General features: G+C 31.9%; 1 protein-coding gene across 2 annotated transcripts; it reads right to left on the minus strand.

The window, feature by feature from the left end:
- Positions 1–822: 822 nt before the first annotated feature.
- LOC143083669 (uncharacterized) lies at positions 823–43,977 on the minus strand. Of its 2 annotated transcripts, none has more exons than XM_076259951.1 (7): positions 43,839–43,977; positions 43,283–43,395; positions 42,394–42,534; positions 41,411–41,521; positions 38,718–38,901; positions 2,015–2,147; positions 823–1,172 (listed from the first exon to the last, which is right to left on the minus strand). In XM_076259951.1, the coding sequence occupies exons 2-7, from the start codon at positions 43,355–43,357 to the stop codon at positions 1,022–1,024; spliced, it is 795 nt and encodes a 264-aa protein (XP_076116066.1). In that variant the 5' UTR covers positions 43,358–43,395; positions 43,839–43,977; the 3' UTR covers positions 823–1,021. The 2 variants fall into 2 exon arrangements, with proteins under 2 accessions (XP_076116066.1, XP_076116065.1); XM_076259950.1 differs by lacking the exons at positions 823–1,172; positions 2,015–2,147 and adding exons at positions 34,706–35,056; positions 35,628–35,760 and having other exon boundaries at positions 43,839–43,972.
- Between the last annotated feature and the right edge of the window lie 28,112 nt (positions 43,978–72,089).

Consider the following 72,089-nt stretch of genomic DNA (forward strand, 5'->3'; position numbering starts at 1 on the left):
CAATACCTTTTGCATTTATTTGCTAAGTCACATGGAAGAAATAAGTTAAAAAGAAATACATGTAAGAAAGAAATCAACAATTGGAGTCATCGTGGTGTACTTATTTTAATTATCTATGATACTAGTTTTGAGATATCGGTTTCACATACTAGTATGACAGCAAATATTTTCCATATATAGTTACTACAATCCCGTCTCAAGTTCTTCGAATGAGACCTGCCGCATTAGAATTATCACCGGTTTTGTACTAACTTGAACAACACGACGGGTGCCAAATGTGAAGCACGATCTACTTTACTCTTCCTAGGCAACTCAGATCCGTCCAGGTTTTTGGTGAGATTTGTGTTACTTAGTCTTTTATCTTTCTACGCTGTATATTATGTACTGTTTGTATTTTTCCCTATTTCTTTTGTCATATAAATCAATCGTTTAACTATTAATTATATATAATAATATACCTTTATTTTGTTATATGCAGAAGACACCTCAAAATAGCACCTGATCGTTTGAAATTGCAGCTTATATGAAATCAGATTGTAATTGTTTACAGGAGAAAATGGAAAAAGTCTTCAAAACAGAATAACTCACGGACACAAAAAAACGAAAACGTGATTATTTTTGCATTGGTCTTGTAATTGGTTTGTTATTGGCCCTCTGCCAGCTGCAGTGGACTACGGTTTGGCATCAGAATAATTAAAACAACAAGCCTCGTATCAATAAAAAGATTGATACAGAAATAATCACGTAAAAACAGTATAATAAAAATGTTTTTCGATTCACATTTGAAAAAGGTAAAACAAATTTCAAGAAAAATAACAATCCTTTTAATGTTAGGATTTATTATTAATTAATTTTTATAAGATCAAGCATCATTGTAAAAAGAAATAATCTCATAAAATTTATACATTAATTATTGACAACATTATCACACATAGAATTAACAACAAACGCCAATTAAGGTTAAAATCGATTATGATTAATCACAACAATTAAATCTCTCTCATAACTAAGATAGTATGTCTCATCCATAATTCATCGCCTGGCAGTCACAGGCGCTTACTGTATTATCTCCAGGACAGCAAAGACAGGACATGTACACTCTGTCACGAACATGAGATTTTGGACAGTCCAGTTCTACACTATTTCCATGTCCATCATTGCTTAGAGTTGGTCTAAAATTCAATAGAAGGCATTGTTTAGAAAATGAATGAATAAACATTTAACACTGCCGTGCGTGGTATAAAAATGAGAATCAAAGAGGTGTTATACAACATATATCAGACAGCAGAATGAATACAGTTAAACCGTGACTTGTCCATATAATGAGCTACACAAAAAAGTTTTTCAAAGTCATTAACAAGTTCTTTTGTAACTATAATATTAACTTATTTATTGAAACATCAATGCATACACATTAAACTCAGTCTCAGGTGCACACTGCTTGCATTTATTAATAATCCATGAATGTATTAAAGACACATACTGTTTCATTCAGTGATTGTTGATCGCAAGCTAATTAACTCTTGGATCGCGACATAGACAAGCAGTCAGAATACGTAAAACATAAAGTGATTTTCTATAGCTATAACACGCATTTCTATTTCTTAATTGTTTTTATAAAATATTTTTAAGTAATGGTGCACTTAATCTAAACTATGAGAATCGGTCATTGTAATTAATCTAAACGGTTATGGTTCTTTTAAACTAAAGATTGTACGTTTGAGTTTGTATTAAAAACCATAGCAATTACTTGAATTTAAATAGCCTACTATCTCAACACTTATTTGCACTGATGAAACATTGAAATGCAATCAGATCGATTTCAACAAATGAAAATTGACAAAATCTCGTTTTTTTGAATGTGGATATAGTCGAATATATTGCAAAGTTTGAAATGAATGAAAATCACTAATCTATATATATTGCGAGGAATGTTCCCATAATTTTTTGCACTGCTTATTGAAATTTAATAAGTTTTACATTTGATGAATAATATCAGTTTACTAGTACTTACTCGCAAACATATAACCAATCGCAACCTTGGGTGTTAGTATATCCATATTTGATTGTAGGTTCAGCGCCATTTGGACAATCCATGGATATCAACTGACGTTTTTTCCTGTCTCCAGTGGTTGTATTGGTATTTTCTGAAAGAAGGAAATTCATAATGATATGACAAGATATCATTATTTCCGGCCGAATGCTTGGAAAACACAAAAGAAGTCCAAACTCCTTTACTCATTTTAACTTAATTTAGAAATAAACATTGATAGTGGGTTGAAAACATGTTTTTACGACGAAAGAAATTGGTTCAACTTCCCGCTTTGAAATGAATAATCTATGAAGCAATATTTCAGTACTTCCTGCATATGGAGTATATATTTTCAAGTTAATTAGATATTAGTGAAAAAGACCTCTTCGAATATTTTCGTTAACATATTTGTTTTATTGATGAGGACATATATTTGCAAATTGTCGTTATTGCAACCCCATCATATTTTACCAAAATGAGACATATCGATTCATACTAATCAACGGATATGTACTTTCGTTAATAACATGACGGGTACAAGATGTGGCGCATGATCAGCGTACCCCTTTGGAGCAGAGATATCACTCCCAATAATAAGATTCGTTAACCTCAATCTTAAGATTTCTAAATTGTGTTCTATTACTGCTTTAGTCATCTAGTTATTCAAACATTGAAAAGCCAATAAAAACAAAACTCGAATTGGGAAACAGACAAATCTATTAATCAAAAGACTACATCAAATTATGTTATTTTGTGACAAGGATTATTTTTTTAATCTCTAAAGTTTTCTTTTATGTAGCTTTTAACAGTAAATTCACATTTATCCCTGACTTCTTATTGACGATGAACTTTCTTGGCCAAAGATAGGATACTTACTTAAAAACTCTGCATTCTCTGGAATTTGTTGTTTTCAATTTTTATTCTTTATCTTTTAGTTTGTATATTTGCCATTGATAGAAAAAAAAACATTTAAAAAAATCCTATTCAATATATGCCATATTGCTAATTGATGATGAATCCTCAAGTAGTTTTTAAGACCTGAAATTCGTTCTTCTGTAACTTTTTTTTTACAATTGAGAAATAATATAATGCAGTTTAATCACTTTATTATCGATTGATTAATTCTATTCTTTATGCAATAATTTAAGTATTTTTTTAACATGAACTCATTGCTACCTTTAGGTTAAATGCAGGTAAAATAGTCATTTAAAAGTTAGAATTTTTATATTGAAAAGACGTAAAGTAAAACTGTTATCCAATATATGCAATGTTGCTAATCGTTGATATATCATCATGAAGTTTGGAAGTAAAACCCTTTTATCCCTCCTTTTGAACATATTTCTGCTGTGTCCTTATCTGTTTTGTAGGTAACAGTTCTTTTAGTTCAGTTAGTTTTGGAGATTCTATTTGTGTTAAACTATTGAAATCTTACAAACATCAACATTGTACAACTTTTCATGGAATTTTAATAAATCTAATTAATAGAAATTGTGGAAAAGCATTGCTATTGATGAACACGCACATACATGTGTTATACACGTACTGGTTTTACTGTCCGATAGTCAACTTGTTGTGAACTGTTGACACATGATGTTAATAGCTTGCAGAAAATTAAATTGAAATGTAAAAAAAACTTGATATTTTTTTCTCCGAAATTATCAAAAGGTATATATACCTTCAAAACAGAATTATTGTTTATTTGCTTAAATCAATATTAATCATTATAAATCAATTCTAGCAAGTGCGGTTTCCGATGCACGACTATTAATCATTCCTTTTTACATATATCATTTATTGACAATCATTACTCATGTGCCATAGGTTGATCACTGATACTAGCTCTAAGTTTGAAGACGCTTCACAACTTATACTTTATTAAAGTTTCTGATCATCCTCGTAAACATGTTATGTTTTAACACGTTTTACACTTCGTCCTGTTAAATGACCAATTGAGAATTCGTGTCATGAATACATGGTACACAGTAGATAACTGACATCAACTTTGTGTTATTATTCATTAGATTACTAATACAATATACGTTCGATGCTTATGTTATACTCCACAAATAAAGGTGTGCTATGTAACGGACAGCTCTATTGAGAAATAGTAATATTATCTACGATATAGAGTCTGAAAGTTGTATTACAAATTGAAATGTCAGTCATCATCTTTTCAATATTTTCTTAATCTATTATGACTTTTTTTCAGACAATGCTTTTTTATTTGTTAATTTTTCAGACCTTTATATCAAAGTGGAATAATACCATAGGAAAAGAATGAAAAAAACACATTTGACGTATAAACGTTTCAATTAGAAAATAGAGGAACAGTCAACTTACAGTCCATGTTTAATAAGATGGATCTACAATTCATTTTCAAAATCAGAACATATTTGAAGATTTATCAAGATTTCATAAGATTCACATTAATGAAAATATTTTAAAATGATAATTCAGACCCAAAGTTTCGCGATTTTGTAATAATAAATATTTGGCCGGTTTAAGTAAGACTATCGAATAATCATACGTACATATCCCTTTACTAAGCTCTCTGTTGTTTCTGTGGCATCTTTGTACACGGTTCGGTCTAGATAAGTCTTATAACATTCCAACTTTGACGGATAACAGGATACTTCAATATTCTGCATTTAAAAACATGTTACTCTAGAAACACCACCCAAATTACCTTTAAGTTATACAATATATACAAGATTTGAAACAAATGGATACTGAATTACATGTAGGATTTAGACAGAGCATAATTGGTCTAGATTGTTAAGTACTCTGTAAAACATAACTTAATGTATGCTTTGAAATAACAATGTCAATTACCAGCCCCAATATATGATTAGGCTTATCTCCGAACTCTGAAGTTTTCAAACCGAAACAGTTATTTTTATGAAAATGTTTTCAAATACTGAATATGTTACCAAATAAATTTTAGAGTTAAAGTGAATTTTTAGCTTTAACGACCGAAGACAATTCATTGATATTCATACACATAATCTGCAATAAATTAAGATTCTTTCAGTAGATTTTATTTCTCTCCACAAAACAGCAAAAACTGAATTGTCTACAAGACTCATAAACAGTTTTGAATTGAATACAGTCGAAATGTTCGAACAATGCAAATATCTTTATCTTTTGATAAACCTTAACACTAAATATGTATTAACACTTTTCGGCTGATTTAAGATCAAAATGTTCGTTTCAGATTAAAATGTAGTTATTGCAGTCTGGAAGTCTTTCCAAATCAGGTTTGATAAACCATTGCCCTTAAATTCATATCGAAGTCTTATAAAAAAATATATCCGGATGTTTTAAGAAGTTCAAAAGACATTTCCTTGGTTTAACTCTAATTTACCTGTAGCTAAATATGCTATATATGCAATTCTTATATTTGCTGAATATTTGGCTACCAAATTTAAATACTTTGCTTCTGTATATAAAAGGTTGAATGTAATACAATTCATTATAGTAGTCATAGCGTATATCTCGTTGACCCAATAAAGTTTCTTTTTTTAAATAACTTACATGCTTAAAATCTTGCATTTTGTACATTTCATCAAGGTCATTGTGTGCCGGAGTGTGGTAGTAAATAATGTCATTGATTATATCTGTAATTTACCAATGAGATTAGAAATTTATATCCTGTTACAAATTATTGTAAATCAAAATATGTTTTTTCCAAAAAATTCAAAGTACCACGACGTTGAATCATAAAAAGGAATTGTCATGAGTGGCACTTTTGATAAAATAAACCATGTAGTAAATATCAAATAACATGAAAGCACCATAAACTTTATTGATTTATGGGATACACTTTGGGAACAATGATATCAATTCTTGGAACAAAATCTTCAGGAATTGTGATGACAGTGCAATCACGTTTCTACAATATTTCATATTTTGTCTAAGAAGTCGTCCACTTACATGAATGTCATCGAGGACAATCTTATTAAAATTTTACAAATCTATACATGTATCGATTCACGGAATAATAAAATAAAGTTGATTAGATATTTACTAAGAACAGTAAAAAATACAAATTCCTTGATAACTTGAATTAGGGTCATTTGTTCAAACACAAATTCAATGGAAAGATTTTTTCACCACGAATGTGACCTACCGAATACGACTATTTACCGGGTTTATAATAACATGAGTAACTCGACAAATTCCACATGTGGAGCAGGATCTGCTTATCCTTCTGGAACACTGGAAATCAACCCCAGTTTTTGGTGGGGCTCGTGTTGCTTAGTCTTTAGTTTTATATATTGTGTCTTGTGTACTATTATTTGTCTGTTTGTTTTTTTTTTTTTTTGGCCTGGCATTGTCAGTTTATTTATGAGTTCGACTGTCCCTCTGGTATTTCTCGCCCCATTTCTTTAATATATATATATAAGTTTAAGGTAGCACAATACAAAGATTTTTTACTTCCAATCACTTACCTAAAATGCTGTAACTTTCTTATGAATGTATAAAAAAATAATAAAAGAGGTACATATAGATAGATAAAAGATTAATCTTTTAAATGAATGCAATATTTTTATTATGCAATTATAATGTAATCAATTATTATGTAGTTAGTGGCAAAATCTTGGTCAGTTCACATGAATGAATTGCTCAATCATCTCGTTAACTATACAGAAAATTTTAACGAAATCTTAATCAACACATCATGGGCTTCAAAAGTGTGTCTCAAATTGTCCCTATGGTATTCCATTCTCTCACAAATCTCTAATTAGTGTAAACATCCTAACCACATGAAAGAAGATAATGTTTAATTACTGATATGATCTACACAATAACGCCAAATCTTAGAATACTTTAATAGCAGTCACAGATTGCATGCAGGATTATACCCATTTAATCTTTAATAACCTAAACTGTAATTCAAATAAGAACAAAGTAAAATCACAAAAGTACTGAGCTTAGAGATAAATCAATTCGGAAAGTCCATAATCACATGGCAAAATCAAATAACAAAACACATCAAAAACGAATGGACAAGAACTGCCATAATCCAGACTTGGTACAGGCATTTTCACATGAAGAAAATGTTGAATTAAACCTGGTTTTATAGCGTTAACCCTCTCACTTTGATGACAGTCTCACCAAATTCAATTATATGTACAATGATGCGTTAACTAAACAGACACAATAAATAAAATAGTCAAAATATGGATACAGAAGTCATCATCGTGTAATAATTTTAAAAGGAACAATTCAACAGAACACAAAAACATTTATCTACAAACACATTCATTGATTTGCGTGTCTGACGTCAGAAAATGTAAAACGTCACATATATTTGTCGTTCAATGTACATACAAACAATTTAAAAATTTCACATAGGCCATGTTAGCATACAGTGTTAAAAAATCAAAAGTATGTAAGAATAAATTTCAGAAATAGAACGAGATTTAAAATAGTCCAAAAGTTATATAGAATTTATAAGAATTCACAAATAGTTAATTCCACTAAGCGATTGAATGATGTTGACGTTGTGTTTCCACGTATTTTGCAATTCATTATAGAAATATATCATAATGACATAAAATAGAACAATATCATACTGACGGGATCTTTTAAAGTACAAAGTCACGTTATAAGAACCAAGGAAATACAAAAAGTCGCATATACATAAAACATCACCAAAAAATGAAAGACAATACAAACACATTGACGGGATGTACCGAGCCACGTTAAACGGATATCACATAAAACAATCCAACAGTAAAAGTAATATTGATAATAGAACAAAGACAAATGAAAGAACATTAAAACACGTTGTTAAGATGATAAACAACATCAGTACGCAGAATCTATACATCAAAACCATAATGTATTATTTGTGAAGTTGATACGAAATATTTATCAACAAGGTCTTGGTACCTTCCGATGATTTTTTTTAGAAAAAGGACGAGACGTTCTTTGACATACACCTGGTTCATCAACTTTCTACTCAGACGCTGATGACGTTTTACAAAGTCTGAGTAGGAGCTGCAAGCTCTTGAATATCGAATAAGTTGAGAAAAATCTATCCCATACGCAGGTGAAGTTGGTATATTGCTACTAAGGTGGGGGACATTTATAATTTTAAACTTAAAATCGTCTCGTTTGTCATAGATTCTGGTAGTGAGATGACTGTGTAAGTCAAATTCGAGATATAATTCAAAATTAAGCCGTGTCTGTTGTTTCTTTAATTTCTAGTTCTGGGGGATATATGTATGGAACCCAATCAGAAAAGTTTATGGAAAGAACATTATCAATATATCTGAAAGTGAAATTAAATAATTTGGCTTCTTTGATCCTTTTGTTTTTGACAAGTGTCTGGAGGAACTCCGATTCATATGAAAATAAGAAGAGGTCGACAAGAAGAGGCGCACAGTTCGTTCCCATGGGAATGCCGACAATTCGTTGGAAAAGTCTACCTCCAAACTCAACAAATATGTTGTCGATAAGACATTCCAGCAAACTGACCACTTGATCTTCTGTGGAGCATGTTTTACCTTTTTGTTTGTCACTATTAACGAAATATGCCTTAAAAACCACCAGCCTAATTTCTGTTCAAAATAAATAGCAAAATATGATATACAGTTACAAACAATATTCACGGCATTACATAAATTTAACTTGAGACAGTATATACAAAATATTGCGGAGTTAAACATGTTTGCGGGCTCCCAAACCTCTTCTTCGCCTTAACCATGACAGACATGCAAGATTTACCAGATCGGTTTTAAACAATAAAATCAAGTTAATTTAGTGGAACCTAGTTAGATAGCTTCATTTTAAATTTCAGGATGGAATTCTGCTGCAAATATTGTGAACAGTGCAGTTTGGACATATTTTCAATTCTAGTAGTTGTCGAAGGTACCAGAATTATAATTTAGTACGCCAGACGCGCGTTTCGTATACATAAGACTCATCAGTGACGTTCATATCAAATTATTTATAAAGCCAAACAAGTATAAAGTTGAAGAGCATTGAGGATCAGGAATTCCCAAAAAGTTGTGCCAAATTCGGCTAAGGTAATGTATGCCTGGAATAAGATAATCCTTTGTTTTTCGAAAAAATTCAAAGTTTTGTAAACGAAATTTTATAAAAATGACCACATTATTGATATTCATGTCAACACCGAAGTGTTGACTACTGGGCTGGTGATACCCTCGGGAACGGAACGTCCACCAGCAGTGGCATCGACCCAGTGGTGTAAATAGTTATCAAAGGTACCAGGATTATAATTTAGTACGCCAGATGCGCGTTTCGTCTACATAAGACTCATCAGTGACGCTCATATCAAAATATTTATAAAGCCAAATAATTACAAAGTTGAAGAGCATTGAAGATCAAAAAATTCCAAAAAAGTTGTACCAAATACGGCTAGGATACACCATACTAAATCATTACATAAAAAGTAAAATATTTGAAAGAATTAAGTGATACTATACACGATGCATTTATACAATATTACTGCCATTGTATATAAAGTGCGAATCCAGTTTGTTCATTTTCACTGTTATATGCGAGTATGTCTATTGTAGAATAAAGGATGATGAGAAAAACTGCGTTTGTTTACTTTTTGAAAGTACGAAATAATTGATTTAAATGTATGTTTTAACACAATTCAATAAGAATATCACTTTCTAATGTATAATCACAATGTTAAAGTCCCAAAAAGTGTAACTAAAGCAGCTAAATCCATAAAATAGTTGACTGGATGCTATTTATTTAAACTATAATTGCGACGAATTATCACTGAAAGTGTAATCATTTCTGATGTGGAATTTTTGCAAGTGCGATGCATTTTTATTATTATTTCTATATGATAATTCGACATGCAACAACTGAAAATAGTCTTAAAATATGACTTTAATACTGATGATATTTTAAAAGCAAGCTGGTCGTAGATAATAACTTGAATAAACACGGGTATAACCAACTTATGGTTGATTTCGGACATTGTGTACTGTTCATCGATATTTTTTCTGTACTTAATTTTATGGGATTTTTTCGTTATAGTTCTGAACCGTTCGTAAGTAAAACATCGAGAACATAGTTATGGGGAATCTAAACATATATCAAGGTGACTCGAGATTTTCATAGATTTGCATCCATTAGAGCTATTTTCATAATGCTTGTAGTTAAACGGTTTGGATGGCTTGTTTGCTCTTTTAGTATAAATGTCTCAATTACAATGGCTAGGCAAACATGAATACAAACCAAGCAAGCAATTCTTAAGTATGTGCTGTATATTTGGACCGAAATCGTAAACTGCTTTTCATAGCAATCATTTGATTTTCGGGGGGGGGATTGAGTTACTTGAGATGGCACTTCAGTTTATATAACAACAGATTTCTATTTTGAAAAAGAACTATATTAATGTGTTATTGAGGAAAATGAGTAAAGTCTAATTTTTAAAATTTTATAAGGGGCAGGGGGGAGGACCCAAACCCGCCTAGCAGGTTCGGATCACTACCTGAAAAAAAAAGTTTTTTATTGGTCCTGGTAACATATTTCAAGTTCCTTTGCCTTGAAAAAATTACAGGTTATTTTGCATTGAAAAAAAATACAAATTACCTTGGCTCAATGTAATAAAAAAATCAACCCCCCCCCCCCCGTCAGAAAATCAAATGGTTGCTACTTTAGCTGTCCAATATGTATGTATATAATGATGGCGTGTCATAGGAAATGATATATTTAATCTTACATATAGATCCGGGTCTGAACAAATTATCACAGAATATAGAATTGACAATATAAAAAAAGAAGAAGTGGTATGATTGTCAATAAGACAACTCTCCACAAGAAACCAAAATGACACAGAAATTAACAACTATAGGTAACCGTACGGTCTTCAACAATGAGCAATAAATGCCAGTATGCATATATAATCAATCCTTCTGACTTCATAAATTATGTTAGAGTCGGCTTAATTACGACTTTATATGATGAAAATTAATTAAAATCCTTCTGTGAAAATGCATTGCATATACAACAGTAATGAATCGTTCTTCAGTGAAAACGAAATTTTGATATCATTATTCAACAGTAAACATGAATTGCATCACAAAAACAACAAAGTGGAACTTGATTCAATATCAACAAGCTGAACAACAAAACCCTGTTTTAAGTTATACTACATAATTAATCATGATAAAAGGTACATTTTTCTACAAATGAAACTTGACTGCTACTTTTAAAACTCTTGTACGCTCTGTTCGTTATCTATTCTTAATATTTATCTATCTGTGTATCAATTTTACACCTAGATGGCTGTAGGGTCCGCATCAAATACATTTATCATGAATTTATATAAACAGTACATCTTGTATATTATGTATTTCTTATTTTATTCAATTATCGTGAATTTGTCGTCTGTTTATTTATCATTCTACATAAGACATTCATCACGGATACAGTGAAAATGGCATTTCAGGATTCGTACATTACATACACTGACTTCAAAGATTTATTTGTAATAATAATTGATAAACTTGAACGTTATGTCGGCTTAAATTCAAATCGAAATTGTGATCTTTCATATTTTAAATTCGAACTTTGAAAGTGTGTGTTATTGTAATTTTACAAATAGTTTTAAAACAAATAAGTTTTAAAACTGTTGTCCATGTCACGCGTAACGATTCGGTTTCATATATGGTTGAAGACTTATGATGTCCTCTTAATATTTTTTGGTTAGTTTTGTAGCTGGGATACTGTATCGCGGACCTATAACCCCAAATCTCCTTTTATTCATCATAAACTGGGTGAAAATTTAAAAAAAAATAAAATTGTATAGTTTTCTAGGAAAAGAATTTCTTTTTGACTAGCTGCCACTTTTTTGTAACTTTTAAGTAGAAGTCTTTAGCTATTTGTCTGGTGATTTGAAAGATCTACTGCATAATCTTCGATCACAATCTTTTCAATTTTGCAGCAACATAAAGACTTCTGATTTGTCTACGCTTTACACTACTATTCCATATGTTAAGTTGAAAGATCGACTTCACAATCTCATTAAACAGAGCTCTTTCTATAAAAATGGGAATCGTAGATACAAATTTCTTGTTTTGGGTTACAATAGTTCATATTTTGTGATTAACCACACTGAATGTACCAGAAAATATACTACAGATGATATTATCAAAATGCTTGACTTTTTGATCGACAATATATTTGTTGAGTTTGGAGGATTTATATTTCAACAGGCAGTCGGTATTCCAATGGGTACTACCCCTACTGGCTGATTTGTTTTTGTACTTGTATATAATGAAGCAGAATTCATTCAGAACCTTCTAAAAGATAAAAAGAAAAAGCACCTTGCGAAATTCTTGAATTTTACTTTCCGATATATTGATAATGATCTATCATTGAATAACTCATATTTCAGCCAATACTAACATTTTATATATCCCAGTGAATTTGAAATAAAGGATACTACTGTAACTAGAAGAACTGCTTCATACATTGATCTTTTCCTCAATATTGACACAGATGGACGACTTCACACGAAAATCTATGATAAAGGGGACGATTTTAACTTCCCAATTATCAATTTCACATTTCTCAGCAGTAACATACCTTCTGCCCCTTCATATGGTGTCTACATATCTCAATTGATACGTTATGCTCGTGCATGTTCACACTATACGGACTTCATTTACAGGAATGTGCTCCTAACGTAGAAACTGCTGCAACAAAGTTATTCGGAGGACAGATTAAATATGACACTTCGTTATTTTTACGGACACCATCACAAATTGGTTGATCCATACGATGTGTCTTTGTCCAAACTAACTAAGGACATTTTAACAACGTGTTAGATTGTGGTCTGTCATAACGTCGTCTGATCTTTTAATTACCGAGCGTGACTTATTACCGATTGTGACTAGCTGTTTTGCTGAATGTGAATTCGCATTGCTATAAGACGTGTCACGGTACTTTTCTATCATATTCGAAATTCATGTATTTAGTTTTGATGTAATATTTGTTCCATGTCTTATCGTTGGTAGTTGTAAAACTTTCTTTTTTCTATTGTATTCGTGTGTTATGGTAAAGATAATTAACCATCCAGTTCATTTATTAGATTTTAGTTTGGTTCAACTAAATTTATACGTTACATTCAGTTGATATTAAGTAGTATTGTTATTTTATTGTTATTAATAAATTTCATATCAACATTACAAACCTTATCTTGAAGTCCATCCTATCTTCGGGAAATTTTTAGAAATTCGAATGTGACGTCACTTAAATGTGTGCGTTTATGAATTTGGCTAGCACGGCTGTGATTTTTTTTAAGCTGGTTATTTATCAATCCGTTTTTATTTTGTAGTTAGTTACCGGTTTTATCATATATATCTTTTTATAGTCATTTTATAAAAATTTACTGTTTGCAAAAGTATGAATTATTCTAAAAAATAAAGATGTTCTTATCCCAGGCATAAAACCCTAGCCGTATTGGCCACAATTTTTTGGAACTTTTGGTCCTCAATGCTCTTCAACTTTTTTTTTTTTACTATTTTTTTTGGATTTCGAAATTTTTTCATCAGAGCGTCTCTGGTTAATCTTGTGTGGACGGTGAGCGCGTCTGGCGTATTAAATTTTAAAACTGCCACCTTTTGTTAGCTATTATTCGTATGTTTCTCTTTCCAATATGTTCTCCCATTTATTTGTATTGTAGTCCTAACATGTAATGTTGTCAATTTAATGTTATATTTTATACTGCAATAAAAGCGGGAGGTTTGGTATGCTACCAAACCAGGTTCAATCTGCCATTTTTTTTTATTTAAATGTCCTGTACCAAGTCAGGAAAATGGCCGTTGTTATATTATAGTTCGTTTTGGTGTTTGCTACATTTTATTGTTGTGTTTCTGTTGTGTCGTAGTTCTCCACTTATATTTGATGTGTTTCCCTAAGTTTTAGTTTGTAACCCGGATTTTTTTTTCTCAATCGATTTATGAATTTCGAAAGCGGTATACTACTGTTGCCTTTATCTACCAAAGTACTTAAAAGACTGCTGAAAAAAGTCAAACAACAAAAATACCGAACATCGAACATAATTCAAAACGGAAATTCCTTTAGCAAATGACTTATTTTGAAATGTCAAATACATTAAACAAATGGATAACAGCTGCAAAATTCTTGATTTGGTACAGGCATTTTCTCATGTAGAAAATGGGTAATTAAACCTGTTTTTATAGCAAGCTAAACCTCTTACTTGTACGGCAATTGAAAAAAGTTTCATTAAAAAACAGTGATGATTAAGTCTGCTTAAATCCCTTAAAAATGAATGAAAGTGGCTTCAGCCTGTAATTTTGGCCACATTGAACATTTTTCCATGCACATTTTGTGTAAACAAAATACCTTTATTTATAAGTATACGTCAGTTACATCAGACGTCAAGATAGAAAAATGGAAAATAATGTTCCTTTAGACTTTGAGACATTAAGTTTTAGAAACGTTCCCTACGGTCATGTTATTACAGGAGACCTAAACATCGTCGAAGACCATGAGGTCAGAACTTTTTTATGAGTATCGTCCTCCATCAATAAAAGATAGATACAGTACTATTAGGTCATTAAAAAACGATCGGCCTCCCCACTGTAAAAACTTTTTTACGCATAAAAATCTGATAAAAAATCTTTAGAGAGTTATTTGAATAAAATCATGAATACTGTTGATATTCGTATATCTCATTTGAAAATAATTCTGGAAATTAATAATAGGATCCATGTTATACTCATTTCTAGAATAAATTATAAACTTCAAGTACTCACAAAGCGGTTTGTTTCGTACCGGTAGACTAGACAGCCAATAATGTAGTGGTGGTATGACGAAGATACGACACGGAATTTCTCCAAACAGTTATTCTACATTCAGGTCCTTTCTCTCCACTAAAAGTCAAATTGTAAACAAGTATATCACGGCCACTATCCATCTTAAAGCCTCCTTCGAAAATTTGGAAGTCCCGACTATGTACTTGTTACCAAAATTACACAAACAACCATTTAAATACCGTTTCTTCTCCATATCAAGTTTAGATAAGCGTTCTACTACTGATCTGCCGGTGCTTTTAACTACCTTATTACTATCAAAGAAATTCATAACAATTTTTATAAATACGCTTATGAAAATAATGATATAAAAGAGGGACGAAAGATACCAAAGGGACAGTCAAACTAAAAAATCGAAAATAAACTGACAACGGCATGGCTAAAAATTAAAAAGACAAACAGACAAACGATAGTACACATGATACAACATAGAAAACTAAAGATTAAGCAAACACATGTGGCACCCGTCGTGTGTTGCTTATGTGTTAAAAAATCCGGTAAATAGTCTAATTCGTCTATAACTTATTTTTGGAGTGTAATAAATTCTTTCATGGGTTTAGATGAAATACATGATTTTTTTTTGATTGAGTTAAGTCATCAATTGACATTTTATAGTGTGTCTTCCTGTGTTGTGATATTATACTACTTATTCAGAAATTGGAGAAGGTCTGGTACCATAAAACTGTTTAATCCCGCTGCAATTTTGTGCACCTGTCCTAAGTCAGGAATCTGATGTTCAGTGGTTGTCGTCTATTTATTATGTGGATCATAAGAGTTTCTCGTTTCTCGATTTTTTTATATAGCTTTGGCCGTTGGTTTTCTCGTTTGAATGGGATACAATAGTAATTTTTGGGACCCTTTACATCTTGCTGTTCGGTGTGAGCCTAGGCTCCGTGTTGAAGGCCGTACCTTGACCTATAATGGTTTACTTTTATACATTGTTACTTGAATGTAGAGTTGTCTCATTGGCACTCATATCACATCTATTTTGCTAATCTCTACAATACACTTCCACACAAAAACAAGTTGTCATTTTTTATTTATTGTTTTTTTTTAATTTATTGTTGTTTTTTTTTTAAATCTCATTTCTAATTTATTATCTGTAACTCGTTTAAATATTTAAACATATATTTGCCTTTTTATTTGTGAGCCATAGTGTGAACATTTTATTTTCGATCTATGAGTTGGACTGTCCCTTTGGTATCTTTCACTCCTCTTTTGAAGTATTAAATTAATAGAAGTCAATATCTTCTGCATTTATTGGCTAAGTCACATGGATGAAATACGTTAAAATTAATTAAAACCAACGGTTGTAGACAATAACAATCAAAACTTAGGAGTAAACAAAGACTCACAAAACCAAATGACATTTACATCAACTGTTATAAATAATAATTAAGAAACAACACGAACTAAAAACCGGGAGTGAAATCCGGTGCTCTTGAAGGGTAAGCATTTCCTGCACCGTATACGGCACCCGTCGTGTTATTTATTTGTTCAGTTCGTTAATGATGGAAGGTTATTATGACTGAGGAAGAATATCAGATATGATTTCTGGCACACTTTTGTCATAATGGCTAATCAGCTCATGATGGCGACCGTAAAATTTCTTGAGTGATGACCTTAGTTTGATTGATTCATAGCCCTGTCTTAGCAACTTTTGAGAAAGCAGTATTCCTCGTTCAACAAAATAAACGAGCTTTGAGCTAGCTCTAGAGTAACGTATCAATTGAGACACATATACTCCATATGCTGGTGCCGCTGGGATGTTGCTATAGTTGACTATAGGAAAATTAAAATCATCGCGGTTGTTATTAATTTTGGTATTCAACCTACCATCAGTAGTCGTTTCAAGAACAAGGTCTAAATATGAAGCAGATTTATCTGTGTCGGCAGTATCTTTAATTTCAAGTTCACTTGGATATATTAAATGTAAGTGATCACTGAATCTATTATTATTAAAAGACAGTACATCATCAATATACCGAAATTGATTTTTCACAAAGTAAGAGTCGAGTGCCCTTTTAGTTAAAGAAACATAAGCTGACGAGCTCTTCCAGTCGAGCTTTAAGTTTAGTATGTAGAATAGTGGTATAAAGAGTTGAATAATCAAAGGTTTTAATGTTAGTTCAATGTTTTAATGATTGCGATTGTAGTTATCGTAGCGTACTTATTTTAATCGTCTATGTTAGCAGATTTGAAACATCTGTTTAACATATTATGTCAACGGATATTTTCCATATGTCGTAATTACAATCCCGTATTAGAATGATTACCGGGTTTTTACTGACTTTAACAACACGACGGGTGCCCCATGGGAAGCATGATCTACTTAATCCTTCTAGAGCACCTGTAATATGTCCCGGTTTATAGTGAGACTTGTTTTGTTTAGTCTTTTATTTTTCTACGCTGTGTTTAATATAAAAAAAAAAGAAGATGTGAAATGTACTGTTAGTCTCTTTCACTGTTTCTTTTGTCATATGGATCAATCCTTTAACTATTATCTACATTTATAATTATATACATATATCTCGTTATATACAGAAGACACCTCAAAACAGTACTTGCTTGTTTTAAAATGCAGCTTATATGAAATCAGTCAGATTGGAATAGTTCTAGTTTACGGAAGAAAATGGAAAAGTCTTCAAAACAGAATAACTCACACACAAACAACGATAACGTGATTATTCATGTTATTTTTGCATTGGTCTTGTAATTGGTTTGTTATTGGTCCTCTGTCAGCTGAAGTGGAATACGGTATGGCCTCAGAATAAAACAACAAGACTTGTATCAATAACGAGATTGATACAGAAATAATCACGTTATACCGTCATAATAAATTTATTTTGCTTTTAACATTTGCAAAAGGCAAAACAATTTTCAAAAACGGATATAATGTAAGAAAAATAACACTCATTTTAATGTATTTGATTTATTATAATTAAATTTTATAAGCTCAAACATCATTGAAAAGAATTAATCTCATAAAATTTATACATTAATTATTGACTACAATATCACACATAGAATTAACAACAAACGTCAATTAAGGTTAAAATCGATTATGATTAATCACAACAATTAAATCTCTGTCATAACTAAGATAGTATGTCTCATCCATAATTCATCGTCTGGCAGTCACAGGCGCTTGCTGTATTATGTTCAGGACAGCAAAGACAGGACATGTACACTCTGTCACGAACATGAGATCTTGGACAGTCCAGTTCTACACTAATTTCATGTCCCTCATTGCTTAGAGTTGGTCTAAAATTCAATAGAAGGCATTGTTTAGAAAATGAATGAATACACATTAACACTGCCGTGCGTAATATAAAAATGAAAATCAAAGAGGTGTTATACAACATATATCAGACAGCAATTAAAATCTCGTTTTTTGCATGAATGTAGATATAGTCGAAAATATTGCAAAGTTTCAATCAACTGAACATCGTTATCTAAAAAAAACAAGTAAAATCACAAAAATACTGAACTTCGAGGAAATTCAGAACGGAAAGTCCATAATCAAATGTAACTTCCTTTGAAAAATGTAACGTATTCCTAATTCCTTGAAAAAAGGAAACACCACAGGGGTCAGTGCTTTTTACATTTTTTTCCTGATACTAAGAAAATTGGAAAATTTATGTTTTCCAACAGCAAAATTCCTAAGACTTCATGAAACATATTCACTTAATTTTCATTTAATTATGAACAACTGCCTAAATGAAAATGACTATTTATATTTATTGTGAGGAACGTTCTCTTTGTATTTTGTACTTCTAATAGAAATTTAATGGAACATAAGTTTAACATTTGATGAATAATATAAGTTACTAGTACTTACTCGCAAACATATAACCAATCGCAACCTTGGGTGTTAGTATATCCATATTTGATTGTAGGTTCAGCGCCATTTGCACAATCCATGGATACCAACTGACGTTTTCTCCTGTCTCCAGTGGTTGCATTGGTATTCTTTGAAAGGAGGAAATTCATTATGATATGACAAAATATTATTATTTCCCGAATGCTGGGAAAACACAAAAGAAGTCCAAACTCCGTTATTCATTTGATCAAGCAGAATAAAATCTAACACCACAAATACCAGACGTAGCAGGAAATTTAAACAACTTTAACAACTAGAAAGACATAAATTACAGATAGCAGAGTATACGTAGTTACTAACCGCCACTTCAAAGCCAAGTACAACTAATAAAAAAAAATGTATCTAAGACTATCTATTTATTTTTTGTAAGTTTTTAATGATTGATGTCTTATTTGTTTTGTGGTTGCTGACATATATATATATACGTTAAAGATAGTATATTCAATGGATAAAATTTTTAATTGTAATCCAGCACAAAAGAAGATAAACGATAAGAAGTTTTCGTACTATAGATTCAAATACTATGATTCACATTCGATTCATTTTAACTTAATCTAGACACTAACATTGAGGGTGGGTTGAGTGCGAATGTTAACGACTAAAGAGGTTGGTTTAACTTCATGTTTTGAACTTTTTACTCTATGAAGCAATATTCCAGGACTTTTTGCATATTGAGTATATATCTTTAAATTAATTAGATATTAGTGAAAAGGCCCTCTTAAAATATTTGTTTTATTTATGAAGACAGATATTTGCCAATTGTCGTAACTGCAACCCATCATGGTTTCCTACAATGAGACATACCGAATATGGGTCGTCGGAAGAGAACGATAAATGGCTGGCCCGTGTTAAACGAGAGTCATATATGTTGTACGAAATAGACACCCTTGCAGATTTCGAAAAAGAGCAGGTTAATTCTGCTACAGGGCAGCACTCGCACCTTTAAAGTGGAAAGGGATTGATATAAGTTTCAAAAACCTGTTTCCCAATCCACTATAATCAAATAAGTTTACATTAATTTAAACATGTGGCGCATGATCCACTTACCCCTTTGGAGCACAAGATATCACTTCCGGTAATAATATTTGTTAACCTCGATCTTAAGATTTCTATATTGTGTTCTATTACTGCTTTAGGCGTCTAGTCGTTTGTCTGTTGATTTTCGACTCATGAGTTTGTACATGGCTTTTCTATAGTTTACCTCTCTTACAATTCAAATATTTTCGGTTATCGAAATCACAATAAATATATTCATCGTTTAAGAATACAACTTAAACACGCTAATTAATACATTAAAAAGTTATATTAGATTTGAAATAGAAATACGCAATACTTCGCTAAACAAATTAGCTTCATCAGGCGTGTGCATATCTCAAGGTGAAATCGGATACATGACAAAAAATATTTTTGTAGCTTAATCTATAAAGAGTTGAGAAAAAGTGTAACATATTGATTGATGTTGCATAAAATATGTTTGTAGCTACAACTTCATGAAGTTGTAATAAGTTGGAAGTTATATATATATATATATATGTAACACTCAGAAACTTGCCCTTCCCCCAAATGTGTCCGATTCCCCAAAACGTGTCAACTTGACGTCACTGATCTAGAAAAAATGTCTAAATGTAAAAGGGCGCCAGAGCATGGGACTTGTATAAACGCCCAAACATGTCCAACCCCCCCAAACGTGTCCAAATCAACCTTTTTTCCTTCTTTTACTGGAACTTTCATTCGTGTCCGTTTTATAAATACGTTGTTTTTTTGGTACGTTGTGTTTACGTTTAAAAACTATAGAACAAAGGCTCAAATTAAGTACCTTCATGACACATGGTGTATCAACACTTGCATTTTATCATAAAACAAGTATCACTCATTTGTATATATTCTTTTTCTGACATCATATAAATAGCATGTACATTATATATCCGTGATGTCAACTATCTAATGTGAGTTTTCTGGACCATATCAGTATTTGGACCTCATGGGATAACTATTACTGAACAGCAAAATTTCGACTTGGATAACTTCCAAAAATGTCATCATGAATTCAAAAAAAATGGTTAAACTGTTTTACAAACTGACAAAATGTCAATACGATAAAGAGTCTAATAATTGATACTAGAGACGAGCAGAAAACAGACACACCCAACTTAGGACAATTAATTCAAAGATAATGGGTTTCAACTTGTAACTCGTGCTGTTTTGGGTTGCCTTTGAAATATGAAATTAATACATTTTCTTGTTACCGTCATATTTATATAAGTTTATTGTGTTATGGACTCGTTTCTAATGTATGCCTATATGGTTCAAATTAGGTGTCCCCTTTGGCACTTTTTTTTTTCGCCACATCTTTCGCCAAAACAATATGTTTTCGTCACTTTATTACTTTTTTGGCGTACTAAATTATAATCCTGGTACTTTTGATAACTATTTACACCACTGGGTCGATGCCACTGCTGGTGGACGTTTCGTCCCCGAGGGTATCACCAGCCCAGTAGTCAACACTTCGGTGTTGACATGAATATCAATAATGTGATCATTTTTATAAATTTCCTGTTCTTTACAAAACTTTGAATTTTTCGAAAAACTAAGGATTTTCTTATCCCAGGCATAGATTACCTTAGCCGTATTTGGCACAACTTTTTGAAATTTTGGATCCTCAATGCTCTTCAACTTTTTACTTGTTTGGCTTTATAAATATTTTGTTATGAGCGTCACTGATGAGTCTTATGTAGACGAAACGCGCGTCTGGCGTACTAAATTATAATCCTGGTACTTTTGATAACTATTTACACCACTGGGTCGATGCCACTGCTGGTGGACGTTTCGTCCCCGAGGGTATCACCAGCCCAGTAGTCAACACTTCGGTGTTGACATGAATATCAATAATGTGATCATTTTTATAAATTTCCTGTTCTTTACAAAACTTTGAATTTTTCGAAAAACTAAGGATTTTCTTATCCCAGGCATAGATTACCTTAGCCGTATTTGGCACAACTTTTTGAAATTTTGGATCCTCAATGCTCTTCAACTTTTTACTTGTTTGGCTTTATAAATATTTTGTTATGAGCGTCACTGATGAGTCTTATGTAGACGAAACGCGCGTCTGGCGTACTAAATTATAATCCTGGTACTTTTGATAACTATTTACACCACTGGGTCGATGCCACTGCTGGTGGACGTTTCGTCCCCGAGGGTATCACCAGCCCAGTAGTCAACACTTCGGTGTTGACATGAATATCAATAATGTGATCATTTTTATAAATTTCCTGTTCTTTACAAAACTTTGAATTTTTCGAAAAACTAAGGATTTTCTTATCCCAGGCATAGATTACCTTAGCCGTATTTGGCACAACTTTTTGAAATTTTGGATCCTCAATGCTCTTCAACTTTTTACTTGTTTGGCTTTATAAATATTTTGTTATGAGCGTCACTGATGAGTCTTATGTAGACGAAACGCGCGTCTGGCGTACTAAATTATAATCCTGGTACTTTTGATAACTATTTACACCACTGGGTCGATGCCACTGCTGGTGGACGTTTCGTCCCCGAGGGTATCACCAGCCCAGTAGTCAACACTTCGGTGTTGACATGAATATCAATAATGTGATCATTTTTATAAATTTCCTGTTCTTTACAAAACTTTGAATTTTTCGAAAAACTAAGGATTTTCTTATCCCAGGCATAGATTACCTTAGCCGTATTTGGCACAACTTTTTGAAATTTTGGATCCTCAATGCTCTTCAACTTTTTACTTGTTTGGCTTTATAAATATTTTGTTATGAGCGTCACTGATGAGTCTTATGTAGACGAAACGCGCGTCTGGCGTACTAAATTATAATCCTGGTACTTTTGATAACTATTTACACCACTGGGTCGATGCCACTGCTGGTGGACGTTTCGTCCCCGAGGGTATCACCAGCCCAGTAGTCAACACTTCGGTGTTGACATGAATATCAATAATGTGATCATTTTTATAAATTTCCTGTTCTTTACAAAACTTTGAATTTTTCGAAAAACTAAGGATTTTCTTATCCCAGGCATAGATTACCTTAGCCGTATTTGGCACAACTTTTTGAAATTTTGGATCCTCAATGCTCTTCAACTTTTTACTTGTTTGGCTTTATAAATATTTTGTTATGAGCGTCACTGATGAGTCTTATGTAGACGAAACGCGCGTCTGGCGTACTAAATTATAATCCTGGTACTTTTGATAACTATTTACACCACTGGGTCGATGCCACTGCTGGTGGACGTTTCGTCCCCGAGGGTATCACCAGCCCAGTAGTCAACACTTCGGTGTTGACATGAATATCAATAATGTGATCATTTTTATAAATTTCCTGTTCTTTACAAAACTTTGAATTTTTCGAAAAACTAAGGATTTTCTTATCCCAGGCATAGATTACCTTAGCCGTATTTGGCACAACTTTTTGAAATTTTGGATCCTCAATGCTCTTCAACTTTTTACTTGTTTGGCTTTATAAATATTTTGTTATGAGCGTCACTGATGAGTCTTATGTAGACGAAACGCGCGTCTGGCGTACTAAATTATAATCCTGGTACTTTTGATAACTATTTACACCACTGGGTCGATGCCACTGCTGGTGGACGTTTCGTCCCCGAGGGTATCACCAGCCCAGTAGTCAACACTTCGGTGTTGACATGAATATCAATAATGTGATCATTTTTATAAATTTCCTGTTCTTTACAAAACTTTGAATTTTTCGAAAAACTAAGGATTTTCTTATCCCAGGCATAGATTACCTTAGCCGTATTTGGCACAACTTTTTGAAATTTTGGATCCTCAATGCTCTTCAACTTTTTACTTGTTTGGCTTTATAAATATTTTGTTATGAGCGTCACTGATGAGTCTTATGTAGACGAAACGCGCGTCTGGCGTACTAAATTATAATCCTGGTACTTTTGATAACTATTTACACCACTGGGTCGATGCCACTGCTGGTGGACGTTTCGTCCCCGAGGGTATCACCAGCCCAGTAGTCAACACTTCGGTGTTGACATGAATATCAATAATGTGATCATTTTTATAAATTTCCTGTTCTTTACAAAACTTTGAATTTTTCGAAAAACTAAGGATTTTCTTATCCCAGGCATAGATTACCTTAGCCGTATTTGGCACAACTTTTTGAAATTTTGGATCCTCAATGCTCTTCAACTTTTTACTTGTTTGGCTTTATAAATATTTTGTTATGAGCGTCACTGATGAGTCTTATGTAGACGAAACGCGCGTCTGGCGTACTAAATTATAATCCTGGTACTTTTGATAACTATTTACACCACTGGGTCGATGCCACTGCTGGTGGACGTTTCGTCCCCGAGGGTATCACCAGCCCAGTAGTCAACACTTCGGTGTTGACATGAATATCAATAATGTGATCATTTTTATAAATTTCCTGTTCTTTACAAAACTTTGAATTTTTCGAAAAACTAAGGATTTTCTTATCCCAGGCATAGATTACCTTAGCCGTATTTGGCACAACTTTTTGAAATTTTGGATCCTCAATGCTCTTCAACTTTTTACTTGTTTGGCTTTATAAATATTTTGTTATGAGCGTCACTGATGAGTCTTATGTAGACGAAACGCGCGTCTGGCGTACTAAATTATAATCCTGGTACTTTTGATAACTATTTACACCACTGGGTCGATGCCACTGCTGGTGGACGTTTCGTCCCCGAGGGTATCACCAGCCCAGTAGTCAACACTTCGGTGTTGACATGAATATCAATAATGTGATCATTTTTATAAATTTCCTGTTCTTTACAAAACTTTGAATTTTTCGAAAAACTAAGGATTTTCTTATCCCAGGCATAGATTACCTTAGCCGTATTTGGCACAACTTTTTGAAATTTTGGATCCTCAATGCTCTTCAACTTTTTACTTGTTTGGCTTTATAAATATTTTGTTATGAGCGTCACTGATGAGTCTTATGTAGACGAAACGCGCGTCTGGCGTACTAAATTATAATCCTGGTACTTTTGATAACTATTTACACCACTGGGTCGATGCCACTGCTGGTGGACGTTTCGTCCCCGAGGGTATCACCAGCCCAGTAGTCAACACTTCGGTGTTGACATGAATATCAATAATGTGATCATTTTTATAAATTTCCTGTTCTTTACAAAACTTTGAATTTTTCGAAAAACTAAGGATTTTCTTATCCCAGGCATAGATTACCTTAGCCGTATTTGGCACAACTTTTTGAAATTTTGGATCCTCAATGCTCTTCAACTTTTTACTTGTTTGGCTTTATAAATATTTTGTTATGAGCGTCACTGATGAGTCTTATGTAGACGAAACGCGCGTCTGGCGTACTAAATTATAATCCTGGTACTTTTGATAACAATTTTGCCAAGTAACATAAATATATCTTTCGTTTATTGTTATAGATATCTTTTATTTACCCCACCCTAAAATGTTACATGTAGTTTTCCCGTTTGAATGGTTTTCAACTAGTTATTTTGGGGGCCCTTCATAGCTTGATGTTCGGTGTGAACCAATGAGCCGTGTTGATGGCCGGACCTTGGCATATAACGGTTTACTTTTATAAATTGTTATTTGGATGGAGAGTTGTCTCATCGGCACTAATACCACATCTACCTATATCTGTCATATGATCCGACCATACGCGTACAGTTTGACCATATGAGTATACGCATATGGTCGTGACCATGCCCGTATGGTCCTAATACCCATATGACCCGGAACATAAGTGTAGACAATTCGAATTGAGACGGACATACGTATATTGTATAAGATGAAATGTATGTTCTAAAAAGAGTTCATAGGCGGATCCAGGGAGGGTGGATGGTTTCCGGGGGTTGGAATCCCCTTTTTTTGCCGATCAATGCATTTGAACGGGGACATATAGTTTGACACCCCCCCTTTTGTCCTGGGTTGGTAACCCCCTTTTAAAATAAATGGCTGGATCCGCCCCTGGAGTATACATCTCACTTATTTCATTACAAGTATATATCAATTTGTCGTTTATTTTGTATTATATATTTTAGTGTTAAAGAAATGGAAACCGAAAATGACTATATGCTTCAACTGTGAAAAGAAGTCTGATTATGCAAATATAATAATTGGTTATACAGCAACTAAACACCATGATAACTTCCTTTCAATAAAAGAAAAGTGTCTAAAAGGTGGAAAATATGAATATTAATCAATTATAATGTTGTTCCTGGTGTCGTTCAAAGCACTGGACAATCTAGCTGGTGATAGCATATAATATACACATTTTGTATTTGTCTATCATTGCTTAAAGGGTCATTTTATTGTTGATTGTATCTGAAATGTTATTCAAATTTTGAATTTTGTGTTCAATGGCAATAAAAATGTGATGGATTAAGTGTGTGTGTGGTTTTTTTTATGGTTTTTTAATAATTAGTTTCTTTTATTTATCTCAGGAGTTCACCACAAGAAATATTATTAACTTAAAAATCAAAAGTAGCTTGAAATGAAGTTAAAATAAATATGAGTTCCCTGCATAATGTTCTTGACACCGTTTTGTTAAGGATCAAGTTATTTCTAAATGAACACTGGAAAGTAGTTGTATAACGCTCTTCAGACTATTTGCATTAAATTGAAAAAGATTCATTTTGATATGTTTTTGATGACTTATTTGGAATATATGACATTGTCTTTCACTTAATTACAGTTATAAACTAGAAAAAAGTAATTTTTTAAAGTTAAAAAAAAGGAAGATGTGGTATGTTTGCCAATGAGACAACTATCCACAAAAGAACAAAATGACACAGACATTAACAACTATAGGTCACCATACGGCCTTCAACAATGAACAAAGCCCATACCGCATTGTCAGCTATAAAAGACCCCGAAAAGACAATGTAAAACAATTCAAACGAGAAAACAAACGGCCTCATTTATGTAAAAAAAAGAAAAACAAATATGTAACACATAAACAAACGACAACCACTGAATTACAGGCTACTGACTTGGGATAGGCACATACATAAATAATGTGGCGGGGTTAAACATTTTAGCGGGATCTCAACCCTCCCTAACCTAGGACAGTGGTATAACAGTACAACATAAGAACGAACTATAAAAATAAGTTGAAAAAGGCTAAACTCATCAGATGAATAAACATTAGTCAAAACATGTAAAAGAGGCTTAACTCATCAGATAGAAAAAAATACAAAAATACTTTCAAATTTTCTGTTAAAAACCCAGACCATTTGTATAAAAACCCGGACGAATTCACAGTTGCTCTCGAGAAAACCCGAACAATAACAAACACTGATTGCTTTTATTAAATACAAGGAAATTGAGCTTCTTTGTTGATTAAAACATATATAGTATTCAATATAAGATGGGTGGTAATGTTAAAAACTGTTATAATTACGAAATATAAGTGGCCTCAGCCTGTAATAGTGGCCACATTGAAAATTTTCCATGCACATTTTGTGTAAACAAAATATCTTTATTTATAAATATACGTCAGTTACATCAGACGTCAAAATAGAAAAAAAGACTTAACATTCAGCTTTAGAAACGTTCCCTACGGTCATGTTATTACATGAGATCTAAACATCGTCGAGGATCATGAGGTCAAAACGTTTCTATAAATATCGTCCTCTATCAATAAAAGATAGATACAGTACCACAAAGTAATTTGTAAAAAATATTGTACACATAATAATCTAATAGAAAATCTCTAGAGAGTTATTTTAATAAAATCATGAATACTGTTGATATTCGCATATATCATTTTGAAAACTGAAAATAATTCTGAAATTTATAATATGTTCCATGTTATACACATTTCTAGAATAAATTATAAACTTCAAGTACTCGCAAAGCGTTTTGTTTCGTACCGGTAGACTGAATGAATTTATATTTTATTTGCAAAAGCATAAATAATATGCTATGGCAATACATAAACAAGTATATACAATGTGACAAAACAACAGATAGCAGAGAACAATACATAATATAATAAAGGTACAATTAATTCACAATACATGATCTAATTTTCCAACCATATTTCAGATAGTTACACAGTTTAGTTGTGATTAATTTTGATTTTGCTTGAAGTAAATGAAAAAGTTTAAAATTATTTGGCCAAGAAAATAATATTTTGGCAAATGTTCTTGTCTCACAGTTCTGTAAGCTGGACATACAAGTAAAAAGTGGTATTCATTTTCAATACAAGCCATATTGCAGCATATACATAGACACATATGTCTATGAATATTTTTATATCGCCCTAATTCCAAATTCAGTTTCAAAGTACCACTTCTCAATTTTGTAAGTAAGTTACTATTAATAAAAAAAAATCTAAATAATTCTCTATTACAAAGTCTTTTTTGAGGTGTTTTTAAATACATAGTTTTTCACAATCATTTATTGATGCATACCAAGTTTGTAACTACTGGTCCTTTATACGAGTTTTTATAACATCTATCTGTATATTTTCATAATTCTGTGCAGTCCAAACATAGTTCAAACCAAGATTAAACAATAAATCACGAACACTAGACGCCCAGTTCTTTTTACCCTTGTTTGCATCTTCTAATAAAAGTTGGTAAACATCATAAACAGTAGGTGGCTTATTTACAATAATATGAAGCCAATATTTCAAAATAATTTGTTTTCTTGAGACATACATAGGCAAATGACCAAGTTCACCACATAGAAAACTTAAAGGAACATTTTTACCTAGTTTTAAAACAAATCTACAGAAACGGTTGTGTATTTGCTCTTTCTCTAACTCTATGGAAATTTATCCCTTTCCGAACCCATTGTATAAAAAAATTTAATCAACGTGTAGTTGCTGGTGATCTCAAAAGATCATTGGATGATTTTGAGGGTCATGACCTTTTTAGTTAATGAAATTGACAACTTCGTGCAATGTGAAAGGAACTCGAAGGGGATTTTCGGTAAACAAAAAAAGAAAATGTCTTTTTAATCATTAGAGAAACAGATTCTTACATAGTTACTCGTGGATTATCGGATTTATCCAATCTCGATAGTTAAATTATCAATTTTAAAGTCCTCGCCGAGGCGGCTCGGACTTTAAAATTGATAATTTAACTATCTCGATTGGATAAATCCAATAATCCACTGGTATCAATGTAAGAATCTATATATATCATTTGCACGGTAAAAACCCCATATTTCAGATGCATAGTTCAATACGGAACCAACCATACTATCGAACAGTACACATTCTTGACTTGTGGATAAAAACATATGTTTTAAAGAGTTCAGAAGTGACGAAAGCGCTCTTGATCCCTGTTGAGATAATCTTTTTTGGGTATGTAAAAAAATCCATTGTAATGGAGTAGCGTACCCAAATACACGTAAGAGTCCACTATCTGTAGTTCTTTACCTTCATACACGAAACTGAAGTTAGCTGGCTGCCATCCATTTCTAAAAACAACAACTTTGGTTTTGTCTGTATTTACCTCAATGTTGCATTTCTTACAATAGATTGATAGATTATTTAGTAATTTTTGTAACATTTCAGGAGACTTACTAAACAATACAGTGTCATCAGCGAAAAGAATTAAGTAAATTAGAAAACCATTCAGTTGTACAACGTCATCACTAGCATTTACGGACATATCTTCCATAATATCATTGATGAAGAACAAAAATAAAAAGGGAGACAATGGGTCCCCGTGTTTCACACCAAGTTAATTGTTAATTGCGTCCGAAAGTAAACCACCAGATCTAACTCGTAGCCGGACAGACGAATAAATAGATTTGATCATATTAACGAATTTGCTACTGACACCATTTTGTAGAAGTTTATATAATAAGATCCGTCTGCTTAGTTTATCAAATGCTTTACGGAAATCCACAAAGGTACAAAACAGTTTCATTTTACGTTGCAGGATATGTGTAATAATTCCATGGATAACAAAAATTGCATCTATAGTTGAACGGCCTGGTAGGAATCCAAATTGGTTATCAATTAAATTTTCCTCATCTCCTGACCACGCTAGTAAGCGACTTGTTAATATAGACGTAAATAGTTTAAATAAGACACTTACTAATATAATAGGTCTATAGTTGTTTGGGTCTGTTAAATCACCACTTTTCGGAACTGCAATTACAAGTCCTTCTGTCCAGAGTTCAGGAAAAATCCCATTTTCAAATACATTATTGGAAAGTGTTTTTAAGATCGGCGCAAAAAGTAGTGGACCCGCTGAGAACATTTCACCTATAATGCTGTCGTTACCCGCACTTTTTCCGGATTTCAATTTGTGTATTGCTTTAATAACTTCTTCATCAGTAATTTCAGAATCTAAAAAGTCAACGTGGGATTCACTTATTTGTATATTATTTAGTAAGTCTAATACTTCGTTGCAGATATCTGGTGGACTGTCCCCAAGAATAGTTTCAAAATGTTAAAACAGTACATCATTGTCTACTACACAGCGTGATTTAGTCTTAGGTTTTATGGCTGACCAAAATTGCTTAGGGTTCGTTTTGGCAGTTGCACATAATTCAATTCCTTTCCGACGCTTAAACCTTGCCCTGGTTTGTCGTTTCGCTTTATTGAACGACTAGACAGCAAATAATGTAGTGGTGGTATGACGAAGACACACCAAGGAATATCTCCACAACAAAAATATCAGTTATTCTACATTCAGGTTCTTTCGCTCCACTAAGAGTCAAATTGTAAACAAGTTTAGCACGGCCACTATACAGCTTAAAGCATCCTCTGAAAATTTTGAAGTCCCGACTATGTACTTTTACCAAAATTACACAAACAACCATTTAAACACCGTTTCATCTCCCGATCAAGTTTATATAAGTGTTCTACTACTTATCTGCCGGTGCTTTTAACTACCTCATTACTATCAAAGAACTTCATGACAATTTTTATAATTACGCTTATGAAAATAATGGTATAAAAGAGGGACAAAATATACCAGAGGGACAGTCAAACTCAAAAATAAAAAAAAACAATGACAGCGGCATGACTAAAAATCAAACACACTAACAGACATACGATAGTACACATGATGCAACATAGAAAACCAAAGAATAAGTAACAAGAACCCCATCAAAAACTAAGAGTGATCTCAGGTGCTCCGGAAGGGTAAGCAGATCCTGCTCCACATGTGGCACCCGTCGTGTTACTTATGTGTTAAAAAAATCGGTAAATAGTCTAATTCGTCTAAAACTTATATTTGGAGTGTGAAAAATTCTTCCATGGGTTTAGATGAAATACCTGATTTTTTTCATTACGTTAAGTCATCAATTGACATTTTATAGTGTGTCTGTGTTGTGATATTATACTTCTAATTCAGAAATTGGAGAACATCTGGTACCATGAAAACGTTTAATCCCGCTGCAATTGTTTGCACCTGTCCTAAGTCAGGAATCTGATGTCAGTGGTTGTCGTCTAATTATGTGGATCATGAGGATATATGTTTTTTTATATAGCTTAGGCCGTTAGTTTTCCCGTTTGAATGGGATACACTAGTAATTTTTGGGACCCTTTATAGCTTGCTGTTCGGTGTCAGTCTGGGCTTCGTGTTGTAGGCCGTACCTTGACCTATAGTGGTTTAATTTTATATACTGTGACTTGAATGGAGAGTTGTCTCATTGGCACTCATACCACATCTTCCTATATCTATTTGGATGGCCCTATTAATTGTGTTGCTAGTAATGAATGTTGTGCTAATCTCTACACTACACTTCCACACAAAAAGATATTGTCATTTTGATTTATTGTTTTTTTTTTTATTTATTGTTTTGTTTTTTCTAATCTCATTTCTAATTTATTTTATGTAACTCGTTTTAATCTTTTTTTGGTAGCGATACACTTACTGGAAATGAGAATATATTATCTAAGCTTTAAATGTTCTCCTGGTCAACATATATGAACGGTTTATTAAAAAGTGTATAGACAAGTAGTAGGTATATGTATCGGCATTTACGACGCCTTTGCCTGTCCATGACGTTAAAAAACTAAATCCCTCGGCTGTTCATTAGTATTGTTTTGCACTGGCGCTTAATTTGTTTCTAATCAATTGGTTTTTTTTTTTAGCTTTTAACTAGCTTTTAGTGACTGTAAGTCCTCTCAAATCGTTTATGTTAATGTATTTGCGTTGTTTTATGTTCACTTATTTCGTGTCATATTTTGTCCGAATATTTTAAATATATACCAGTGTCATAAGTGTTCCGTATGTCTTTAAATTTTCACTTTTGATCTTGTGTTACGAATAGCAAAAATAATTATTTTGTAAAACATATTTTCGTATTCCATGTTTGCATACCTTACGACAAAATAATTTTTATTTACCTGTATACGTTATTTCTTCAGGTGGCATTTTATCCACGGTTATGGTTGTCTTTCTGATATTGTTTAACATATCACCTCTTGTTTCAATAATTTTGTATAGCCATTGTGTCATAGATCAAATTTTATTGTTCAATGTATGTTCGCCTGCTTTGTTGATATGTTTTTTGAATGAGTTAAGCAATTTCAATTAATATTTTATAGTGTGTCTCTCTATGTTGGGATGTAACACTATTGTTTCAGGTAAAGGTAAAGGTTGGCTGATTGATACACTTCTGTATTCACCCTCCTTCAATTTCTTTAAACTGAGATTATGAAAATCCGATACACTTAAGTAATATAACATATAGTTGTTTATTAATAGTAAAAGTATTCGTCTAATATAAATACACTCAGCTTTTTGGTGTCACTGATATGTATCCAGAAATAAGTAACAACCCATATAACATGCTTCATAAGTATCATATTCTGACTCTTGTATCTAAAATATTTACTGGTTTCTTAGTGTAAAGAAATAAAACTTTATTTTAAATCAGAACCGTTTTTCTAAAAAAAAATCAAACGAACGCATTATACTACTTACATGTAAAACACTGAATTGTGAGGTAAAATTGTAAATTCCTTTAACAAAGATCTGATCGATGGGAACTTGCCGAATTGGGTTTCGAACTCAATCAGAACATCAATTTATTTTCTCAGGAAGGTAATTGAACTAAGACAAAGTCACAATCGAATCTAGTACAACACACAAAAAAAACCACAAAAAAACCAAAGATAGAACCTAAATACAACTTACTAACAAATGATCGACATTGCAAAAACCAAGATGAATCAAGGGATTTCATAAAAGTAATGTATACTCCTCTAATATATGTTTTCTTTTGACAATAAAAAAATGTGTTGATGATGATTTGAACATATGCAGGGTATATATATATGAAAAGACATATTTTAAAAGTTATACCAACTACTCATATGTAATTCTTTTACCATGAAGCTTCGAGAGTAGAAGCATTATATATCCAATATCAAAAATATAAATTTATTATGAAAATGTAGTTTTTTATAAAAAAACATTTCTGAGACGTACAAAAAAATCCCACTGTAATGTAAATTAACTGGAATGATCCAATATCGAAAGCATTTCGTTGTCATATACTCAAAAAGGAATTTGTTGATTCCTTTTTATATTACACATTGAAATCCTATTTATCATTGCTTTTGAAAATATACGTAACTAAATGATAAAAGCAGTGTAACAATTTCACTCTTAATGGACGTTTATTTTCTTTTATCAAAATGATTTATGTTTGATTATACGTTTTTGCGTTTAAAGCCCGACTTACTTGTTACAAAAAATGAAAAAAAAAGTATTTCCTAACCATTAGAACAAACTACACGTTAAAAACATTGGTGGCCGAAACTTCTTATGTCTAACTAGTTCTAAATAAAACTAGAAACTAAACTTTTCAGTCAAAAAACAACATCCTTACAAAACAATACAAAAACTAATGCAGCTACAATGAGGGTCAGTGGAAAACAAAACATTGCGAAAGCAGGGATGATTTCAGCTTCCCATTGTGATCTTTCCATTTCTATGTAGCAACATTCCAGCTGCGCCTGCAAACAAAGTCTATATCTCCTGATAGATACGATATTCCCAGGATTGTATTCCATATCATGATTTCCTTTATAGAGGGTTGCTGCTCAGAATGAAGCTATTAAACCAAATGTTCCAAATGATGAAATTGAATTCAATGCTTCGTAAACTTTACAGACGATATCAGGAGTTAGTTGACCGTTTTGAAGTAATCGCTTTACATATAATTTTGGATATGTTCCTTATTTCGTGACTAAAATCCTTTTCCCATTTTCACGAATGAAACCTACTGAATCACACTATTTATCAGGTTTATAGTAACATGAGCAACACCACGGATGCTACATATAGAGCAGAATCTACTTATCTTTCCGGAGCACCTGAGATCACCGTTATTGTTTGGTGGGGTCCGTGTTGCAAAGTCTTTTGTTTGTTTTTATGTTGTGTCTTTTGTACTATAATTTGTCTGTTTGTCTTTTTCTTTGTAAGCCATAGTGTTGACATTTTATTTTCGATCTATGAGTTTGACTTCCCTCTGGTATCTTTCACCCCTCTATTATAGTATTAAGTTAATAGTAATCAATATCTTCTGCATTTATTTGCTAAGTCACATGGATGAAATGATTTAAAAGGAAGTAAAAACAACGGTTGTAGTTATCGTAGTGTACTTATTTGAATTATCTATGATGCCAGTTTTAAAATATCTGTTTAATATATTATGTCAACGGATATTTTCCCTATGTCGTAATTACAATCCGGTATTAGAATTACTACCGGGTTTGTACTGATTTTAACAACACGACGAGTGCCACATGGGAAGTATGATCAACTTAATCCTTCCAGAGCAGTTATAATACATCCAGGTTTTAAGTAAGACTTGTTTTGTTTAGTCTTTGATTTTTCTACGCAGTGTTTTATATAAATAACGAGATCGACACAGAAATAATCACGTAATATCGTCATAATAAACTGGTTTTGCATTTAACATTTGCAAAAGGCAAAACAAATTTCAAAAACGGACATATTGTAAGAAAATAAGATTCATTTTAATGCATGTGATTTATTATTAATTATATTTTATTAGCTCAAGCATCATTGAAAAAAGAAATAAACTCATAGAATTTATACATTAATTATTGACTACAATATCACACATAGAATTAACGACATACGTCAATTTAGGTTAAAATCGATTATGATTCATCACAACAATTAAATCTCTGTCATCACTAAGATAGAAGTTCTCATTCATAATTCATCGCTTGGCAGTCACAGGCGCTTACTGTATTATGTTCAGGACAGCAAAGACAGGACATGTACACTCTGTCACGAACATGAGATTTTGGACAGTGCAGTTCTACACTAATTCCATGTCCCGTATTGCTAAGAGTTGGACTAAAATTCAATAGAAGGCATTGTTTAGAAAATGAATGAATAAACATTTCCATGCGAGGTATGAAAATTGGAATCAAAGAGGTGTTATACAACATTAATCAGACAACAATTAAAATCTCTTTTTTCCCATGAATGTGGATATAGTCGAATATATTGCATAATTTAAATCAACTTAACATCGTTATTTGTAAAAACAAGTAAAATCACAAAAATACTGAACTTCGAGGAAAATTCAAAACGAAAAGTCCCTAATCAAATGGAACTTCCTTTGAAAAATGAAACGTATTCTTAATTCCCTTAAAAAAAGAAACATTACATGTTTTAGTGCTTTTAACATTTTTTTCCTGATACTAAGAAAATTGGAGAAAATAAAATTTCCATAGCAAAATTCCAAAGACTTCATGAAACATATTCAGTTAATCTTCATTTAACCATGAACACTGCATGAATGAAAATGACTATTTTATATTTATTGTGAGGAACGTTCTCTTTATGTTTTGCACTTCTAATAGAAATTGAATGGAACATATGTTTAACATTTGATGAATAATATAGGTTTACTTATACTTACTCGCAAACATATAACCAATCGCAACCTTGGGTGTTAGTATAGCCATATTTGATTGTAGGTTCAGCGCCATTTGCACAATCCATGGATACCAATTGACGTTTTTTTCTGTCTCCAGTGGTTGTATTGGTATTCTCTGAAAAAAAGGATTTTCATAATGATATGACAAAATATCATTATTTCCCGAGTGCTGGAAAAACACAAAATAAGTCCAAATTCCTTTATTAATTTGATCAAGCAGAATAAAAATCTAACAACACAAAAACCAGACGTAGCATGAAATGTATACAACTTTAACAACTACTCTATGATGATAACTATTTACATTCGATTCATTTTAACTTAATCTAGACATTAACATTGTGGGTGGGTTGAGAGCAACTGTTTACGACTAAAGAGGTTGGTTCAACTTCATGCTTTCAACTTTTTACTCTATGATGCAATATTCCAGGACTTCCTGCATATAAGGTATATATCTTTAAATTAATTAGGTACTAGTGAAAAAGCCCTCTCAAAAATATTTGTTCTATTGATGAGGATAGCTTTTTGCCAATGGTCGTAACAGCAATTCCATATTGGTTTCCTACAATGAGACTTACCAAATATAGTCCGTCGGAAGGGAACGATAAATGGCTGGCCCTTGTTAAGCGAGATTCATATAGCTTGCACTTAAAAGACACTCTTGCAGATTTAAGAGCAGGTTAATGCTGCTACAGGGCAGCACTCAGACTAGTCCAAATAATTATGACGTCTTGAAAGGCTATTATAATTTTTTTTCTTTGACGCCTTACTTCGACGTCATAACGCCAAACTCATATGTTCAGTTGCACTTTCAGAGGGAATTTACTGCTATATTTAAACGTTTAGCTGATTTCTCCTGAAGATTCAATTTAGGTGTATAAAATATATTTTTGAACCAAACTCGGTCCATTTTGACGAACCTGATTTTCCGGATAATGTAAAACAATGGTTCCGGAAATTCGGGTTTTACCGAGTTTGGTATAAAAATTATATTATAATCTCCTAAAAAGAAATCAGACAAACGTTTAAAAAAAAATGCAGTCGACATGTTCCCGCCTCGGATGGAATTGTTACTTATATTATTATTTCTGTAGTGATTAATTGGAAATATTTTGCACAAACAAACACATAAAAGGTAAGAATTTTTATATATGCATTTTATTTTAGCCTTTAGTGAAAATTTCATAGCTTAATTGGGTCTCAAAGTTGAGAGCAAAATATGCTCTCAAAGTCAAACTGAAAATGGCGGCTTCAGCATTATGACGTCGAAGTAAGGCGTCAAAGAAAAAAATTATAATAGCCTTTCAAGACGTCATAATTATTTGGACTACACTCGCACATGCTAAGTGGAAAGGGATTAATATAAGTTGCAAAAACCTGTTTCCCAATTAGCTATAATCAAAAAAGTTTAAATTAAATCAAACATGTGGCGAATGATCCACCCACCCCTTAGGAACACATGATATCATTCCAGATAATGATTTTCGTTAACATCAATCTTCTCTATATTGTGTTTTATTACTGCTTTAGACGTCTAGTCGTTTGTCTGTTGGTTTTCGACTCACGAGTTTGAACATGGCTTTTCTATAGTTTACCTCTCTTACAATTCAAATATTTTCGGTTATCGAAATCACAATAAATATATTCATCATATATATATATATATGTTACACTCAGATCTTGCCCTTCCTCACAAACTTGTCTATTTGACGTCACTGAACTAGAAAACATGTCTAAATGTAAAAGGTCGCCACAGCGTGAGACTTGTATAAACGCCCAAACATGTCCAATCCCCCAAACGTGTCCAAATCAACCTTTTTTCCTTCTTTTACTGGAACTTTCATTCGTGTCCGTTTTATAAATACGTTGTTTTTTGGTCATTGTTCTTTCCTTACCGTATATTTATTTTACTATTTCATTGAAAGAATAGAAATAAACAATTTTAGGCAGTATAACCGTTGTAAAAGTGTCCAAAATGGTTCGGCTATGTTGGATGTAAAAGAAGGTAACCATTCTCTGTTTAATTGTAGATATTAAATCAGATACCTCGTGTATGGAGAATATCAATCTTTCATGGTGCCATCAGTTGTATTTTATAAGGCAACATTGGTTTCAATCCGCCTCTATTACATAACGGAGATTGGACTCCTTTTTACTGAAGACATTAACAAAATTGGTCTTTACAGGCTCTGATTTTTTTTAATTTTAAAATCACAACAAGGGTCAATTCCGGATAACCATAAAAAATGTAGGCATTATCTTAAATTCCCGGTATGAAAATAAAACCTATGTACAGTATTCAGTAATTATTAACATGCATATATGATGTCGTTCAAATAATGCATGAAATATTTGACACTGGACATTATGTCTCTTTTTGTGTGTCTTCGATGATGCTCGAAACCTATTAAAAATTATTAAAAAATCTGATAAACACTCTATGATTTGAAGAGTTTTTTATTATCAGAACTGTTGAAAAAGGAAAGTAAATTCTGCTAAAAGCACGCCGTCGGATTTATGTAAAAGGCATCATCGGAGTTGTTTAGAAACAAACAATTTATTTAGTAAACGATTAATTCAGCTGCACTAGATTTTGTTGTATGTTCGTTCTAAATAAGCATTAAATACTTGCAACTGGACAATAAGCAATTTCCTTTAATAGTATTTTCATATGTTACAGATTAAATTTGCAATATTTTTGTATGCTTATTATTTACAACTGTGTCCCCCATCATAGAATTGCCGTAATCAGTATTGATTTGGGACAAGCATGTATTAGCGCTAAAAGACGTGAAACGTGTTGGCTTGTTTTAATGGACAAATTTCGGCAAATAACAATAATCGGACACGTTTGGGGGTTATGGAATCTGACACGTTTGGGCAAATTTGAATATTACGGACATGTTTAGGGGAAATGGACACGTTTGGGGAAATCGGACACGTTTGGAAGTGTTACATATATATAAAGAATATCTCTAAAGCTTTTCATATATAGCTTGTAACGATAAATTTACATTTATCCTTGACTTCTTATTGACGATGAACTTACTTGACCAAAGATAGGATACTTACTTAAAAAGTCTGCATTATTTGGAATTAGGCCAACTTCATATAGTTGAAATCCAAAACCTTCAACAAATTCTTTTGCACTTTTGCTACCAAGTGAATTCAAATCCTGTATGACCCTTTTCTTGAACCAATTTTTTAGAAAGACTGATGCAGGTTCCTCTCCCGAAATGTGGTTGCCATTATGTTTCTGTAATGTTCGATGAATGAGTTGAGACAAATCAAAATTTAAGAAAATTGTTCGGTATTTCAGAAAGCGAATTGTCTGCCACACATAATATACTTGACCACTGATATATTTATTTATAAGATACTATGTCTTTACCATGTTTACTGTTGATATTCCAATTCATAATCTGTAAAAAGTCTTTTTTTTAATTTGATGAATATAAATGTCAATCATTCACTTCATAAATGAATTCCCCCAATTGTTATATTTGTGTTTTTTTGCATTTATAAGAATTTAAAATTAACACTGATATCGTTTACGTTAATAAAAGTTGTTCATGGATTTATACAAATCATTCTTTCTCGTTTAGTTTCTATATTTGAAATTGTTAGAAAAAAAACTTTAAAAAAAATCCTTTTCAATATTTAAAAATCATCATATAGTTATTACAACCTGAAATCCGTTCTTCTGTGACTTTTTTTAATATTTTTTTTATTATAAATGGATGATGATTATTAATGCAGTTTAATCACTTTATGAATTCTGTTCTTTATGCCATAATCAAAGTATTTTGAAACATAAACGCTTTGCTACCTTAACATTAAATGCAGGTAAAGTAGGTATGTAATTGTTTATATTTTGAAAAGACGTAAAGTAAAACCGTTATCCAATATATGTCATATTGCTAATCGTTGAAAAACCATCATTGAGTTTGGACGTTAAACCTTCATCACTCCGTTTGAACATATTTTTGCTGTTTCTTTAACTTTTTGCAGGTTGCAGTTTTTTTAGTCCTAGAGATTTCGTTTGTGTTAAACTATTTTCTTCTTACAAACATCAATATTGTAGAACTTTTTATGGACTTTTAATAAACTTAATGAATAGAAATTGTGTAAAATCATTGCTATTGATGAACAAACACAGGAATTTGTTATACACGTACTGGTTTCACTGTTGCATAGTCAACCTGTTGTGTACTTTTGACACATGATGTTTATAGCTTGCAGAAAATAAATTGAAATGTTATAAAAAAAAAAATTATGTCTTACCGTAATTATCAAAAGGTATATAATACCTTCAAAACAGAATTATTGTATATTTGCTTAAATCAATATTTATAACTAATTCAAGCAAATGCGTTTCCTGATGCAGGACTATTAAACGTTCCTTTCATTTATTGACAATCATTACTCGTGAGTCATATGTTGATCACTGATACTAGCTCTTAGTCGGAAGAAACTTTACAACTTATACTTTATTAACATTCTTATCAAACTCGTAAGCATGTAATGTGTTTACATGTTTTACACTTCGTCCTGTTAAATGACCAATTGAAAATTCGTGTCATGAACACATGGTACACAGTCGATAACTGACATCAACTTTGTGTTATTATTCATTAGTTTGCTTATACATTATACGTTCGATGCTTAAGTTATACTACAAAGATTAAGTGATGCTATGTAACGGACAGCTCTATTGAGGATTTAAAAGTTGTCGTATAAATTGAAATATTAGTCATCATCTTTTCATTATTTTCCTAAACTATAATGATTTTGTTTCAGATAATATTTTTATTTGTTATTTTTTCAGACCTTTATTTCAAAGTGGAATAATACCAAGGGGAAAGAATGAAAACCGATATTTTATATGATGGATCTACATTTCATTTGCGAACACAGAACATATTTGAAAATTTAGTAAGATTTCATTAGATTTACATATATGAAAATATTTCAAAATAATGACGAATCCTGACGAATTCAGAATCAAAGGTTCTCCAATTTGTAATGATCTATAAAAGAGGGACGAAAGATACCAAAGGGACAGTAAAACTCATAAATCTAAAACAAACTGACAACGCCATGGCTAAAAATGAAAAAGTCAAACAGAAAAACAATAGTACACATGACACAACATAGAAAACTAAAGAATAAACAACACGAACCCCACCAAAAACTAGGGGTGATCTCAGGTGCTCCGGAAGGGTACGCAGATCCTGCTCCACATGCGGCACCCGTCGTGTTGCTTATGTGATTACAAATCCGGTAAATAGTCTAATTCGGTAGGTCAAATTCATGAAAGGGAAGGGGATTGTAGTTACGACGTAAGGAACATATCCGATATCATTTGTGAAACGGTTATTCCATAACGGTCAACCAACTCGTGATGGCGTCCGTAAAATTTACGAAGGGATGATTTCAACTTCACCATTTGGAACTCTTGGTTTAATAGCTTCCTTGTGAGCAGTAACCCTCTATCAAGAAAATCATGATAGGAAATGCAAGCACGGGAATATCGTATCAATTGGGAGATATATACCCCGTATGCAGGTGCTGCTGGAATGTTGCTACTTAGAAATGGAAAGTTCACAATTGGAAATCATCTCTTTTGTCGTAAAGTTTTGTCTTCAACCGACCCTCATTGTCAATTTCTAGATGTAAGTCAAGATATGAAGCCGACTTAACTGTATCTGTAGTATCCTTATAATTGGCCGACTAAAATAAGACCATCGAATAATCATACGTACATATCCCTTTACTAAGCTCTCTGTTGTTTCTGTGGCATCTCTGTACACAGTTCGGTCTAGATAAGTCTTATAACATTCCAACTTTGACGGATAACAGGATACTTCAATATTCTGCATTCAAAAATACATTACTCAAGAAAATACCACCCACATTACCTTTAAGTTATCCAATATATACAAGATTTGAAGTAAATTGATATTGAAATTACAAGTAGAAATTATATATAGCATTATACTAAATATTGTGTTAAGTACTCTGCAAACTATGACAACATGTATTTTTTTTTAAATTACAATGTCAGTTCTGAGTCCCAATTAATTAATAGGCTTATCTCTAAACTTCAATGTAAACATTGAGTAGTTTCATCCAGTGCCGTTTTAATGGGACATAGAAATATTATAATAAGGCAACTCATTTCGTTGGTATACCAATTTCGAACTGAAACAGTGTTTTTGTGAAAATGATTTCTACATTGTTCTGATAACAAATAGCTTAACAAGTCCGTTTTAGTGTTAACACAAGTGAACTTCATGATTAAAGGACCGGAGACAATTCAGTGATGTTCAGAAACATCTTTTCTTAAAAAATAAGATCCTTTCAGTATATTTTATTAATCTTTACAAAACTGCAAAAACTGAATTGTCTACAAGACTCCTAAACAGTATTGAATTTAAAACTATGCAAATATATGTATCTTTGGAAAATATTTAACACTAACTATATGTTCACACTTTTCCGCTCATTTGAGATCAAAATGGTCGTTTAAGATAAACATGTAGTTACTACAGTATAGAAGTCTTTCCAAATCAGTTTTTATATACTATACTATACAAGAAATTTCTATATGTGTTGAATATTTGGTTGCCAAATTTAAATGCTTTGCTTCTGTATATAAAGGATTGAATGCAAATACAATTTATTGGTATGGTCATAGCTTATGTCATGTTGATCCGCTCTACAATTTATTTTTGAAATAACTTACCTGCTTAAAATCTTGCACTTTATACATTTCATCAAGGTCATTGTGTGCCGGAGTGTGGTAGTATATAATGTCATTTTTGATATCAGTATCGATGCTTTGGTCAAACAGCGCGCCTTTTTCTGCTACGTGGAGATCAAAAGTCTGGAAAATAATTGTGCATAATTAGCATCGTTTTTTTAAAGTAGATTTTTAAAGTAGAAAAATAAAAAAACAATCTATGATGGTATATGATAAGTTCATCGTAGATAACAGGCTTAAATACACATAATGTTAATTGATAATCCTTGGTACGTTGGTATATTTTTTTTAGAAACTGCAGTTGGATCAGTTCCACAATGTTTATTATTATCTGTGAGCTGTTTTACCTTGTTTGGTACTTCTGACATAATGAATACACGTTGTCGATAACAACGTTAGGACTTTAGTAGTCTAATGATACACACCGATAGCGCTGTTATCCGAAATATACTCATCAAAACGAGTTATTTCGTTGAGTTTCCTTTTTAGTTATTTGATTAAATAATCTGCTTTTGCTTTCCGTAAACTGGAATCGTCCTGCCAAAATTTAAAGAACGTAAAATTCAGCAGATAAAGCTAATATAACAAAGACTATTCAATAAATGAGAGGCGAAATATACCAAGGGGATATTAAAAACGGACAACAAATGAACAGAGTAAAGACTAAAACAAACAAAAAACGACGATTAGACAAACAGAAAACACAACGTAACGAAAAATTTAAAACTAAGCAACAAAATTACAATTACACTAACATTACAAAATTGGAGTTATATAACATTGTAAAGTGTTATAACATGATATAATAGCGGTCAACATTTTTTCATATGTTATGCTTCGGTTTCGATAAATGATATCTTAATGTACTTACAGCAGTATATTTGTGCTTAGGTACACATTGAACATTGATCATAAAAACACAGGAAATAAAGACTTGCAATAACATTGTTTTGTCTTCTTGGTTACAGTGACACAAGAGTAAAGCTAGAAAATAAATAAAGATGTAAAATAAATCAGATTTCGCAACATGAGGTTGTTACACATATTTGATGTTGTGTTTTACTTAAGTTAACACAAATATAACAAGTAGTACGTACTAGTTAGATTTCATCTAGTTGAAACGACCATGTAAAGCCAGTCATGGTCGTTAAAAACTTCTTTCGTCGACCAATTTAACAATTATATTGAACCAAATTTGATACAACATGTTCTACATAACGAAATGCCTGTACTAAATCGGGAATATGACAGTTTAATATATTGCTAGGAATTTTACCATTGAAAAACAAAAATTAAAGTTTGTTTCATCCTTGACAACTTTAATTTTTTTAAGTCAATGAAGCGATTTCTCTTTAAGATTAATATGTTCTAACTAATAACTAAATGAAACATGTATAATTAACATGTTAACAGAAAATTCAACTTACCTCTCTAGTCAACCTCAACTTTATGTGTTCACTTTAAAGCTGTTTCAATAGTTCTAACCTGGTTAAATTTATATCAAATTCAAAACAGAAGTGACCAATGAAAATTAAAAGTTTACATCCTGTTACAAATTATTGTAAATCAAGATCTGTTTTAATACCATTTGATTGATTTCCAAAAATTCAACGTATCACACCGGTGAATCATGAAAGGGATTTGTCATGAGTGGCACTTTTGATAATATATACCCGGTAGTAAATATCAAATAACATGAAAACACTCTAAACTTATTGATTTAAGGGAAATACTTTGGGAACAATGACATTAATTCCAAGAAAAAAATCATCAAACAATTTGATAACAGTGCAATCACGTTTCTACAATATTTCATATACTGTCTAAGAAGTCGTCCACTTTCCTGGATGTCACCGGGAACAATCCTATTAAAGTTTACAAATCTATGAATTATCAATTCACGGAATAATTTGAGTAAGGTTTATCAGACATTAACTAAGGACGATCAAAAAACAAATTTCTTTGAATTAAAATCTGACATTTAATTTGGTTATGTTTAAAAGATACCAAAATTAGAAATCTATGAAACATAAAAAATGTGTTTAGTAGTGGAAGCATGGAAAAATTCATCGCAACTTTCCTGTACTAATTTGTGTGTTAAAGATAAAGCGTTATAAACGACACAAAATGATATTAAACTATTACGCAATATATAGTGTAATTGTGAATAAAAGTATGTCGATTATTCAATATACTTATATGCAATATTATTACATAATAGTAAAACATAACATTCATTTGTTCAAACGCCTTGCCAAAAAAAAGGTAAGCTTATCCATAAAGTATAAGACGTCCGTATGTATGAAATTAACGAAAAGTGGGGTTATAGACAATTTGCCAAACAATAATCAACCTTGTAAAACCAAATAACACACAAAAGTCTTAACAGATCTTTATCGATAGACAATATTTGAGATATATATATATAGATAAAATACTAAATACAAGTTTACAGAGATTCATACAATATAAAAACAAATTTAGTTAAAAATTTATTGTCCAGAGAACATTTGAAGGTATTTATACAAAATAATCAGTATTTTGATCTAAAAATAGTAAAATAGTAGTAATTTAGTACGGCAGACGCGCGTTTCGTCTACATAAGACTCATCAGTGACGCTCATATCATAATATCTATTAAGCCAAAGTGTAAAAAGTTGAAGAGCATTGAGGATCCAAAATTCCAAAAAGTTGTGCCAAATACGGCTAAGGTAATCTATGCCTGGAATAAGAAAATCCTTAGCTTTTCGAAAAATTCAAAGTTTTGTAACAGGAAATTTATTAAAATGACCACATTATTGATATTCATGTCAACAAGTAAAAGTTATTAACAGCGTCAAATGATAGCTTGTAGTATGCTGATTCCAAAAATGCATGGTTTATTATTATATTGATGTTTTGAGAGGCGACTGCTGATATGGAACTTGCGCCCTAATATATGGTTTCTATACGATATTGTTTGTATAAGGGAGATAATCTACTACTTCCGGTTTGAAATGTAATACATCCGGCATCATTTAACTGTTTAATTGACACTGATCCAAAAATATATGGTTCTAAAACTTTTACAATCAAAAAGTACAAAAAAAGCTACTTCCGGTTCCTTTTCCAGGGTCATACATGTATGGCTTGCTACTTAATGCAGAATGTGTCATGGCTTATCAAGATACATATGAGGTAAAAGCAAAGGTCAAAATCTAGAACTTCATATCAATTTATGACCATGAGCTCAATTTCAAGGTCATAAACCAAGGACCTCAAATCAAAAGACCCCATGTCTAAATTATATATGGTTAATAAGTTGTATAACCATATGCATATTTTTAAATAAGAAATGGGAAAAACTCTAAATTTATGTTAGCGTAGCCTTCACACCGATATGTATGTGTTACGACATGTCGGAACTTACAATTAAGTAAAATTATGTTGTTGATATCTAATATTGTGTTTAAAAAGAATATAAGTCAAAATCCATTTATTTTAGAAATGACCTTGACCTTTGACCTTGACTCTTATTTTTTGTTTACCAAGGACTTCAAATCAAAACATCATTAGTCTCCATCACTTATGGTTTACCAATCACAACTACATATTTCTTATTCAAAATACAAAAGGGGTAATATCTCCCATATGTAGTCTACGAAATGCTTCGGTAAAGAATATTATTAAGTTCCTGAGTACATGGAGAGCAAATTGGTGAAATAGTTTTGTCGTAATCTTAAATGGTTGCGAAGGAGATTTGTACTGAAGAAAACCAGTGTTTTGGGAGATAACTCTTGCAGACTTCTTATACGTTCAGGTAATTCACATCCAATATTTTATGGAAATATTATTTATAAAGCACAAAAATGTCAGTCTTCATCTCAAAAGCTAACAAATCCTTTAAATAAACTTATTAAGAAGGGATGTAGTTACGATACTGTTGTCAGGTCATTGAATATTGCATATTTTGGCGTCATTCTTGGTTCACTTTGCATCGGAACTAAACACATTTATTTGAAAACCAGTTCTTGGCATGACGCGGGTTATGTTCTTCTCATATATTTCATGATGGTATAATACTTAACCTCTCACGGGAATGGGTGTGTCTGATATTCATATGATGAAGACATAATCTTTCAATCAGTTTGATTGGAGTCTGGAGCTGGCATGTCAGTTAACTGTAGTAGTCTGATGTTATTTATATATTTTTGTCATTTTGTTTATTTTCTTTGGTAACATCTTCTGACATCAGACTCGGACTTCTCTTGAGCTGAATTTTAATGTGCGTATTGTTATGCGTTTACTTCTCTGCATTGGCTAGAGGTATAGGGTGTGATTGAGATCTCATTAAAATATTTAAGTAAGGAGCCGCTGGCCTTTGTTAGTCTTATAAAAAATAAGATGTGGTATGATTGCCAATGAGACAACTGTCCACAAAAGACCAAAATGACACAGACATTAACAACTACACCGTACGGCCTTCAACAATGAGCTAAGCCCATACTGCATAGTCAGCTATAAAAGGCCCCGATAAGACAATGTAAAACAATTCAAACGAGAAAACTAACTGCCTTATTTATGTAAAAAAAAATGAACGAAAAACAAATATGTAACACATAAACAAACGACAACCACTGAATTACAGGCTCTTGACTTGGGACAGGCACATACATAAATAATGTGGCGGGGTTAAACTTGTTAGCGGGATCCCAACCCTCTCCCTAACTTGGGACAGTGGTATAATATACAACATAAGAACGGGAATTTCTCGCTGCATTGAAGACCTGTTGGTGACTTTCTGCTGTTTTCTGCTCTATGGTCGGGGTTTTGTCTCTTTGACACATTTCCCATTTCCATTCTCAGTTTTACAGTGATAAGTAAATTATAAAAAAATGAGAAAAATTGGCTACTTCCTGTTTTCATAAGGTCGCTTCCGGTTGGCATTTTTCAATGTCATATGTCACCCAACATTTTGGTAAAGATCATATAGCTAAATAATGAACCAAGTTAAAGAAATCATCAATAAACCTGATAATTTCACATTTCAGGGGCACTAACTGCTATAAGATGCCATTAGATTGTTTCAGACAAAATGTAACATATCTACATTACAATTAAGCAAACATTTTGCACTTGTTCTTTTATACATATCTTTAAACGTGTTGGAGAAAATGCCGACACAACATGAACAAGGAAAAGTCAAAATGGAGAACTTACCTTGACCTTTGACCTTGACCTTATTTTCTAAGTTAGGACCCAGGGGTCTCAAATCAAATCATTCCAGGGTTATACGGTTAACAGTTTATGAGTAAAAAAAAACATACCGACAAATTAATTTCATAAAGGTAGATAACTCCTAAAAAATTTCATCGATCCAAATAAGCCAAATATTCCAGAGGATGACACGAACAGGTTAGAAAAAGAAATTTTTCGATATTTTTTTTTTTTTGATACGAAGGAGATTCACACATTTAATAAACAGTGAATAGGCAGCTAGCTCTTTTAAAGAACATTGTTCATCTAAGCAGGGTGAAATTTAAAGTGCATAAACTATACGATACAATATATGAAATTTATAAGTGACATATTGCGTAGCAAATATTAGGCGGAATAAAAAAAAATAATTAATAATAATGATAATTAAAAACCAATTGTTCAGAGAACAATTGCAGGTATTTCCACCAAAAGCAATGTATTTTAAATCGAAAGTTGTAAAATTAAGTTTAAAATGTCATTTCAATCGTCAAAAGATAGTTTATTGTACGCTGATTCCAAAAATATATGGTTTCTATATAATATTTTTTAGATAAGGGAGATAATTTGTTACTTCTGGTTTGAAAAATGTTACTTCCGATAATATCTGAATATTCTTTCGACACTGATTCCAAAAATATCTGGTTATATATACCTTTTTATTAATAAAGTACAAAAAATAGCTACATCGGTTTATACCACGTCACTTCTCGTTGTTTTTTCAAGGTTAAATGGTTTGATACTTTTTTGCCAAAAGTCTCATGGCTTTATCATGTATACATATGAGGTAAAGGCAAATGTCAAATTCTAAAACGTCAAATTAAGCTATAACCTTGAGATCAATTTCAAAGTCATAAACCAAAGACCATATAGTTTTACATAGTTATATTTGGTTAATGAGTTATATCACCGTACGCGTAATTTTAAATACAAGAGGGCAGAAAACTCCCCTTTACGTTCAACGTACCATTGCAATCAAAAGTTACGTGTTAGGACATGTCGCAACTAAGAATTTAGTTAAAATAATTTGTTGATATCTTATACGGTATTTGGGAATAAGTGAAAATAAGCCAAATTCAAACACTAGAATATGACCTTGACCTTGACATTTGACCTTGACCTAATTTTCATTTTTTTTTTGCCAAGGACCTCAAATCAAAGATCCTAGGTCTCTATCACTTATGGTTTAGAAGATAGAAATGCATATCACTTATATTAAATGCATAAGGGGAAATAACTCTCATATGGAGCGTTCATATTGCTTCGGTCAAAATATGACAAATCGTACGAAGGATATAAGGAGCAATTTTATAAAATAAATTTGTCGTAATCTTTTACAGTTGCGAAGGAGTAGTGGACACAAGGAAAACATTGTTTTGTTAGATAACTCCTAGAAAGAAAAATATTTGGTTACGCAGAGTAAATTTTAAAAGCGCACAAACTGTTCGATATCATATACCAAATATCAAACCGACATATTCCATAACAAATATTTATCGCAAGAACAAAATTAGGCGGAAGAAAAAAAAAATTAAAAACCAATTGTTCATAGAACAATTGCAGGTCTTTCCACCAAAAACAATGTATTTTAATATAAAAGTTGTAAAACTAATTTTAAAATGGCATTTCAATCGTCAAATGATAGCTTATTGAACGCAAATTCCAAAAATGTATAGTTTATATACAATATTTTTTTAGATAGGGGATATCATTTGTTACTTCTGGTTTGAAAAATGTTAATTTTGATAATATTTGAATATTTACTTGACACTTAAACACAAGAAAAAAAATAATTAGAAGAAAAACAATAGGTCTTTCCACAGAAAAGTGGAAAGACCTAATAATTAAAAAGCACAGAAGGTCTTTCCACCAAAAAACATGTATTCAAATATGAAAGAAGTAAAATTGGGTTTAAAATGTCATTTCAACCGTCAAATGATAGCTTAGTGTACACTGATTGAAAAAATATATGGTTCTTTTCAATATATTTTTAAATAAGGGAGACCATTTGTTACTGCCGGTCTGAAAAAAAGTTACTTCCGATACTATTTGCAAGGGTCCAAATCTGGAACGTCTATATAACTATGACATTGCGATCAATTTCAAGGTTATGAACCAAGGATCTCAAATCAAAAGACAATAGATCTTAATATATTTGGTTGATGAGTTATATTACCAAACGCGTATTTTTAAATACAAGAGGGGAGAAAACTCCCTTTTACGTTACACAACATATCGCAACTAACAATTAAGTAAAACTAATTTGTCGATATCTTATACAGTGTTTGGATAAAAGTGAAAATAAGCCAAAGTCAAAATTAAGAAGATGACCTTGACCTTTGACCTTATTTTCATTTTTCTTGACCGAGGACCTCAAATCAAAAGATTCTAGGCCTCTATCACTAATGGTTTACAAGATAGAAATGCATATCAATTATATCAAATGCAAAAGGGGAAATAACTCTCATATTGGGTGTTCCTATTGCTTTGGTCAAAATACAACAAATCATGCAAAAGATGTAAGGAGCAATTTTATAAAATAAATTTGTCGTAATCTTTTACGGTTGCGAAGGAGTAGTTGACATAAGGAAAACAATGTTTGGGGAGATAACTCATACAAATAAAAGTATTCGGTTACGCAGGGTGAATTTTAAACTGTTCTATATCATATAATAAATATGTAAGCGGCATATTGCGAAACAAATATTTATTGAAAGAACAAAATTAGGCGGAAGAAAAAAAATCATCAGAAGAAAAACAAAAGGTCTTTCCACAGAAAAGTGGAAAGACCTAATAATAAGTTTTTTCACAATGAAGTGGAACGACTTAATAAGAAGAAAAACAAGAGGTCTTTCCACAGAAAAGTGGAAGGACCTTATAATAAGAACAAATACAATAAGTCTTATCACAATAAACATGATAAAGTGGAAAGACTTAATAATAAGAAGAAAAACAATATGTCTTTCCACAGAAAATTGGAATGACCTAATAATCAACAAGTTTTTTTATATGTAAATAGTAAATTCGTTGATTAAATTATCATTTACAGCTTCAAATGAAAGCTTAAAGCACGCTCATTAAAAAAATATATGGTTTCTTTGCAATATCTTTTTTAAATAAGGTAGATAATTAAAAACTTTCGGTTTGAAAAATATTACTTCGGGTATCATTTAACTGTTTAATTGACACAGTTTCCAAAAATATTTTGTTCTATATACTTTAACATCCAAAAAGTACAATAAAATGACTTCTGGCTTACACAAGTTTTCTTTGGTTTCCTTTTCAAGGTCGAATGGCTTGCAACTTAATGCAAAAAATCCTTTGTGCTTATCATGCATACATTTAAGGTAAAAGCAAAGGTCAAAATCTAGAACGTCAAATTAACATATGATATTGAGCTCAATTACAAGGTTATAAACCCTTTATGGAGTGTCCGGACCGCTTCACTCAAAATTATTTTAAAGATCCTTAGGATACAATAGGCAAATTGGTGAAATAAGTTTGTCGTACTATAAAACGGTTGCGAAGGAGTTGATTACACAAGAAACGCAGTGTTTGGTGAGATAACTCTAACAATGAAAAGTGTTCGGTTTAACAGGGTCAGTTTAAAACCGTAATAACTGTTCGATAGCATACGCAAAAAATCTAAGCGACATCTTGCGAAACAAGAATCACCGTCAGAAAAAAGTGGCGAAAAAAAGACAAAAAAAATATTGAAAATTTTCGGTTTATAAAATGTTTCTTCAGGTATCATTTAACTGTTTAATTGACACAGTTTCCCAAAAATATTTTGTTCTATATACTTTTACATCCAAAAAGTACAATAAATCTACTTCTGGCTTACACAAGTTATCTTTGGTTCCCTTTTCAAGGTCGAATGGATTGCAACCGAATGCAAAAAATCCTTTGTGCTTATCAAACATACATTTAAGGTAAAAGCAAAAGTCAAAATCTAGAAAGTCAAATTAACATATGATATTGAGCTCAATTTCAAGGTAATAAACCCTTTATGGAGTGTCCGGACCGCTTCGCTCAAAACTATTTCAAAGATCCTTAGGATACAATAGGCAAATTGGTGAAATAATTTTGTCGTACTATAAAACGGTTGCGAAGGAGTTAGTTACACAAGAAACTCAGTGTTTGGTGAGATAACTCTTACAATGAAAAGTGTTCGGTTTATCAGGGTCAGTTTTAAAACCGTAATAACTGTTCGATATCATATTACGCAAAAAATCTAAGCGACATCTTGCGAAACAAAGAATCACCGTCAGAAAAAAGTGGCGAAAAAAAGACAAAAAAAATAATTGAAAACCAATTCTTCAGAGAACAATTGAAAGTCTTTCCACATCAAAGACATTTTGATATAAATCCTTCATACTAATGCGATACATAATGGTTTAATTATATTTTTGAGTGATGTAAGGGAGATAATATGCTACTTCCGGTGAAATATATGTCGCTTCCGGTCTCATATGATAGATTCTTTCACACTGATTCCAAAAATGTAAAGTTTCTAGTATATTCTTTTGTATGTAGAATGGGAGATTATTGGCCACTTCCGGGTTGTTAAAAATCATTTTTAATCTTCAGTAATCAATTTATATATCTCTATGACAAAATATATGGATTCTGAGCAATTTTATGTGAAAAAATTGCAAAAAAGACTACCGTTTTTCTTAAGGTCATTTCCGGTAATCATTTTTCAAGGTCATTTATCACCTGCCCTTTGTACAAGGTCAAATGCATTTATAATGAACATAGTTGAAGTTATAATCAAATAACCTCATATTAAGACATTTCAGGTGCACTTACTCCTATAAGATGCCATTAAATTGTATCATACTAAAGGTAGCATATCTTCATTACAATAAAGCAGATATTCTACATTTGTTCTTTTATATGTATCTTTTAAAGTGTCGGAGAAAATGCAAAAACAAGCAAAAGTCACAATTGAGAACTTGACCTTGACCTTTGACCTTGACCTCAATTTCTAAGTTAGGACCTAGGGGCTTCAAATAAAAATATCCCAGGCTTATACGATTAACGGTTGATGAGTTGAAAACATATATCGACAAATTTATTATGTAAGGGTAGATAACTTCTATAAAATTTCATCGACTCGCTTCAATCCAAATTAGTCAAAAATTTGCTGAGGATGCAACCAACAATTTGTAAAAAGAATTTTGTCGATATCTTTTTTTCTTATGAAGGAGGTGCTCTCATATGATAAACAGTGAATAGAGAGAGAACTCTTACAAAGAAAATGGTTCGTCTTAACAGGATGAAATTTAAAAGCGCATTCACTGTACAACTGGACATGAACAAAATTTGGCGGAAGAAAAAAATTAATGATAATAATCAGAACAAAAACAATAAGTCTTTCCACAGAAAAGTGGAAAGACTTAATAATCAGAAGAAAAACAATAGGTCTTTCCAGAACAAAATGGAAAGACCTAATAATAATCAGAAGAAACTCAATAGGTTTTTCCACAGAAAAGTGGAAAAACCTAACATTAATTGAGGTAAACAGATTCAATGAAATATTGTAAAATGAGGTACAAAATTATGACGGAATATATGTTTAGTATCATAGAAAATGAATATAGAAATATCAGAACAATTAAGATTGATAGAATATAATAAATATTTAAGATAAATATGACCTGTATGATGAGTTGTTGTATGATTGTATGATTAACAATATCTTTTGTCTAATTTTTCCTTCAAACACTTATTTCAAAATATTTTGCTTAATACGATATGATAAGGCTTGTATTTAATGCCACATTTTTCATTATATTACCATACTTCCGCTTCAAAAAGATGCCGTTTAACTCTGTTTTGTCCGCAATGTTGTAAGCGTAAGGTAACAAAAAATCCAAAAACAAAGGAAAAATAAGGAAAGGAAAGTCTAAAATGAAATTGCAAAACGAAAGCTCAAACACATCACTGAATGAATTATAAGTGTAATATTCGTGACTTTGACAAGGCATTTTCTGATTTGGAAAATTATGGATTGAACCTGTTTATATAGCTAGCTGAACCTCACACAGTAGTGTGACAGTCGCATAGAGTTCCATTATTTTGACAATAAGGTGTAAACAAAACAAAAAGACGTAATAGAAAAAAAACGTCAACAAAGACAAATAAAATGGCGGATATAAAATGCTCATTTTGATTTTCCGGTTTATGGTAAGTGACTGAAGGAACTTTGACTCATACAAAAATAAAAAGAAGTCGACAAGGAGAGGCGCACAGTTTTTAAATATATAAATGTCGACAATATGTTGAAAAAAAAAATTCAAATTTAACAGATATGTTGTCAATAAGAAACTCCAGCATGAAGATAAAGCACATTAGCCGAACTGAAAGACAATTACAAGAAAACTTATCATGATAGCACATTGACATAATGACTGGAACCACGTCAAATGGATTTTTTCAAATATAGATTGAACTTTAAAAGTTCAAGTTTTCATTGACAAATAGAGGAACTCGATAACTTAAATTAATACTTCAAGACCATCATTTGTTATTTGTGAAGTTTATACGAAGCGTTGATCATCAACAAGGTCTTTGTATCTTTCCATGAAATTTTTAAAAAAATCTTCAAGACACTGGTGACGTTTTATATATAAAGTCTGAGTAGTACATGCAAGCCCTTGATTGCCTAATGAGTGGAGAAATGTATATCTCATGTAAAGAAGAAGTTAGATATTGCCACTAAGGTGGAGGAAATTGACAATTGGAAATTCCCATACATGCCACAGGAATGGCGATAATGAGTTGAAATAGACTGCCTCCAAGTTCAACAAATATGTTGTCAATAAAAGAGGAACGAAAGATACCAAAGGGACAGTCAAACTCATAAATCCAAAACAAACCGACAACGCCATGGCTAAAAATGAAAAAAGACAAACAGAAAAACAATAGTACACATGACACAACATAGAAAACTAGGGGTAATCTCAGGTGCTCCTGAAGGGTAAGCAGATCCTGCTCCACATGTGGCACCCGTCGTGTTGCTTATGTGATTACAAATCCGGTAAATACTCTAATCCGGTAGGTCACATTCATGAAAGGAAATGGGGTTGTAGTTACGACGTTAGGAACATATCCGATATCATTTGTGAAACGGTTATTCCATAATAAGAATCTCTAGCATATTAATAACTTGGTCCCCTAAGTAGAATGTTTTGTATTTTAGTTCACTATTGGTATTCAAAAATTATAAACTGATAGCGTATGCTACAATTTTTATGTTTTAAAGCATTGTAAATTATTTCTTTAAGACGCTTTTTTTTTCAATTCCACATGGGAAATGGTGGTAAACAGGGCTGAAAATTCAAAAGATTGATAAAACTTATTTCAGAGAAGGATCGATATTCGGAATTATCCATAACTTCTTAATTTTTTTTAGAATCCACATATGGTTAATACCACTACGCGACAAATGAGTTTCACACTATTTCTGGACATACGTTTTGTGAATCTAATGGATAATTTCTTCATCGAACATGCAGATTAGCCGGCAGTGTACAGTTGTTTACATATTATTTTGTGAAGCTTAGGTATCTATTACAAACACGTTCACTCTGTGTTTTTGTTGGATTAGTAAAGCCTTTTTAAGTGATTGAATATGTTGTTTTTATTTTGTACTGTTACACCGATGTTCAAGGTTGGGTAGTGTGTTTGGCGTCCGCTTACATAATTTATTCCTTCCAATTTGTAGGTGCATGTCTAGAGTCCCAAGTGTGGAATTCAATACTTGTCGCCTGTTGCTATGTTACCAAAATGTATCGCGTACATACATTAGGCTGTTTGGATATTTGGGTAAAAGACATTTCAAACAAAATTGAGAATGGAAATGGGGAATGTGTCAAAGAGACAACAACCCGATCATAGAAAAAACAACAGCAGAAGGACACCATTAGGTCTTCAATGCAGCGAGAAACTCTAGCACCCGAATGCGTTCTTCAGGTGGCCCCTAAACAAGTATATACTTGTTTAGTGATAATGAACGCCATACTAATTTCAAAATTGAACACAAGAAACTAAAATTAAAATAATACAAGACTAACAAAGGAGACTAACACTAACAAAGAAACAACGCTTCTTTGTCTTTGAAAACGGACTTTGGTCAATCATTCGCACAGTGTTTCAAATTATTATTTCGACAATTTATCAGAGACCTGATCGTTTTGACCCATTCTGACAAAATGACAAGTTAAACATTTTCTCGTTAAGCTCATGCTTTTTTTATTTGGAAATTATAGTTTCAATTAATGTGTTTTTGTTCTCTAAACTTAGGGCCATGATATGTAACACTTCGGAGATGTTCATGTTGAATTGTGTTTAAACCCTCATCAATTACATGTTCCGAGATTCTATTAATATAAGGCGAGTGGGCAAAGTCATATTTTCAAAGGGTTTTCTAGGTATTGTAACATTTCACCCTCAATACAACATACAGATGGATGTTTCATCGTACACTGTTTCAATAGCAATTATATATTTTTAAAAAACGTCAATATATGAAGCAGTTGTAATTTACTTACATACACCTTTAAAGTTAAATATTGAACAAATCAAAAACCGAAGTAACTACAAAATGAAGTTATTTAAATTCAAAGCACCTTGATCAAAATCTTACAATTTTTTTTACCGATCAGTTTTGTGGCAGTGTTGTTTTTAGCCATGGCGTTGTCATTTAATTTTCGAATTGTGAATGTGAATGTCTGATTTCATGTGCCTCTCGTTTACAAAGCTAGAACGAAGACATGCATTGTTTCTGTAATAACACAAATGTGTATGGGTTTTACTATGATACGATTAAGCATTAAAGACGCATGTATGAAATTGGTTCCTCATGCTGGCTTCAAAATGTAATTCTGATATTCAAATTACTTTGATGTTTAATGGGTAGCATAGTCAACAACGGTACTACTCTAATTTAAATTTTTAACAATAATGTTACCCATTGATATCAACATTTTTTTTCCAATAATATCAAAGATATGATAAATTTTGATAATTCTGACCATTTGTTTATCGATTTTCACACATTGTTTTAAATCTTAAAATATACAGCTCATGGTGAACGTTGTAACTACAAATCGTTGTTTATTTTTGAGCATGTATAAAATATGTTTCTTTTTAAATAGTTCAAAACAGCAATTTAATGAGACAACTGTTACTGTGCATGCAAAAGTGAAACTGATCGTTGCTAAGACAAAAGTATAAATAAAGGCAACAGTAGTATACCGGTGTGCTAAATTCATAAATCGATTGAGAGAAAATAAATCCTGATCAGAAACTTAAACCGAGGGAAACACACCAAATACAAGACGAAAACAAAAGAACAACAGGCACAATGAAGTGCAACAAAAACAAATGCCAATATACATAGAAACCAACTATTTGATAATAAATACCATATTGCTGACTTGGTACAGGTACATTTTAGGAAGAAACGGTTGGTTGAACCTAAAACGGCTAGCCATTACTACCACTTTATAACAATTTAAAAAAAAAATGTCTCATTTGAATGACAACACTACATGACAGAAACACGCACTAGAACATTAATTACAGACAAATAGTATAGTAGTCGACACAACAAAAAACCCGAAGAACCAAAACGAAGATATTCAATCATTGACAAACACCACAGGATATCAAAAACAGGAACGCACTACTTAACTAACATACAATCTCAAACTATATAAACACTACGTTACTAACATACAATCTCAAACTATATAAAGTTATTTAACAATAATCGTCCAAGCCATGTTTATGACAATGATTGATGTTATCGAAAGACAATTTCATTATCTTTAGAATACAAACGATAAGATATAGCTAAACACATCATAGTTACCAGGATTAAATTTTGTATTTTCGCCAGACGCGCGTTTCGTCTTCTAAAAACTCATCACTGTCGCTCGAATCCCAAAAAAAATTAAAAAAAAAGCCAATTGAAGTACGAAGTGGACAAGCATTGAGGACCAAAACTCCTAAAAGTTTTGCTAATTACAGCTAAGGTAATCTATTCCTGAAGAAGAAACGCCTTAGTATTTTAAAAATTTTAAAGTTTTGAAAACAGTCAAATAATATAACAGATAACCTAACCGAACCATAGCAGAAACATCAACAATAAATACATGAATGATGGACGAAAATAATATCAAGACACGTAGTACAAATGTACAGAAATACAAATTCGGTATACCAGGCATATTCGGTAATATAAAAAGACAGTTTTATGATTGTTTGAACAACAAAAGATAAGACATAATACACTATTCAACAAAAACCATCAAAGTAGATTAAAATAAAACATGAATACATGAATGTTCCAAGATTTACATAATACCAAAACGTCATATAGCAATGCAAATTTCCAACCTGTACAACAGTCAAATTCGGGAACATGCAAATATAGGTACTTAGCAGGTATATGCCATAGATGTAAAATCACAATCAAAGACGTGGTAAAAAATGTTATGAGTTAGGTAAGACACAGACAAATTGTATAGATCAACCAATTCGTGATGCTATCTATAAAATTTACGGAGTGTCATTATCGTTTCTTCTCATTACTCTGTTGGATCTGTTACTGCGTAAGGAGCACACTTTTGTATATAAAGTCAGTAAAGTGTGCACATACATGTGCTTAGCGTATTAATTGTGATATGTTAACAACATATGGTGGAGTAGAGGGAATAGAGTAGTTTGTTACTGCTGAGAAATTGGAAATTGATAATGTGAAGTTAAAATCATCCCGTTTGTCATAGGTGTTAATATGAAGTTGTCCATCTGTGTCAATATCAAGGAAAAGATCAAGGTATGAAACAGTTCTTTTTGTATCAGTAGTATTCCTTATTTCCAGTTCAATTGGATATATGAGATGCAATTCTGACTGAAATAGTTTTTTTTCAGTGATAGGACATCATCTATATAACTGAATGTAAATTTGAAGAATATTGCAAGGTTCCTTTTTTTGTGTCTTTTTTTTTAATGAATTATGCTTAATACGAGTACAGGAACAAATCGACAAGAAGAGGAGCACAGTAAGTTCGCATTATAATACCGACTGTCTTTTGAAATATTCATTTTCAAACTCAACAAATATAGTGAAAACTAAACAGTCCAGCAGTTTGATGATTACATCCTCATTGAATTTTCTGATAGAATAAGTGTGGTTTTTCACAAATAAGAATTAGTATAACCGAAATAAGAAATGTATGTTTACGATTTCCGTTTTTATAGAACACTAGCTCTGTTCAATGAAACCTTGAAGTCCATCATTTATTTGAGCATAGAATAAAGTAGTGTAAAGCGTAGAAAATGTAAGTATTTCACGTTGCAAGAAATTTTTGAAAATTACAGAATCCGAGCAGTAGATTTTTAGAATTATAGAGAATCCGTATCTGATTCAGGATGTATCATAGCAAAGTTTTTTAAAAGGCCATCTTTTACTGTAGAAAAAATATATAGTAATCATCACTTTAAAAAGTTGAGAATGCTTGATGATCCAGTTGTCTCGTTCTTAACACGGACTTTTGTGACGTCTTGGTACCCAGTATACTAACGGTAGATTTTCTTCGTTTTCTTTTATGTTAATACAAAAATAGAATGGCTATATTTGTGATTTTGTAAAATTTCTTCTTTTTTAAAAGTTGTTAAGGAATATGTAAAATTACCAGTTTTGCCGTTTATTCCAAGCTCTTTTGTAAGACATTGCAAATAATGGTTTTAATATACAAAGACTGTATTATTGGCGGCTCTATTTGCCAGAACAACGTCATATTTGTCATGCAAAAAGGATATAGCATTCACAACCTACGAATTCCTGAATGGGTAAGAAACTCTTCGTAATTTCCATATTCGCGTCTGAACGCATGATCGAATAGGTTTGATTCATTCAGACACAAATACTTATCAATAGTACTAGGATTATAAATTAAGACGCCAGACACGCATTAAGTTTACATAAGACTCTTCAGTGACGCTTAGATAAAAAAAAAAGTGTCATTCGTGATTTCTTTACACCACGATACCAAAACATTAAAACACCACTGATGAAGTGAAGCTAAAAGTTATCTTACAATTTTCCAATTTAGATAAGACTCATTTAAAGTTATTGAACGAAAAAAAAACGATAGACGACAAGTTCTAAGAAAATCTAATTCGGTCATCAAGATGATCTTTGCTGTTTTATCTATCACTGTAAACATTTTTTAGTGTTCGACCCTGAGTAAACAAAACCTTCTACTTTGCATTATAAATTTGGTTTTGGTTTAAAACAAAATTGGAGAATATGAATATTTCATTATGAAATACAGATAAACATAATAATTAAACGTATCAATCCATAATGTTAATGTTTAATCGACTTCTTTTTTCTCTTCGCTCGATTTTTAGAACTAGTAACAATTAAGTATACAAATTTCAATATGTGAATTCTAAAGTACACGCTTACAGCGATGCTAATTTATAGTCACATCAAAATTTGCCCCTTATAATTAATCATTAGGTTGAGAATATACTAATAGGTGTAATACCACCAAATCATGATACGGCACATCCGGTTGCATACGAAAGTAGGTCTAAAAAAATATTCCCTTGAATTTGACAGTTGTAGAAAATTAACCCTGCCTTTCAATGCACTTAATTTTTTCTGAGTCATAAACATGTATGTTGGGTGTCTGAAAGCATCATTCTTTGTTTATTTGATGGTCTTATAAAATATTTTGGAGAGTTAAGGTTACCTAGTTACCAAAGCAGGTAACCAGTAAATAATAGTGTAAAAATTGGGTTGTTTACTTCCGGTGCTGGTTACTTTCTTATATGCAATGAAATGTAGTGTGAAATTTTCACTGTAGCACTGGACAGGATTAAACTTTATTCATGCAAAGTATTTCTTTGGTTGAAATAAAGGTAAATACTTTACATTTTTTTTAAAAGTGCCAATTTAACAAAGACTAATAGGGGAAAATCAATGGTGGTATTACACCTATTTAGGGAAACTACACGTGCACTGATGACCTTATTGTACTTTCATTTTTAAAAATTATTACTAAACTAGTCCATACGTTGTAAAAATGAACTATTCGGAATGGATTGAGACACAGAAAGCACGTTTGAGGGAAAATTGCCTTGAAATGGGGGTTTACGGGTGTTTGCTAAGTCAAATGGGTGGACAGACAAGGCTGTATTCAGTGTATAGTGTTAGGTTTCCTTGGGACAGAAAAAAAAGAACCTTGTATGGTCACAGATTTGCATACATGTTGCACACTGAGAAATTTGACCTATCAGAGGAATTTGATGTGTCTCATCTGTGTCATCAGAAGAGATGCATTAACCCTGAGCACTTGTCTTTCGAGCCGCCTCATATTAACCAAGACCGCCAAGTTTGTCGTGGTACACACCCAACAAGGTGTCGAAAACACAAACCCTACCAAGACTGTTTGATTTAAAATGGTAAAACAATAATGGTTTTAAAGAGGAGTCTTATTTTTCTTCATATGATATAATTTAATTTATGAAATACACTTTTGAATCAACATACATATGTTACATTGAGACCTTTCTTATAGCTTGCCATGCTAATCCCCATTTTACGTGAGCCTCTGTGTCAAATTTTAAATCACCTTTACAGTTTTGTTTATACAACATGTGATTTTTCATTTCAGTGTTAACCATGAATCTGACAAGCATTCTGTTGAAAAATCTTATATGTGAATTGGTCTGCAGATGACACTTTAGCATTGAGGTATGTATCAACTATATCATGTTTTATTTTTTGTTTTGGCCGCAAAAGTTTACAATTTGCCATTGTGCCATCTGTATTTTGCACCGACAAAACATCATCTAAACACTTGCCTTGGATTTATACACATCAGAATCCAGTCTCACATACTTAAATTTTATAATTCGTACCAATTTTTTTTTTACCAGCATTCAAAGGGACATAACCCTTTTTAAAACCATTTTGATGTATTTTTTATTACTCTTTCTCCTCATTTTCTAATGTAAAATACAAGAAAGTGGACTTTTTAGGTGTAAATCTATTAGAAATATACTGCAATAAATAAATGAAATGATTTTGATATCAGTAACAATTATGATTGACTGAAAGGGAACCGTTATTTGTCATACTCGGGGAACAGACCAAAAACTCAAGTTACACATAAGGGCTTATAGAAACTTCGGTGGAGACTGTTAACATTTATAGAAACAGTTCTTTCAGCTAAAACACTTTAATTGTTGATTTGACATTACATTTCTTTCATTTTTTCTGGGAAAATAATTACATTTGCTTTATTTTTTAGGCAAAAGATATCAAGTTTTGATGAAAAAAGAAGGAAGAAGGAAAATGGACCAAAACAGACCAAAACAGACCTTCAAATGAACTCTAAAAGGTGCAATAAAATTGTATATCATCTTAAAGTTGTCTTTTGTATCCTATTTAATTGTTTGAATGCTTAGATCATGAGTATATGATCAGATATTAGTCAACACTGCATTTTATAATGATACACTGAAAAAAGGATTTTTCGAAGAAATAAGACTGAAATCGCCGTAGGATATGACCTTACATTATAGTGATTTTCTCTGAAACTATAGATCTGACTGAAACAAAACTTGGCAGTTATGCTTGAAATAACTTGCAATTGGAGGGAAAAAAATTACATTAAGTTTATTTGACATTTAGGTGTTCTTTAGGTGTAATACCACCAAATCATGATACGGCACATCCGGTTGCATACGAAAGTAGGTCTAAAAAAATATTCCCTTGAATTTGACAGTTGTAGAAAATTAACCCTGCCTTTCAATGCACTTAATTTTTTCTGAGTCATAAACATGTATGTTGGGTGTCTGAAAGCATCATTCTTTGTTTATTTGATGGTCTTATAAAATATTTTGGAGAGTTAAGGTTACCTAGTTACCAAAGCAGGTAACCAGTAAATAATAGTGTAAAAATTGGGTTGTTTACTTCCGGTGCTGGTTACTTTCTTATATGCAATGAAATGTAGTGTGAAATTTTCACTGTAGCACTGGACAGGATTAAACTTTATTCATGCAAAGTATTTCTTTGGTTGAAATAAAGGTAAATACTTTACATTTTTTTTAAAAGTGCCAATTTAACAAAGACTAATAGGGGAAAATCAATGGTGGTATTACACCTAATAAGGAAATTGAAGGCAATAAAAAAACACAGATAAAAAATAATAAATCATGTAAGTTATTTAACCATAATTCATATTCTGTGATAACCAAGTAAATCAAAATTCGACCAATTTATTTAAAACTAATTGAATCCTCATTTATAATCGCTGACATTATAAATACAAATGTAGATAACCATAGAAATTATACATAAACACCTATTTATCTGCTAAAATGATGAACTTGTCTAAGATTGATACTTGTCTTGTAGTAGAAATAGCTTTATATTGTCCGTTAGTTCTGAAACCTCAAAGATAAGAAATCCCAAACTCATCTTCGGATTGCTGATATGCATCGGCACAATATAATTATAGTCCTGCCGGTCATGTTATAACTGGCGATCTTTGCACCTTCAATAATGAAAAACTAAGATTATTTTCATTCGAGGGACCAAAACACAGAACTCTACAGCGATTAACTGGGGAAAGAACTTCATGTTACTGATTGATGCAGTTGATGACTATGCTAGAAAATGGATAAAGTGCGAGCAAGAACTAAACACTTTGTCTGAATGAATCAAACCTATTCGATCATGCGTTCAGACGCGAATATGGAAATTACGAAGAGTTTCTTACCCATTCAGGAATTCGTAGGTTGTGAATGCTATATCCTTTTTGCATGACAAATATGACGTTGTTCTGGCAAATAGAGCCGCCAATAATACAGTCTTTGTATATTAAAACCATTATTTGCAATGTCTTACAAAAGAGCTTGGAATAAATGGCAAAACTGGTAATTTTACATATTCCTTAACAACTTTTAAAAAAGAAGAAATTTTACAAAATCACAAATATAGCCATTCTATTTTTGTATTAACATAAAAGAAAACGAAGAAAATCTACCGTTAGTATACTGGGTACCAAGACGTCACAAAAGTCCGTGTTAAGAACGAGACAACTGGATCATCAAGCATTCACATCTTTCTAAAATGAGGATTTCTATATATTCTTACTACAGTGAAAGATGGCCTTAAAAACTTTGTTTTGATACATCTTCAATCAGATACGGATTCTCTATAATTCTAAAAATCTACTGCTCAGATTCTGTAATTTTCAAGAATTTCTTGCAACATTAAATACTATCATTTTCTACGCTTTACACTACTTTATTCTATGCTCAAATACATGATTGACTTCAAGGTTTCATTAAACAGAGCTAGTGTTCTATAAAAACGGAAATCGTAAACATACATTTCTTATTTCGGTTATACTAATTCTTATTTGTGAAAAAACACATTAATTCTATCAGAAAATTCATTGAAGATGTAATCATCAAACTACGGGACTGTTTAGTTTACACTATATGTGTTGAGTTTGAAAATGATTATTTCAAAAGACTGTCGGTATTCTAATGCGAACTAACTGTGTTCCTCTTCTTGTCGATTAGTTCCTGTACTCGTATTAAGCATAATTCATTAAAAAAAGACAAAAAAAAGGAACCTTGCAATATTCTTCAAATTTACATTCAGTTATATAGATGATGTTAAATCACTGAAAAGAAACCTCCATCAGTCAGAATTGCATCTCATTTATCCAATTGAACTGGAATAAGGAATACTACTGATACAAAAAGAACTGTTTCATACCTTGATCTTTTCCTTTATATTGACACAGATGGACGACTTCATATTAACATCTATGACAAACGGGATGATTTTAACTTCACATTATCAATTTCCAATTTCTCAGCAGTAACAAACTACTCTATTCCTCTACTCGACCATATGTTGTTTACATATCACAATTTTAAAATATGCTAAGCACATGTATGTGCACACTTTACTGACTTTATATACAAAAGTGTGCTCCTTACGCAGTAACAGATCCAACAGAGTAATGAGAAGAAACGATAATGACCTTCCGTAACAATAAACAGCATCACGAATTGGTTGATCTATACAATGTGTCTGTGTCTTAACCAACTCATAACATTTTTTACCACGTCTTAGATTGTGATTTAACATCTATGTCATATGCCCGCTTAGTACCTATATTTGCATGTTCCCGAATTTGACTGTTGTACAGGTTGGAAATTTGCATTGCTATATGACATTTTGGTTTTATGTAAATCTTGGAACATTCATGTATTTATGTTTTATTTTAATCTACTTGGATGGTTTTTGTTGAATAGTGTATTATGTCTTATTTTTGTTATTCAAATAATCATAAAACTGTCTTTTTTTATTACCGAATGTGCCTGGAATACCGAGTTTGAATTTGTATTTCTGTACATTTGTACTACGTGTCTTAGGAGTAGATTACCTTAGCCGTATTAGGCACAACTTTTTGGAATTTTGGGTCTTCAATGCTCTTCAACTTTGTATTTGTTTGGCTTTTTAACTGTTTTGATCTGAGCGTCACTGATGAGTCTTATGTAGACGAAACGCGCGTCTGGCGTATTAAATTATAATCCTGGTACCTTTGATAACTGTTGATATTAATTTCGTCCATCATTCATGTATTTATTGTTGATGTTTCTGTTATGGTTCGGTTAGGTTATCTGTTATATTATTGACTGTTTTCAAAATTTTTGAATTTATAAAATACTAAGGCGTTTCTTCCTCAGGAATAGATTACCTTAGCTATAATTAGCAATTAGTTTTGGTCCTCAATGCTTGTCAACTTCGTACTTAAATTTGCCTTATTTTTTCGGATTCGAGCTACACTGATGAGTCTTTAGAAGACGAAACGCGCGTCTGGCGAAAATACAAAATTTAATCCTGGTAACTATGATGTGTTTAGCTATATCTTATCGTTTGTATTCTAAAGATAATGAAATTGTCTTTCGATAACATCAATCATTGTCATAAACATGGCTTGGACGATTATTGTTAAATAACTTTATATAGTTTGAGATTGTATGTTAGTAACGTAGTGTTTATATAGTTTGAGATTGTATGTTAGTTACGTAGTGCGTTCCTGTTTTTGATATCCTGTGGTGTTTGTCAATGATTGAATATCTTCGTTTTGGTTCTTCGGGTTTAATGTTGTGTCGACTGCTATACTATTTGTCTGTAATGAATGTTCTAATGCGTGTTTCTGTCATGTAGTGTTGTCATTCAAATGATACATGGTTTTTTTAAATTGTTATAAAGTGGTAGTAAAGGCTAGCCGTTTTAGGTTCAACCAACCGTTTCTTCCTAAAATGTCCTGTACCAAGTCAGCAATATGGTATTTATTATCAAATAGTTCGTTTCTATTTATATTGGTATTTGTTTTTGTTGCACTTTATTGTGCCTGTTGTTCTTTTGTTTTCGTCTTGTATTTGGTATGTTTCCCTCGGTTTAAGTTTCTGATCAGGATTTATTTTCTCTCAATCGATTTATGAATTAAGCACATCGGTATACTACTGTTGCCTTTATTTATACTTTTGTTTTAGCAACGATCAGTTTCACTTTTGAATGCACAGTAACAGTTGGCTCATTAAATTGCTGTTTTGAACTTTTTAAAGGGAAACATATTTTGATACATGCTCAAAAATAAACAATGATTTGTAGTTAAAACGTACACCATTGGCTGTAAATTTTAAGATTGATGACCATGTGTGAAATAAATTCGATAATCAAATGGTCAGAATTATCAAAATGTATCATATCTTTGATATTATTGGAAAAAAAATATTGAAATAAATGGGTAAAATACAGTAGTACTGTTATTGAATATGCTACACAAAGTTTCAAAGTAATTTGAATATCAGAATTACATTTTGAAGCCAGCATATGAGGAACCAATTTCATACATGCGTTTTTTATGCTTAATCGTATCATAGTAAAACCCATACACAATTTTGTTATTACAAAAACAATGCACGGCTTGTAAACGATAGGCAAATTAAATCAAAAAGACACTCATACTCACAATTGAAAATTGAATGACAACGCCATGACTAAAAAACAACACTCCCACAAAACTGATCGGTAAAAAAAATTGTAAGATTTTGATCATGGTGCTTTGAATTTAAATAGTTTCATTTTGTAGTTACTTCGGTTTTTGATTTGTTCAATCTTTAACTTTAAAAGTTTGTGTGTAAGTATATTACAACTGCTACATATATTGACGTTTTAAATATATATTGCTATTGGAACTGTACGATGAAACATCCATCTGTATGTTTTATTGGAGGGAAAATGTTACATTACTAGAACACCCTTTGACATGTGACTTTGCCCACTCGCCCTATATTTACAGACTCGCGGAACATGTTATTGCTGGGGATTTAAACACGAGTCAACATGAACATCTCCGAAATGTTACATGTCATGGTCTTAAGTTTAGAGAACAATAACACATTAATTGAAACTATAATTTCCAAATAAAAAAAAGCATGAGCTGAACGAAAAAGGTTGAAATTGTCATTTTGTTAGAATGGGTCAGGTCTCTGATAATTTGTCGACATAATAAGTTGAAACACTGTGTGAATGATCGACCAAAGTCCGTTTTCTGAGACAAAGAAGCTTTGAAATGTCTATTATCTCTTCACGATAAATGTGTTGTTTCTGCGGACAGAACTTCAAACAATGTTGTTTGTGTATGTAAATCGTACTACTTCGGAGGTCTTGTGAGTTTTTTTAGAAATAAATGAACACTTCTGTATTCCTAAAAACCATATAATTTGACAAGGATGAGATTTTGACGAATTATAAATCCCTAATAAAACCAACAGCCTAATATATGTACAAAATAATGAAAGCGATACAACTTGGTAATATAGCAACAGACGACAAGCATTGAATTCCAGACTTCGGACTCCAGACACGCACCTACAAATTTAAGTGAGATAAATTATGTAAGCGGACGCCAAACACACTACCTAACCTTGAACATCGATGTAACAGTACAAAATAAAAACAACCTTATTAAATCACTTAAAAAGACTTTACCAATCCTACAAAAACACAGAGTGAAAGTGTTTGTAATAGATACCTAAGCTTCACAAAATAATATGCAAACAACTGTACACAGCCGGCTAATCTGCATGTTCGATGACGAAATTATCCATTAGATTGACAAAAATTATGTCCGCAGTAAAAGAAGGCCGAAGAAATAGTGTGAACTCATTTGTCGCGTAGGGGTATTAACCATATTTTGATTCCAAAAAACTCTTAAGAAGTTATGGATAATTCTAAATATCTTTCTTTTTCTGGAAGAAGTTTTATCAATCTTTTGAATTTTAAGCCCTGTATACCACCATTTCCCATGTGGAATTGAAAAAAAAACGTCTAAAAGAAATAATTTACAATGCTTTAAAACATACAAATTGTAGTATACGCTATCAGTTTATAATTTTTGGATACCAATAGTGAACCAAAATACAAAGCATTATACTTAGGGGACCTAGTTATAAGTATCATGCTAGAGATTCTTATTGACAACATATTTGTTGAATTTAGAGGCAGTCTTTTTCAACTCATTGTCGCCATTCCTATGTCATGTATGGGAATTTCCAATCATCAATTTCCTCCACCTTAGTGGCAATATCCAACTTCTTCTTAATATTAGATATACATTTTTCATCTCATTAGGTAATCAAGGGCTTGCATGTACTACTCAGACATTATATATAAAACGTCACCAGAGTTTGAGGAATTTTTTTTTTAAAAGAAACAAAGACCTTGTTGGTGATCAACGCTTCGGATCAACTTCACAAATGATAAATGATGGTCTTGAAGTATTGATATAAGTTACCGAGTTCTTCTATTTGTCTATGAAAACTTTAACTTAAAGTTCAATCTATATTTGAAAAAAAATCCATTTCACGTGGTTCCAGTCATTATGTCAATAGGCTTTAATGATAAGTTTTCTTTGTTATTGTCTTTCAGTTCGGCTAATGTGCTTTATCTTCATGCTGGAGTTTCTTATTGACAACATATCTGTTACATTTGAAGGTTTTTTTTTTCAACATATTGTCGACATTTATATGGAGAATAACTGTGCGCCTCTCCTTGTCGACTTCTTTTTATTTTTGTATGAGTCAAAGTTCTTTCAGTCACTTACCATAAACCAGAAGATCAAAAGAAGCATTTTATATACGCCATTTTATTTGTCTTTGTTAACATTTTTACCTATTACTTTCTTTTTGTTTGTTTACACCTTATTGTCAAAACAATGAAACCCTATCCGACTGTCACACTACTGTGTGAGGTTCGGGTAGCTATAAAAACAGGTTCAACCCATAATTTTCCAAATCAGAAAATGCCTTGTCAAAGTCACGAATATTACACTTATAATTCATTCAGTGATGTGTTTGAGCTTTTGTTTTGCAATTTTATTATGGACTTTCCTTTCCTTATTTTCCCTTTAATTTTGGATTTGTTGTTACCTTACGCTAACAACATTGCGGACAAAATAGAGTTAAACGGCATCTTTTTGAAGCGGAAGTATGGTAATAAAATGAAAAATGTGGCATTAAATACAAGCCTTATCATATCGTATTAAGCAAAAGATTTTGAAATAAGTGTTTCAAGGAAAAGTGAGACAAAAGATGTTGTCAATCATACAATCATACAACAACTCCTCATACATGTCATATTTATCTAAAATGTAGAGTTTATTATATTCTATCAATCAAAATTCTGATATTTGCTTATATGATTGGTCTTAAGCCATTTTGTGCTTCTTTGTTACATATTTGTTGGGTTTTTAGTGATTAAAATTATAACACAGTGTAGACTGTTACGTCTGTTTGTTTTATAACATAGAAACACATAAAGGCGTACATGTATAGACAAAGCATATTAGCAAATATACAAAATTATCACAGAACAGTAACACAATGACGGGATGTGGTCTTTTGAACTGAAATTTGATAATGTTTTTCTGTTACACCAGTGATCGCAAATGTTTACCACGTCGCTTCCTTCGTGTGACAATGTACAGTCAGGAGTCTGTTGTGTGTTTATGCTTGATTGCTGTCTATTATCTTTGCTTTTTGCTTTACTTTCCTGTTCAGGAAATTAGGCTGCTCAGTAATTCGTTTGAATTTAAGCAAATCGTGGTCTTCATAGTATGAGTATTACTCATTGTTGAAGGGCGTACAGTGACCATTACTTGCTTGCATCAAAAGCAGGTGGACTTTAGTGCTTAGGGTCTCATTTGTAGTCCTACCATATCTGTTTTTTGTTAATTAACAAAGATCACATCACCAGGGGCATAACATATTTCAAACTCTAAATTAGAACACCATATTACGTTTGTGTGATGTATTGATCTCTTTTTATTTATCAAAGAGAGCCAATAATCCAATAATTAGCAAACAATCATACTGATAAAAGAACACGTTGGTACTCTGTAATTGATCCTTTGCTCTAGTCGACTTATTGTGCTCATGCAGAACCGTTCCAAGTAGACAGTTAGTACCTTTCAACTTTTGAGCTATGTAGATTATAAATTTATATATTGAATGAATCAAAGTGTGATGACTATTTTTTATCCAACCCAACCCATTGAACACATGGAAAATACATCAACGATCAATACATAAGTAAAGTGACAAAAAACAAAGGATGTTTAAAGATAATTATTTTTCTATCAATAATAGACATATACGTATCGTTTACCATAAGTCACTTAAAAAATATTAATAGAAAATTAAGACCAACAAATTCGAATAACCAAAACGTTCGAAATTATTGAAATCAAGCTCAAAACCCCATATCATACTGATGAGAAATCATGTCGTCGCACACCAGAAAGAAAGTTCAATTGTAAAGTTAAATACAAACACCAGCATCAGTACAAGTAGAGTTAATACAATCGCCATAGAAGGAAATTAAGGATAAATACAGAAATGATTTCAAATAGTGGCCGAATAGTAGATGTACACCGTCAGATTAACAAAATCTTTTCGATCTTTCATTTCTTTTGTTAGATAATATAACTATTCAAGTATGAAGATACGTTAACAGTCATTGTTATACAAGCTTTTTGAACTGTATAAATGTTTTTAATATAAAATGTACACATGATCTGCTATAAAATAGGTTAAATAATTAATAATTTGAAATGCATTGACGACCAAATATTTCGAAAGATTTAGATAAATAAAGGTAAAATGATATGTTCCTTGGAAGTTCGATAGTGATTCATGAATTGAGAATAACCATGCATGAAATACGAAAGTTTATTTTCTCTTCCATTTTGGTCGAATGTAAATGAATTTGATTATTTCTTTGAAAGTCTCTAAGCTAAACAAACAAAGTAAAGGCATGAGTCCTACCAGATTTAATTTAGTTGCACCGCTATTGTCACAAATAAGTCGGAAATACCAGCCCTTTTGTAGCATATGCGTTCAACAAAGGTACTTAGTGAAAAAAGTTTTATTCAATGTTCAGGTTTTCGTTGTAGTGTATTTTAGCTGTTGCTTATATTTTCGTTTTATCTTTAGAAAATACTGTCTTTAAATAAGCTTTGAATAGCCCCTTTGCTTTCTTCTTAATTTATACTAAATTGAATCTGAAACTTGAATTACCATAGGCAGAAATTCAATTTACATTAAAAAAAGACTCAAAACACTTCAGAACTAGATTTAAACTCATAAGTCCAAAAGGTAACTGAATTTATTATTCTTCTATGGTTTTTACTTTTTTATGTGTGATGATGGTTGCAAGGATTGTTATATTTTTTAGAATACAAAATGGAGAAAATCACCATTTACCATTTAAATGAATAATCATATATATTATTTAGTAGTAAAATAATGATGTTGTAATTTTTTACTCAAAGTTTTGAAAATGATAAAACGACTACTTAAACATTTGACATGTGTTAATATTCTACATTCATTTAATGAATCAACGATATTCAAATTTAGATGCCCACCGTTTAGAATTATGCCAGATGAAAAGCTAAAATATACTATATTGCTTGTTTTATGTTTTTTTGTCAGGAGAATCACAGTTCAATGAACAGTTAGGAGGTTTGGTAATAGCTGCAATAAAGTAATGAATTAACACCAAATGTTTTAAAAGAGATAATCGGATTTTGTTTAAGAATTGTTTGACGTTTTATATTCATTCGTGTTGTTCCCTATCGACTAGTTATTACATAAAATTGAGAATGGAAATGGGGAATGTGTCAAAGAGACAACAACCTGTCCAAATAAAAAAACAACAGCAGAAGGTCACCAACAGGTCCTCAATGTAGTGAGAAATTTCCGCACCCGGAGGCGTCCTTCAGCTGGTCCCTAAACAAATATATACTAGTTCAGTG

Source organism: Mytilus galloprovincialis, chromosome 7 (genome assembly GCF_965363235.1).
Source record: "Mytilus galloprovincialis chromosome 7, xbMytGall1.hap1.1, whole genome shotgun sequence".
Classification (NCBI taxonomy): domain Eukaryota; kingdom Metazoa; phylum Mollusca; class Bivalvia; order Mytilida; family Mytilidae; genus Mytilus; species Mytilus galloprovincialis.

Excerpts from the sequence above, each read along its gene's own strand:
- LOC143083669 (XM_076259951.1), bottom strand. The coding sequence starts at position 43,357 with ATGTTATTGCAAGTCTTTATTTCCTGTGTTTTTATGATCAATGTTCAA. Across the intron at positions 42,535-43,282 it reads CTAAGCACAAATATACTGCT|ACTTTTGATCTCCACGTAGC; the intron begins GTAAGTACATTA and ends ATTATTTTCCAG. Across the intron at positions 2,148-38,717 it reads AAATAATGCAGACTTTTTAA|AAAATACCAATACAACCACT; the intron begins GTAAGTATCCTA and ends TCCTTCTTTCAG.